Genomic DNA, 72,089 nt, shown 5'->3' with positions numbered 1-72,089 from the left:
TAATTGATAAAATACAAAAACATATTAATTTTTAAGTTGTAAATAGTGTAAATAACGTTTAAAGCATGTCCATGCATATATAAACTAGTTACAAGCATTTTTGTAAAATTTATATTAAATAGGAACTCTTGTTGAACGAACTATGCATAGCAAAAATCCGAAAACGGGAACTCTCGACGAGTCAGATATACTCCCGAGCGCCGCGATACGCCGGAGCCTCAGCGGTGGGGCGCCGCGCGCTCATTGGCTGGCGGGCCATGAGTGGGGCGCGCTACTCCCCGACTATATAAGGCGCGACGCCGAGCGGACGAGACACAGTCTCTCCGGATAGTTCCAACGCTAAACTACGGTCGTTCCGCGTATTGACAAAGACTTCCTACGTTTCGTTGTTTAATGTCCCGCGTGCTTCGACGCGTAATCATTGTGATAGTTCGTGTACTTTGGCGAGAAACTTAGTACATCGCGACGAGAATTCTATTAATTACGGACAGTAAACTGTAAGTCTCGCGTAGTCTGTTGCACGAATGCTAGTAGTGTAACAATTGAGTGACTTGTCCGACTTGTGCGCGTCTCAGGACAAAGACACCTGTCGTTAAATTGTAAAAAAGGATCGTGCGGAATAACTGTGCATTGTTCGGACTAAACAAGTGTAAGAACTGGTCCTCAGTAAAAACGTCAATAAATATTGTGTTGGACATTAACAGTCTTTCATACTTACCTTCTTTGCGCATTCCACGTCATATCCTCTCGAACTTTTCCTAACCGCGTAGGGGTGAAAGATCTCGCGTCGACCTGGAAATAAGTGAGAAAGTGAGTACGTACCTGGATTACCTGCCTCGAGCGCGGATTGCGTCATCCCGACTCGACTACGTTCAACGCGGCGGCGGCGACCATCAAAGGCGGCGCGCGGCGTCACAAAGGACGGCGGCGACAAAGGGTCCTCGGCGGCACTCAATACCTTGTTCTTTGTATAGGATAAAAGAACTGGCGACCTTTCCGGTGAAAGCGGTGGCCCCTGTGATTGGTAAGTCCGAAGGAGGGATCCCTACCCATACAGGTTCGGTCACAACCTAAACTAACCTAACCCCGAAGGCGCGGGCCAGGTTGATTCTGACAATTTCGTAGGCGTCTTTGAGTCGACGTCGAACTGTTTCGGGAGCGTTGCTGGTGGTTGCCGGGCGGCGGTCGTCGGGATGCGGTGATTGTAACTCCCGGCCGTACATCAGAAAGGCCGGGGTGTATCCCGTGGATTCTTGTCGTGCGGTATTGAAGGCGAACTGGAGCTGGGGGATGTGTTCATCCCAACGGCGATGTCGGCCCTCCACATATTGCGCCACCATGGTCTTTATGGTGCGGTTGGCTCGTTCGACCAGGTTGCACTGCGGTGCGTAGGCGGGGGCGGTTCTATGCTTGATCCCGAAGGATCGTAGTAATCCCTCGAGCTGGTGCGATCTCAACTGAGTCCCGTTATCAGAGACGATGGTGTCCGGGCAGCCGATATATAATACGCCCAGCTACTTCTCGCGTGACGTTGGCGGCGGTGGCTTGGCGGAGCGGCGTCATCTCTATCCATTTGGAGAATCGATCCTGCATGGTCAGCAGCCAGGTATGGCCACTGGTCGATCGTGGTAATGGCCCGACCAGATCAATGGAGACCTGTTGCCACGGGTGCGTGACGTTGGTGGCTCGAAGTTTCCCGGCCGGCAAGGTTTGTGCGGCCTTGTGGGTGGCGCAGTTTTGGCAGTCACGGACGTATCGAGTGACGTCGCGGAACATTCCTGGCCAATAATATAAGCGCGCTACTCGTGCGATGGTCTTCGCAATGCCAAAGTGTCCGGCGGTTGGGTCGTCATGCAGTTGGTGCAATATTTCCGCGCGCTGGAGTTTCGGGACGCACTGCTTCTATTGCTCCTCGCTTGGCGAGTCGTGGAAGTTGAGATCGTGCAGGATGTGTCGGTGCAACCGGCGATTCTGGATGCGGTAATCCGCATGTTCGGCCGGGTGTTGTTGTACCTGGTGATAAAGGCGACGGTACCATTGACAGTCTGGAGCGGCCTGTATGACACAGGCCTCGGGTTGACGAGAGAGAGCGTCGGCCACGATGTTCAGTTTTCCTTTACGATACCGGATGTCATAGTCGTACTGCTGAAGCTCGAATACCCATCTCCCTAGACGACCGGTGGGAGCTTCCAGTCTCTGCAACCATCGAAGCGACTGGTGATCGGTGACAACCGTAAAGTGATAACCCTCCAGATAGTCGCGCATTCGGCGAATTCCCCACACCACCGCCAGACACTCTAGTTCTGTAGCGCTGTAGTTCCTTTCTGCGCTATTTAGTGTACGGCTGGCGTAGGCAATGACGCGTTCGCCTTCGGGTAGTTCTTGGGTGAGCACGGCACCTAGTCCATACGTGCTGGCGTCGGTCTGGAGGGTAAACGGTCGGCTGAAGTCGGGACAAGCAAAGACTGGTGCGGTGATGAGCGCCCGCTTCAGCTCGTCTAAAGCCTTTTCTTCTTCTGGTCCCCACGCAAAACGTGCTCCTTTTTGGGTCAAGCGTGTCAACGGTGCGGCGGTGGTGGAGAAGTCTGGTACAAAACGGCGGTACCAGGAGGCGACGCCGAGGAATTGGCGCACTTGACGTACGGTTGTCGATGCTGTCCACGCGGCTACCGCGCTGACCTTGTCTGGGTCAGTTCGAATGCCGTCTTTGTCCTCTATATGCCCCAAATATTTGAGACGGCTGCAACAGAAGTGGCACTTCTGTGGATTAAGGCGGAGGCGCGCTTGTCTCAACCGTCTGAAGACCTCGGCCAAATGTTCCATATGGGTCTCCAGTGAAGGGCTGACTACGATGATGTCGTCGAGGTAGACCAATACATGTGGCTCGAGTTCCGGGCCGAGGACACTATCCAGCAACCGCTGGAACGTGGCCGGTGCCGAATGTAACCCAAAGGGCATGACTTTAAATTGATAGAGTCCTCGCCCAGGAATTGTAAAGGCGGTGGCTGGACCGCTGACCGGATCTAGTGGCACCTACCAATATCCGTCCTTCAAGTCTAGTGTCGAAAGGTACTGGGCCCCTCGGAGCTTATCGAGTGTAGCGAGGATGTGCGGCAGTGGGTATGCATCTTTGTCGGAGGCTTGATTCAACTTGCGGAAATCGATACAAAATCGGTGTCCTCCATCCTTCTTCTTGACGAGGACTACGGGGGAACTCCATGCGCTGTTGGACGGTTCGATCACTCCGGCTTCCAACATTTTATTCACCTCGCTATCAATGACGGCCTGCATGGCCGGATTACGGGGTCGGTACCGCTGCTTTATTGGGGCCCCAGGCCGTAATCTGATCTGGTGTTTGGTGCGATCGGTGGGCCCCTGCACGGACTCAAATAACCGGAGTTCGGTATCCAGGAACTGCCGGAAACGCTGGTCTTCCTCTGGTGAGCGTGGGGAGATTCCGGCGGACAATTTGCCGTGGACAGACGCCACATGAGCTGGAGCCGTCCTCCCTGGTCGGTTGGATGGAGGAGGCGGCAGCGGAATGCGTAACCGAGCCCATAGGTCGACTCCGATTAGTACCTCGCTGCTGAGGTTGTCCAAGACCTGGAAGCGGTGGCGGACAGAGCGAGGGCCGACTCGGAGGACGAAGCGGATCGAACCGGAGGTGGGTGCCTTGGAGCCGTCGGCTAAGTTACCGGTTCTTCGGACGGCTGGATCTGGAGGCCGTGGTCAGACAGGCGTTTGGCCATGGCGGCGTTCACAAAAGACATTTCGGATCTGGAATCGAGAAGTGCCCAGGTGGTGAATTGGTGAATCTGGACTGGTAAATGCGGCCGCGGTGTGTACTCTATCTGGACGCGGGTCGGGCGATGGCCGCCTCGTTTCCGACCCGCCGGTCGTTTTCCGTCGGAGGATGGCAGTCTCGTGTTAGGACGCCATCCTTCCCGCACTGCGAGCAGAACTTCCGCGCTGGGCGGCGGCAGTCGAGTCGTGTGTGCCCTCGCTGTTTGCATCGCCAGCAGCAACTCGCACGGTCATATGTAGTGGCGGCAAGATTCGCCTCGGTGGGCCGTGATGTTTCGCGGCGTTGTTCTTGGCGACGCCGGTGGATTTCTTCCCACTCGGCGGCACAACTGCACAGCTCGGAAACGGAGTACAGTTCGTCCAATTGAACGTATAGCTGGAGCTCTGGGTCGGTGTTTTTGTATAATTGCTCGAGCCGCTCCTGGCTAGTGTAGCCGCCAGCCCGACGCATCATTGTCTGTACGGCGGTAGCGTATCGCGTAAACGCCTCTCCTGGCTTCTGTCGCCGGCCTTGTATTTCCCGTCGTAATTGTCGTTTGTACCCGGGCGATAGATACTGGGCCAAGAAATCCTTTCGGAACCCGGCCCATGTGGACCACTGTTCTCTGGTGTTTCTCCACCACAGAAGGGCGTCGCCCTTTAACAGCTCGGACAGACCGGTGAGAAGATTGTGGTCTTCCAGACCATAGGCCACACTGAGTTCCTCCAGATGCTCGAGGAAAGCGAGGGGGTCCTTACCATCAAAATGGCAGCCCCATTTGCGTATCTGATTAAGGGCCTTAGCCGGGTCGGCTTCGGGTGGTTCGGGGGTTCCGCGTGCACTCCGGTAACGTTCTTTGCGGCTAAGCGGCGCGTGGAGCGTTTCGGCCGCTCCGGTGCTTGGCTGATTGGCCATTACGTGGTCTCTTATGTGGCGGCGGAGGTCGATTAATCTCCCTTCTGGGTCTAGATCGCGGTTGGCGAGATATCGGACGGCTTCCTCTTTATCTAGGCGGTAGATCCACCCAAGCATGTGGATTGCAAACCGGAGTCTCAGACGGTCGAGTCAGGTCCCTGTTCGGGCGCCATATAACGAAGCACCTTTCCCGACGCCACGGATCGGCTCGTCGGTGCCAGGATTCGGGAAGAGGGGAGACTCAGATTTGCAATGACACACGGTTGTTCTGATAAAAACAGAGTTTATTCAAGCCACCTTTCAATGGTTGACTTGCTATTCAGTCCACAGGTACAGAGAATATTAAGACGGACAAAACGCGACCAGATTACACGGACGCGGACACGACTTATTGCTAGAATTGACAGATAGAAATATTATGGACGAGACGCGACCAGATTATACGGACGCGGCCACGACTTATAGCTAGAATTATCACGGACGAGACACGACCAGGTTATGCGGACGCGGACACGACTTATAACTAAAGTTTCCAACACGGACACGCGTACGGGCGCCCTGAGAAGGGCGAACTCCGTCGAGCGCCGGTGACTTCCGGGTAGGACCGAGAACTCTCGGCCTACTCGACGAGAACGCTTGTCGGCCAGGGTGACTTACGGACAGGACCCGGTGATCCGAAAAACGCTCGGCCTGCACGACGAGAACGCTCGTCGGCCGGGGTGACTTACAGACAGGACCCGGTGACCGAGAACGCTCGGCCTGCACGACGAGAACGCTCGTCGGCCGGGGTGATTTACGGACAGGACCCGGTGACCGAGAACGCTCGGCCTGCACGACGAGAACGCTCGTCGGCCGGGATAGCTTGAAGTTTGGAAGCTGAGGAGTGATCCCTGAGTACGCTCGAGGGACCAGGACGGGACTGGTGCCGAAGTCTCGGCTGCGCCGCTCTTTATACCCGGCGGCCACCCCACTCTAAGACTCGCTTGGAGGGGGTCGAGTGACGGGTGGGGGCGAAAAGGCGGATTCCCAACGTGTTCATGTGGTGGCCCCGAAAGGGGCCGTTTACATGAGCGCGGGCGACTAGTGACGGCTAATCGGGTCGTCACACACTCAAACTCTAATCTCACATCCACCGTTGCGCTCTTGACCGATTCGTTTTGTCGAGAACAATCGATAATCACAAACGGACCGTGACGTAGAAATAACGAGACGGTGAGGCTCGACTCGAGATACTCGTAATAATTACCTTAATAATTTTTGCAAAAACGCGCATACGTGTCATACAGAATCGACCATCTGTTTCTATCGAAATCCAGATTCATATCGTCGTACAGATAACATTCTGAGTTCAGATAGTTTCACGTTGGTTAATTTACAGTTGTCGAATCGACTCGTATTTTCGGACATGATGTTTTTACCGCCCTGTCTGCAGAGCAAAAATTACATATTGCGGCTTCTCCAGTTGAGTCGCGGTCTTAATGGCCCACGAATGCTTGGTCGTACGCTGCAATAGCGGAAATTCGTATAAATCCCACGAGCGGAAACCCATGCTGAGGTAACGTCCGCTTTCCAGAGCGCGCAGCATCGACAGTTTCTTAATCTCGCTCAACAACACATGTGGAATTCGCCATTATATCTTGAATATGTTGATCGCAGGCTTCAGTGCAGAATCTCCATACAAACAATTATTATTGTCGTTGCGCGCTCGTATTAAGATCAACTCATGACGCGCATTAGCAACCACGCGTTTGTAATCCTCGCAAAATCCCAGCAACATGTGCAGCGGCACACAAAAATTAAAGTATCCATTCACAGTAGTCGGGCTATCCCAGCCTGCATTTCGCATAATCACGCTTCTATCAGATGACATTGTTACATAGTTTTTCAGCAGACTTGTTATTCCCACATTCCTGTTGCGATCAATCTCCACACCATCAAGCTCATAGCGAATTTCGTCAAACATAAATGCGACGCAATTATTTCCCAGCATCACATTGGATCCCTCAACTGGATAATTTATCCGCAGTTCACCCTCGATGTAGAGGAAACTCTCATACGGTAACGTATATAAATCCTGTTGTATTCTTATCTCGTCGCTGTATCCAAATGTTGTGTTGGCAAACGGGTTGTATGTGTGAGTCTCAATCTTGACGATGCGATCGTCAAAGACTGGCTCTTTCTCGATGTTGAGAATCTCAGTCATTGTTCAGATGGCGCGCACCGCAAATCCAAAGATTGTAAAAACGCAACGTTTGACAAGGTGAGTCTCTTCTTCGCGATTTGATTTTAGCGAATGATGTTGCTGCTTGCCTGATTGTGTTCTTCGTGTCTTTATTCAACACGAGCATCTCGTCGCACGAGGGTGGCCCGCCGTCGTACGTGCAATCTAACTGTTATCTCTTCACCTCGAAAATCGAGCAATCGTCCCTCCTGATCAACAACGCGTAACACTAAATCAGTAATGCTCCGTACGAAGATCGGCAGGTAAATGATCTACGCCGGTGTTTCCGATATCTTATATCCTGGTGGTACCCTCGGTGAAAATTCGTGTATCGTGTGAACGAGTTTATCGTTGTTGTATGCACTCGCGGTCACGTTACACTCTATGCGGATAATGTTCACGTTGATAATATTAATTGCCATGTTTGATTTGTGCCATTTTTGCGGTTTGCAGTATACGATTCGAGAATCCCAGCAGCGATCCAATGTTGTTGGGCATGCTTTACTTTGTATGCACACTTGATCTTGCTTCTCATCGTATTGTAATTAACGCGGAGCACGATTGGGTAATCTTCATCGTCGACATCTTTATCGCTAACAGCATTATGTTTTCGGAACAGTGCACGTTTCAAAATTCATGTATCGTTTTGCAGCTCGTACGATCTTCTCGGAATCGTAATTTCCGCGTCGTCTGTGCCATAGTAAAATTTATTATTCGAGGAATTCACATTTGATATAGTGTGATAAGTTTCAAAATCCGTCAGACCAAGCTCGTAGTCCGCGTCGCTCAAATCTATGGGCGGAAAGTAGGTCGCCGCGAGGACGCTACTCTTCCCAGTCAATGTTAGTGTTAGCGACATGTTGACAAAACTGAGTTAAATAGCGCAATGTCAGTCTTTAAATTCGCGGTGAGAAATCTCGGAGAAACTGACAAGCACAATTGTCCACAGATATTCTGATCATACGTTGATAAGAGGTGTAATTGTAAAAACCCAAAACCTCCTAACCCAAAAACCCCAAAAAAAGTGGCACAACGGAAAGAACCCCCAAAAAAATTTGACAACGTAACCCCCCCAAAAAACCCTCGAAAAAACGGGGCAAAACGTGAAAAACCCGAAATAATGGGCCAACTAAAAAACCCCAAAAAACCCAAAAGGGGCAGAACGTGAAAAAGAGAATGAAAATAAAAAAAAACGCAACTATTTTAGGGGGGGGGGCATTGGGAAAAGGGGTGCATGAAACAAAAAATTTTCCCCTCGAAGACTTCATAGTACAGGATACAATGTTTGGGGCAAGCCGACTTTGTCAAGGGTCCGTCCCCCTTTTCAACAGGGTTTTACCCCCAAACTCCCGTCCGTTGTTGACAAGTATGGGGGCTTACCACTCAAGAGAAAAAGAGGAAGCGGCAGCGACCAATTCTGAGAAATTCGAATACAAAGAGCCCAAAAATGCAAAAAATAACGGAAGGAAATTTTTTTACAAGCTTTGTAAAACGACTAGCGAAACATGACATTAATCACTATTCTACATATTCGGTATTGAAAGCGTCGGTCGTCGAGCGATTCAATCGCACGCTAAAGAACGACATGTGAAAGATGTTTACGCTGAATGGCACTTACAAGTGGTTCGACATGCTGCCACGCCTCGTATCAGATTACAACGGACGCAAGCATTCGAACGATTGGTATGCAGAACCCGCCGACGTTACCCCCCCCGCGATCGCCGAAAGACTCTTGGCTACCGTGTACAATCGTGTAAAAATCGCGGGCCCGGCAAAGTTCAAAGTAGGTGATCAAGTACGCGTCAGCCAAGCACAAACAACTTTTCGAGAAGGGATACACGCCAAATTGGACAACCGAGGTGTTTAGAGATTGTTAAAGTGCAGCATACTAATCCCGTAACATATCTACTCCAGGATTATCGCAAGACATCTATCGCTGAAGCGTTTTTACGAGCACGAGCTGCAGCCGCGCAAATTGTCCGGATGTGTATCTCGTGGAGAAAATACTGCGCAGAAAGGGTGACGAGGTTTACGTGAAATGGTTGGGATACGACAGTTTCGCACAACTCTTGGATACATAAAAACAATGTTATTTAATGTATATTTTATTCAATCATTGTATAATATACTTTATATTGTATACCATATATAAAATATATAAAAATATATAACAAAATATATATATAACAAAAAATATATATATAATTCTCATTAATACATCCTTACAATATAGTATAAATAAGTAATAAATATAATAAATATAATAAATATAATAAATATATAAATACAATAAATATAATAAATATAATAAATATAATAAATATAATTTATTTACAACGGTATTCTATAATGTCCCCACGGCAAGGTGTTGGTCGACTCAGGTACGACATACCGCTTGTCGTCGTAGGGACTTAGAGCAATTTTTGTCTCACTGATGGTATACACTTTCTGCAATTTCGATCTTATACATGACTGCTGACGCGTCATTTCAATTTCTTCATTAAGACAGTGCGTATAATCGTCGAATGTTATACTACGCGCTACGACGTTACTTTTGATACTTTTTGCCTTTTTAATGTCCTTTTACCGTCCACCCGCAAAACATACATTTTTGCTCTAAGCCTGACGAATTCGGTCATTATCGCACCGTTATTCTCATCTTCATCAGACCCGGTAACTTTCTATTCGCGAGCGGTATACCGTACACATTATTCGCAGCGTAATCGCTGGTATCGAATCGAGCGATATTGCGTTTCAAATTTTCATAGACATCCTGGCATTTAATTTGATATATTAAACTGTCCGTGTCGGTGTACATTACTTTACAATTGTCACGATAAAACGGTGACATATATTCGTGATGAAATTCATAAAGACATACTTAAAATATGTCGAGTATGCACATGCCGACGTAGATTGGTTTGTAGAATTTAACTTCGAGTTTGCATAATTCTATGGCAACTAATTTTTCCGAAAATATGTTTGTACTATGAAAATTTGGTTTCGCGATCATTGCCTCCGCACCGTACTGTCCGTCCTATTTTGTTAATAATTTTACATCTACATGATTGCGCACATTTTCCATCGTCTTGCCGAATACCGCATTATTCATCAATTTATATAAATTTTTTTCAAAATCGTTTTTCGCATGTGTTCTAAACTGTGTATTGAGTTCGATGTGTTTTTGCAGCTACGCTGACTGTGTGAATTGTAGTATGCGGTATATTTTTGGTATGCGTAAGCCATGGCGCGTGCACTGCTGTAGATTACGATAGTGTATTACATAGCGCTTCTTATCGCAAAGCGTAGCGAGGAGTTTATACTCCCGCTTGTCGGTAGCTTATCGCGCGTCGGGCAAAACAGTAGATCAATGTGCGCGTCATGAAGATGTTGCGGATACTCTAAATTTACTTCGAGAACATAGCCTATAGGCGAATCGCACGCGATAGATGATACATCAAAATTCGATACATCGTCGACCGACCGAAAATCGGCATACGGCAATGTTTGACACATTGCCCATCTGTACAAATTATTTACATTGAAATACATAAGGTACGATGAGGGTTTCGATGGGTCGTACGATTGCATGTACTTGTTATTAGTCTGTGCGTATCGGCCTGAACATTGACTAAGGCTGCCGCGTATACCCCGTTCGACAAACATAATCATGTCAACGTCTGTTAATAATTCAAATTTTATATTTGTATGTTTTAACATGGCGTCCCATGTATATTCGGGGAGAGTATAATAATACGCGGGATCGAATCCATAACTTTTTATACAACTATCGCGAAAATTCTCAAATATATCGGCTAATAACAAGACATCAATTTTTAAATATAAATCGCTATATTCGCCTAGCGTTCGAAGAGAGAATCGGACTCCAGACGGTCTCGGCGTGCGCGTAATCACTCTCGGATACTGTGTCGTACTATGAAAATTTGTACGATCTGACACAATAATTCCAACTCCTTTCCGATGATTCTTGTCTTGATTGCCCGAATAATAGAACGCGCCTTCTCCAGTACTACACACTCCTGCATCTGGCCACCAAGTCTCCGCTACTCCCATTATGTCGATGTCCAGTCTCTTCATTTCCTGGATTAGATTGGCTAGTTTTCCTGCTTCGAATAGACTTTGCACGTTCCATGTGCCTATATTGATCTTCTTACGAATATCTGCCGGATTGACCTCGCTCAAATCTGTTCCCCCCGGAGATCCGATTGGGGAACTATTTAAACCTCCGGAATATTTCGAGTTGAACGCAGTCATGTGATTCTCTTGGGATGGGGGTAATGGAGGTGGTTTCCCGTCGCCTTCTTCCATGGTTTTTCTGTCGGGGTTTTCCTTCCCTTAGCTGGATTGCTCTCGTTTTTAGACGCCAGAGTTCCGCCTTTCGCCCATCTCTATTTGCTATGACTAAAGTCACATTGCCCGGGATGCGCGACTAGGACGCTAGAGGATTGGACTTGTCGGTTGGTTAAGCTGCTGTTCGTACACAGCTCGGCTCTTCACAGCTTTTTATAGATGCACGTCCTCCAACAGGACGTGCCTCACTGTGGCCACACCAACCATTCGCACCCCATTTACATATATACATATATATATATATATATATATCTTGTATGCTCTGTATCTGTCGTGTCTCGTTTGGTATCGAGGGGGAAAGAAATTTTTATCTTGTATATATAAGAGTCTTCCTACGGTATGAGGTTGACATCTGAGATGATTCACATTAAAAAAGAACACAGAGGGATCAATAAACAAACAGACACAGAAAAACTACCAGATTGTTATATGTCTATCATACAAAAATTAGAGGGAGAATAATATACAACAATTTCCCTTTCCACATCTTTACCCACACTCATCCACACAGATATATATATATAATATATATAATATAATATATATATATATATATAATTATATATATATATATATATATATATCTGTGTGGATGAGTGTGGGTAAAGATGTGGAAAGGGAAATTGTTGTATATTATTCTCCCTCTAATTTTTGTATGATAGACATATAACAATCTGGTAGTTTTTCTGTGTCTGTTTGTTTATTGATCCCTCTGTGTTCTTTTTTAATGTGAATCATCTCAGATGTCAACCTCATACCGTAGGAAGACTCTTATATATACAAGATAAAAATTTCTTTCCCCCTATATATATATATATATATATATATATATATCTGTGTGGATGAGTGTGGGTAAAGATGTGGAAAGGGAAATTGTTGTATATTATTCTCCCTCTAATTTTTGTATGATAGACATATAACAATCTGGTAGTTTTTCTGTGTCTGTTTGTTTATTGATCCCTCTGTGTTCTTTTTTAATGTGAATCATCTCAGATGTCAACCTCATACCGTAGGAAGACTCTTCATCTAAGATCTTCACGTTTTCCCAATCAAAATGATGATTAAAATCGATCATGTGTTTGCTAATTACTGACTGTTGATTGTAATTCTTTTGATGTTCTTTAATTTTAGTTGTTAGTTGACGTTTGGTTTGTCCTACGTATGTGGCTTTGCATTGATTACAATTGATTTTATATACAACATTGCTGTGTGCAAATTTATTAAGTTTATCTTTGTGTACTTTAATGCATTTATTCAATTTGTCGATTGAATAAAATGCTGTTTGAAAGTTGAATTTCTTACTGCATTGTTTAATTTGTTATGCATGTGACTCTGAGTTTGGAGTAACAAAAAATGATGTATTCTTGTTTTCTTTTATATTTGTGAATGAAAGATGAGATCGGTTTGTCAAATAATGATTTTAATCTAATATTACTTCAATTATAAATTGTATTCTGTTATGTATAGAATTGGAAATCTTTAGAATTTCATCAAAATTGTCAGATGGTGCAGCCAATACGATATCGTCCACATATCTATGATAAAATAATGGTGGAGATGGAAGAATTTGTAAAGCCTTTTGTTATAGATCTCGCATGGTAATATCTGCGATGATAGGAGATAGAGGGGAGCCCATGGGGATCCCAAAGGTCTGTTTGTAATTGACTTGGTTGAAATTAAAATACGTGGAATTTAACATAAAATTGATAGTATTGATGAATTCGTCTTTCAGTATGTTAGTATTTTCTTCAATGTAGTGCCAACGGTTATTAATGCTGTTTATTGCTAAATTAATAGAAATGCTAGTAAATAATGACTTAACATTCAATGAGAGTTTGTATTGATCTGTGATTGAGATGTTTTTAAGTTGGTGTACCAAATGAAAGCTATTGAGGATGGAATTTTCTAAATCTGGAATGCATTTCGAAATGATTTCATGTAAAAAATTGGATAATGAGTATAGAGGACTGTTGATAGAGAAACAATTATTCGTAACGAAAAATCTGATTTATGAATTTTAATAAACCCATAGGCTCTTGGGAGAATCCCATTACTAATGAATAGTTTTTTATAAGTGTTGTCGTCTATGTATTCCTTGTGCTTCCACTCTGACAAAATCTTCCGTGTGGCGTTGGAAATATTGTTGATAGGATCTTTCTTGCAAATTTGATAGGTTGTGACATATGATAATAAGGAGTAGTATATGGGCCACTATAGTGAGTCAAAACAAACCCCCACTCCTCGGCCATTGGCGCCGAACCCCTGCTGTACCAGACGGTTTTTTATGGTGTGACAGACAATGGCCTCTGCTGTGAGGGTCAGTGACCTCTGTTGCAAGTGTCAAAACTCAGTCCGGACACGAGGCCCTGACGTCTGAGGGGGTGTGGCTAGACAGAATTTTGCGATCGGAGATTGGTCTATTTTTTATCGGGGCATTAGTCTTCGGCGTCTGATAGGCTTTGACTATACTTGCCGGCACTCTGATTGGGTGATTTTTATTTTGGAAGGGTAGAGGGAGAGTAGGTGGGTTTTGGAAAAAGCCGACAAAATGGCGAGTCGTGGTATATCAAGGCCACGTGGAGGGCGACTATGCATCTCGCTCTTCGAACTCTCTTACGCGATAGAGAGAAAGAGCCGCCGGAGTGACAGCGATGAAAAAGATTAGCAAAAAATACAGACTCGCACTGATTTCGGGCTGATAGCTTATTAGGCGTTGCACTATCGGCTAATGTTGGTATCATCATCGGTAACAAAGAAAACAAAGAAAACAAGATATACAAAAATTACAAACGCCTCTAACGTCTGACCACGATTTCGGTTGCTGTATACGCGATATCGAGTATTATCGACACCTCGGTAACAAATAAGATTTAACAATAAAAAACAAAAAGAAGCACGGGTACAATTTCGGCTGAACGTCACCTCGACACCAAGGATAATAAAAATAACTCTAATAGAAAACATGCTTGCTCGGGTTTGCATTCAAAGTTTTTTATTGCTGGAAAAAATAAAATAAAATTATTTTTTGATATACGGGAAAAAAATAAAGAATAGAGCATGTTAAATCAATTTGAGATACAAAATTTTATTCTATGCTAATTTTAAATTATTTAAAATTAGTAACGTTATTATAAAAAATGTACATAAAATTTATTTTTTGTTGGGATGTGAGCTTGGGTAGCGCAAGGATGGATCCAAGAAGAGAAAAATATAGTGTAGAGCTTAGACACGTTTTATTATAAGACAAAAGATCGTACAGCCAGAAGGACTAGACGGAAGAAGCGGCAAGCGCGTCGGAAGTTAGTACGGCCGGGATCGATTTATCGATTAGGTCGATGTATACATCGACCCATGATTGGATGGTCGATAGGCGGTGTGTATAGAAGATGACAGTCTTGACCTGCGCGGTTCTATTTGTGTATATATTTATGTTTCAACACCCTCCCTGAATCGCGATCCTATTCGTTTCTATCATTGTTTACTTTAACTAGTCCTGTGCCTATACCTTTTAAACATTTTTCGTGATTTGAAATACATAAGCTTTTCGTGAGAATATCCGCGATCATTTCACTTGTCGGTATATATTGCACATCTATTTCGCCTTCTTCATAGATTTGCCTGACATAGTGGTAGCGTATGTTTATGTGTTTTGATTTGGAGTGATGAACCGGGTTCTTTGTTAGCTTTCCGGCTCCTTGATTGTCGCAATAGATGGTTGTGGGTGATCCTTGATGTTCCCACAATCCAGTGTCTTGTAGAAATTTTCGGATATATTTTGCCTCTTTCGCAGCCTCCGATAGAGCTATGTATTCGGCTTCGGTAGTAGAGAGTGAGACAGTCTTTTGTTTTCTGGACTCCCAAGCTATTGCTGCACCTGCAAGTTTAAAGATGTAGCCTGTGCGAGATTTTCGGTCATTTATGTCACCTCCCCAGTCGGCGTCTACGAATGCAGTCAAGGGGTCGGCTTGTTGTTTGAAGATCAGTCCTTGGTCATTGGTTCCTTTTAGGTATCTAAGGACCCTTTTTGCTGCTGTCCAGTGAGTGAGATTCGGCTCCTGGTTGAAACTGCTCAATACGCTTATTGCGTACGCGATGTCGGGTCGTGTCGCCGTTGCCGCGTATAGGAGTGACCCAATTAAGCATCTATATAATTGTTGATCTACTGGTGGTGCCTCCTCGTCTGCTTCGAATTTGGCTTTTGGCTCCATTGGTGTGAGTACGTGCTTCGCGTCGCTCATCCTGAATTTGGTCACCAGGTCCATAATGTATTTGTGTTGATGCATCTCGATACGTCTCGAGTCTTCTGCTTGTCTGAATTCAATCCCAAGGCAATACGTTAAAGCTCCCAGGTCTCGAATCTGAAATTCACAACTTAGAAAATTTTTTATTGATGTGAATAACTCTGGCTTGTTTACAGCCACTATTAAGTCGTCAACATAGACTGCGATGACTATTACTTCGTTGTCTTTTTGTGAGGAGTAAATGCATGTGTCTGTGTTCGTTTGACGTAAGCCGTATTTATTAAAAACTTTATTGAGTTTGTGGTTCCACTGCCTTCCTGATTGTTTCAGTCCGTATAGGGATTTCTTTAGTTTGTAGACGTGGTCTTCGTATCCTGGTTTAATGAACTCTTGTGGTTGAAGCATATATATGTCCTCCTCTAATTCTGCATGTGTATATGCCATATTTATGTCTATGTGATATACTGCTAACTCTAACTCCACTGACAATGCCAGTACTGTTCGTATTGATTGTAGTCGTGCCACTGGCGCATATGTTTCCTTATAGTCGACTCCAGGTACTTGTGAACAGCCTTTTGCCACTAATCGTGCTTTACGGCGTTCTATCGAACCATCAGGGTTGTATTTTGTTTTGAGCACCCAGCGGGATCCAATTGGTGTTTTGTCTGCCGGGCACTTCGTGAGTTCCCATACTCTTGCTTTCTGTAATTCTTCGAATTCCTTTTTCAAGGCTGACTTCCACGCTTCATGGTGTGGTCCGGACAATGCCTCTTCTAGGGTTGGTTCCGTAGGGTCGTCGAATGCTAGCTGGGCATACTCCATGGTGATTGGAGTTGTGTTGTATATTTTCTTTGGTCGCCCTGGTGTTCCACTTCGAATGATCTTCGGCCTTCCTGGCCTTTTGCGTATTTCAGGAGTCATTGGCGTACGAAATTCTTCTTGGTTTGAGTTCTCCTCCATTTCGTCGCTTTCCTCCCCCGCTTTTTCTGTTGATTGGCCTTCGTTATTATTCTCATTGTTTATTTTGTCTGAGATTGGTTTTAAGAGGTCGACATCGAACGTTGATCTTGCCTGGTCCGTTGCTGACTCATTTATAAACTTAACATCCCTGCTTTTGATGATTTTCTTGGCTTCTTTGTTCCATAAGCGATATGCTTTTGATTCGTGGCTGTAGCTTAATAAGATACACTCAGTTGATCTTGGTTCGAATTTGCCCTTGCCGGGTTTCTTGTTCAGGGCATAAGCCTGACATCCAAAGATTTTGAAGTGTCTGACGCTTGGCTTCTCTTGAAACCACATCTCGTACGGGGTCGTATCCTCGAGTGCCTTTGTTGGGGATCGATTTCTTATATAAGCCGCAGTGCTGATGGCCTCTGCCCAAAAATGCAATGGTAGTCCAGCCTGTAGAATCATGCACCTGGCCATTTCAGTCAGCGTCCTGTTCATTCTTTCTGCTACGCCGTTTTGTTGTGGGGTATAAACTACCGTGCGTTCTCTTTTAATGCCTAATCTGTTTAGTCCATCTTCGAATTCTTTTCCACAATATTCTAATCCATTATCTGTGCGGATTATTTTTATTCTGCGTTCATGTTGGTTTTCAACTAACGCTCTGTATTTGCAGAAAGCATCCTTGACTTCGTCTTTTGACTTTAGCAAATAGACTTCCACCCATCGTGTTCGGTCATCTATGAATGTAACAAAATACGCCGCTCCTCCAATTGATCGTGTCCTCACGGGTCCGCAGACGTCTGAATGTATAAGATCGAGTGTCTTACGGGTATGTTTCGTTGACTCCTTGGGTAACGGTGTTGCTGCCTGCTTTCCTTGGGCGCATATTTCGCAGTCCGCCATTTTTGCATTCATGGATATTGGCAAATCTTGTACCATTTGTTTGGATGCTAGTTTTCGTAAGTCAACTTCATTTAGATGGCCATAGCGATAATGCCATTGTTGTAAGATGTTCCCTTCTTTCGATAGTTTCGTCTGCTCCTCCGTTGGCTTGACAAAGAATAGATCTCCTCTTCTGCGCGCCTCAACTATTACCTCATCGTTCCGATTGATAATATGGGCGTACTCCTTTGTGAATATGACCCGATGTCCATTATCTACCACCTTGGCTACGGATATTAAGTTTGTATTTAAGTCGGGCACACATAGTGTATTTTCAAGTCGGATAGGCTTATTACCATTTGTGGTTGCTACTGTTAGTGACACGGCTCCTTTTCCTTCGATGGGCGTAACTTTGTCTGTTGCAAGTCTGACTGTCTGATTTGTTATTGGATTTAGTTCTTGAAAATCGCCTTTCGAATGGCACATGTGGGAGGTTGCGCCGCTGTCGATACACCACTCCTTTGTAGGCACTATTTCTGTGTTCAACGCGATCGCTATCGAAGTTCCATCTGCTGTATCGCTCCAATGGTTTGACGACATTCCCTTGTCTGTGTAGCATAGTAGTGCCTCTTCTTGGGCATTTGCCATTGATTGTTTCTTCCATGGGTTTTTTTTCCAGCATTCCGCCGCTTTGTGACCTAATTTCTTACAAAAATTGCATTTGTAGGTTTTGCGGTGGGGTACCTCGTTACCTTGTGCATTACCACCTCCAGTGTTTGGGCTGTACGCCGGTGTATTTCCACTTGTACGTCCATACTGCTTGCCCTTGAGAGATGATTGTTTGCTGTAGAGGGCGCCGGCTGTCTCTCGAGATCCTTGTGAGTTTTTTCTTGCTTCTGCTTCTTCGAGTAACTTTATTTTTAACGCGTCTGGTTTGGGCAATGAATCTCTTGCCTCAATCGCACACCTGAAGTTTTCATATGAGGTTGGTATACTGTAAAGTAATAAGATGCTCAACAAGTCCTCGGCTACGTTGATACCCATCTCACCGAGTTTATCTACGGTATTAAAGAATTTATTAAGGTGCTCGGCCATTAACGCATCATCTTCTAGTTTTATAAAGATTAATTGTTTTAAAAGTGTTGCCTTACGTGCGGGACCGCTCGATTCATACACTTGTTCAAGTTTAGTCCATACCTCGCGTGAAGTGATGCAGTATTTTATGTGGCATAACTCCGCTGGGCTCATGGCTAAGATGATATCTGCTCTCGCCTTACGGTCATTCTTATCCCACGCCGCCGCGTCCACCGGTGTCTCCGGTTTTACGCGCGATCCGTCGACGTAGCACCATAGATCGTTCTTTACCAGGATTGCCTCCATGTGCACCTTCCAAGTGTCATAATTGTCCTTTTTTAACTTGTCTATATGCACACTTAAACTGGTTGCCATCTTTGTATTGACTCACACAGTTTACTACTTGCGGTTGTAAAGTTTTTATGGATTTCGCACGAGCACGTGCCTTCCCGATTGTGAGGTTATAACTACCTCTCTCGTTGGGTAATTTCGCGCACAGTCTAATTTGTGACTTACGCTTGCGGTGTGCACTGCGCTGGGCCCATAACCTGTTGGGATGTGAGCTTGGGTAGCGCAAGGATGGATCCAAGAAGAGAAAAATATAGTGTAGAGCTTAGACACGTTTTATTATAAGACAAAAGATCGTACAGCCAGAAGGACTAGACGGAAGAAGCGGCAAGCGCGTCGGAAGTTAGTACGGCCGGGATCGATTTATCGATTAGGTCGATGTATACATCGACCCATGATTGGATGGTCGATAGGCGGTGTGTATAGAAGATGACAGTCTTGACCTGCGCGGTTCTATTTGTGTATATATTTATGTTTCAACATTTTTCTTATTACATATTACAGGCTTATGTTATTACTATTATTAACGCTACTATATTACAAAATTTTACACAAAAAATATTTCCTAATACGCGTATAAAATATTTTATATTGCCAAATTTCAATTACTTTAGTCACGAGATAACCTTTTTCGACGGCCTTGTAATTCGCGGCTCACCCACGTACTCCCGAATTCGCGTTCGTTAGGGTCGTGCGTACACTCCGTTTGCGAAAATGTTTCACAACAACTACGACACAGTGCGAATAATAATTTTCCGTGCGCGCAATATGGGAGTACCGGATGAAATAAATCGCGCGGAGGAAGTATCGTACAACGTACAAGACCTTCGACGGTGTCAAAATTATAATTCGGACCGGAATCGATTTAAGTTGAACATTCATCGCCGATATAAATGTCGGGATGACCGGTAGGGAAAGCACCCGTCTTCTATACATACGGGTATAACGAACATACGTCTACGTAGCGTATTTTCTCCGCACCTGTGATTTTGCAAAGAGTCGCGATATTTTCCGTGCGTCCATCGAAAAATGCGTCGCGAGGATCGAGCGGTGCTGTTTTCACCACCGGATGACTCTCGAGAAATTCGCGCATCTCACGATTATCCCGCATTTTTCAATCAAAACTACACTCCCACTTTTCCGTCAGCGTGTACCCCTGCTGCCAAAGTCGCCACGAGATTGCGAGAGTTTACTCGTATCGCGAGTCAATCGTATCTCTACGTTCCTCAGCCGACGAAAGCGGTCTATTGCGATTTATCGGAAAGCACGACGTACATCCGTGCCAAAAGCAACCGTGGAATTGCAACACGTGACGCGACGTTACTCCCGTGTCTGATGTTTCTTCATAATAACCATCGACGAGTGTGCCGTCGATCATACGGTATTCGCGGGCACGCCCTGCGTGGTTTATAGGATGACCGAGTTCGCGCTCCTTTTTTAAATGCGGAAAGATGCCTTTACCCGATGTATCTTTCAGCCCGAAAGCCTTCGGCAAATCGGATAATCGCATTGACATATAATTCACGTTATCAATAAACTTTATATGTCCAACTGTTAATACGACGATTTTTGTCCCGTTCAAAATCATTTTCGGCGCAAGATTGACACGATTTTCTACGATATATTTCAAAATAAATTGAGCGTCAAACGCTTTCGCATTGTGGGCTATGCAAATTATCTGTTTGAAATATTTCGTCCTTTGCGTAGCAAAACTGACAAAATATTTCACCGGATCATTACAAAATACGAACTCTCGAACTCCGCACCAGCGACAACGCACGGAGATATCATTGTTTTGCGCGCACGCTTCACAAATTTGATGCGCAACGCAAAGTGTCGGGATGTGTCTTTTTACGGACGTCGTACCTTCGAGCGTCTCGTCCTGCCGTGTTTCAAAATCATAAAACACGAATGCTATGCGTTCCTTTCTATCTGTCAATGCCGATTTGCTCGTTTCTTTGTTATCAATTATGTTTTCTTTCTCTTCGACGGATACATCTACTGTCACGGTCGTCGCTTCTACCTCCGGAGGATGTGTCGACAACGACGGCTCGGTAGAAAAATTAACGTCGTTGCGAAGAGGTCTCATATAACACAAATGATTTCGAGATTGCTCCGAATAGCATAATCTGCAGTAAGAAACGCCGCATTCGTGCTTCGCTTTCGCTTTAATTATACATCCGCATTTATTGCAAAATCGTATGACGCTACAAACACTCGCAAGCGATTTATCGTCATAAGATTTTTCACTACGATGACGCTCAAAACACGAAGCACCGAAAAACGTCCGATTGCACGCGTCACATTTTACTATTCGCGCGTCGTCGGAGTGTTTGCACGGCGGCGCGGTGAAACATCGCGGACATTTATTCGAGCACCGGTGACCGCCACTTCTATCGTTTCGGAAGCCTACATTACACGTTACACAAAAATTACGAGAACCCGCAGCGGCTTTTAAATTTAATATAGAATTAAAATGGCGTGAATTCTCATAATACATAATATTTAGTCGATGAGAGGATTCACGCCCGAGAGAAGCGAGTATTGCTGTACCGTATACGGTTTCGCGCCGTGACCGAAAGTACTAAATTATATATAACAATAGCGACATTGACCGCGGCGAGATATCGCTGAAAACGCTCAATTTCACGGATCTCGCAACCCTCTTCGGGAATTATTACTTTGACTTTTTTAGTTAATTCCAACGCCCATTTGTGTTGTAACTTCGATTGCGGATGTCTTATAGCGTTTTTCACTGGGAGAACTAGTGCGCACTGAGTGCGCACTCGTCATGGGCAACGTGTTTCACTGGGCATTTCGGTGCGCATGAAAACGGTGCGTGCTGTTTCACTGGAAAGTCTAGTGCCGAGTTTTCGCACTTTAATGCAAGAATTCGGCACGAGCTCTGAGAGACGGTGCCAGTTTAGTGCAATCAATATGGCTGCGTGGGATGCACGATTAATGTTTGAATTGTTAGATTTGCTTTCTTCATCATCATCTAGCAGTGATGAAGATGATTTTTTACAACAAGAATATCCGCGAAAAATTCCAAAGATTGCAAACTTTCTTCAGGTAGTGCATAACCTTACGGATAAGAATGTAAGTATACATATATGTATATTTTATTATCTTTATAGATTATAATTTGTATTATTATTGTATTATTATGTAAAACAATAATGTGTTTTGTATAAATTAGTATCAATATTACAAATAATTATATTATTATAGTTTAAAAATCATTTTCGCGTTACACGAACAACAGCCTACAAGATAATAGAGATGTATGCACTTTCCGGATTCTATCCATCTGATCGGAGCAACGGAGGTAGCGAACCTACTACTCCAGAATTGGATATTTTGTCATTTTTGTGGTAAGTTGGTAATTATTTGTATTGTGTACTGACCTATCATTTATTTCTGCGTGAATAATAATTGAACATTTTATATATTATAGGTTTGCTGGAAATAAAGTCTGCCTCAGAGATGTGTCACAGAGATTTGGAGTATGTCATGCAACAACTTCTAGGCAAAACGATAGAGTGATTAATTTTTTAATTGACATGGCTCCAAAAATTATAAAATTTGAGAACAACGAACTCTCTGCAAGCGAGTTTTTACAAGTATGTTATTTGGAAATTAAACGTGGTCTACAATACGTATTGTAAGCTTGGTGTAAGGAGTAAGAATATTTTCAAGGAGGTTATTTTCGGTTAAAAAAAGCTGGATTAAGGACATAAGCGTAAGAGTAAGGTAGGAGTAAGAAATAAAATAATTTTATTTCGCTTACGCCGTTAATTCAGCTTGTTTAAACCAAAAATAGTCTTCTTACTTCTACTCTTACTCCTTACGCCAGTCTTACTCCACGTATTGTAGACCACGCTTTATTGATAGGGTAATATGTTTGTGTTTACACACACACAGGTATAAAGATATATATATACATATATATATATATGTGTGTGTGTGTGTGTGTGTGTGTGTGTGTGTATAGCATGTATGTCGATAATTATTAATGCTAATTTAACAATTAGGCGATTAAAGTGTACAGGGTTTGTCCGGAAAGTAATGCGTCGCATTTTTTTGTGACGCGACTATACATCGCAGAGCGATGGGACCGGTTGGGGAGGAAGGGGGGTACCCTTAGCTTTCCAACGGTAGGTCGCTCAATTGTTTCCATGCGCTTGGAGGGTTAGGACGGCTTATTCTGTGAACCTCTGCTTAGTGGTCGCGTCGAACTTGTGATGGAGAGAACGATAGAGCAACGCTATGCGATAAAGTTTTGCGTGAAGCTGGACAAGACGCCGCTGGAAACTTTTGAAATGCTCAAGAAAGTTTTCGGGGACGATTGCCTTTCCAAATCGCAGTCAAACAGATGGCACAAGATGTTTAGAGAAGGTCGGAAGGAGGTCGCCGACGAGGCCCGCGCAGGACGCCCGTCAACATCGCGAACGGACGACAATGTGACTCGTGTGCGCCAATTATTGAATTCAGACCGTCGAATGAATGTTCGCTTAATGTCGGAATTATTGAACTTGCCGAAAACGATTGTTCACGAGATTGTATCGGAAGACTTGGCCATGCGGAAGATTTGCGCAAAACTTGTGCCCAGAGTGTTGACCGATGCGCAAAAGCAACACCGAGTGGAAGTTTGTGAAGAACTCAAGCAACTCTGTGCAGATAATCCCAATTTCCGCAGCCGCCCTACAGTCCCGACTTGGCCCCGGCGGACTTTTTTTTATTTCCTCGGCTGAAAAGGGAGCTCAAAGGACAACAGCTCGAGTCGGTTGACAACGTACAAGCTACTTCGACGGCCTCCCTGAACAGCATCCCAGTCAAGGAGTTCCAGAAATCTTATGACGCATGGAAATCGCGTTGGCAAAAATGTATTGACGCAGAAGGGTCATACTTCGAACAATTTTAAGTTGTTTTACCTATGCGATCAATAAATTCTTTTTTAAAAAAATGCGACGCATTACTTTCCGGACAAACCCTGTATATAAATTAAAATTATATATAAAGATATATAAAATTAAACAAATCAAATATAGTAGGCCAACTGAACGAGCAAATAAATAAGGTGTAAAAATTTATTAATAGTTAAATAATTAAATTAACATTCCGTTACAGAAACGATATAAATTGTAAACGTTTCGACTGCACTACAGTCTTTATCAATACATAAAAGTTAAATATTAAAATACAAAGTTAAATGTTAAAAATACAAAGTTAGTTAAATATTAAAATATAAAATTAAAACGATTCTTCGCTGTTGACCAATAGATATGCAAGGCGATTGGTCTGAGATGCCAAGTTATGCGACATTTAAACATGATTATCGTTTTAACTTTAATAACAAATGTGTTATTCAGACTTCGCAACACACACTTAAAATATCGGGAAAAAGGACTTGTTAAAACGATAATCATGTTTAAATGTCGCATAACTTGGCATCTCAGACCAATCGCCTTGCATATCTATTGGTCAACAGCAAAGAATCGTTTTAATTTTATATTTTAATATTTAACTAACTTTGTATTTTTAACATTTAACTTTGTATTTTAATATTTAACTTTTATGTATTGATAAAGACTGTAGTGCAGTCGAAACGTTTACAATTTATATCGTTTCTGTAACGGAATGTTAATTTAATTATTTAACTATTAATAAATTTTTACACCTTATTTATTTGCTCGTTCAGTTGGCCTACTATATTTGATTTGTTTAATTTTGTTAATTTATACGAGCCTTTCATTAATTAATTTTAAATATATATAAATTTTTAGATTGCTGGTTTTCCTAATGTGATTGGTTGTGTCGATGGGACGTCTATTAAAGTTCGAACACCAGCACATAAAATAAAATCCACTTACGTAAATAGGCACGATATTCCTGCAATCACATTACAAGGTATATGTGATGCTCGAAAATAATTTATTGATGTCTTCACTGGGATTCCAGGAAAGATCCATGATTCGAGAGTTTTGAAGTTATCGGACATCAATGATAATTTACAAAGAATTTGTGAAGGAAAATTTCATATATTGGGAGATGCGGCATACCCTATAAGGGAATGGCTAATGATTCCCTATAGAGATTATGGAAATCTGTCCGATAAACAGAAAAAATATAATAAGAAATTTTGTTCAACGGGAGTACTGATCGAGAATGCATTTGGCCTTTTAAAAGGTCGTTTTCGGCAACTTACTGAATTAGATTTTCATAGCATTGATAAGATATCTAAATTTATAATTTCTTGTTGCGTCTTGCACAACTTATGCATTGACAACGATGATAACTTTACTTTTGATTTTGATGTTGATATTGTATTAGACAATGATGAAGAATCTCATCATGAAGGTGGTGGAGAGCAAGAAGCTCTACTGCGTAGATTAGGAGAAATGAAAAGAGATCAATTAGTAAATGTACTTTTTCCATGAAATAAATAACTCGATATAACAATTAAATTACATATAAACAATTATACGTTAAAAAATGTAATCTTTACAATAATACGCTAGTATATATCACAGTATAACGAATCATTTCGTTTAAACTAAAAAACAAATATATAAGCATATTACTTTAAACTAAAAAACAAATATATAAGCATATTACTTTAAACTAAAAAACAAATATATAAGCATATTACTTGCGATCTTTTCGATCATAAATAAACTTAAAAAGTAACAGTAGCTATATATATAGTTAACAGCTTTATATTATATTGCTATTTTGGTTTTTTCTTTGGCAACAATTTGTTACTTTTTTATTACTGTGTATTCTCTTTGGCGAACAACTTTCGAATTAGGTCCAATTTCTCCTTATGTCGCCTTTCCTTTGCAGCTTCTTTTTTTTTCAAATAATTCTACCCTTATCTCTTCATTAGTCCGTTTAGATTTTTTTGCCTTCGGCGAGCCATTGATAGCATGCTTTGCGAAATCAGTCTTGCAGATTTTTTCAGAAATTTCAGGTGTATTATTTAATTTTGGATATTTCACACTTTTAGCACTTCGTAATACCTCCGGTTCAATGCTGTCATCTGAATGTGCAATCTTCCGCAATTCTTCTTCAAAAGGTACCTCTTCTCTAGAACTACCTGATTTACAATTATTTTCCACTGCTTTTTTCTTTCTTTTCAAAACTGTTTTGAATCGATTCTCAATTTGTAATGAAGTTTTAGAAATGTTTAACATTTTCATCATATCTGCAGATATTTGTGTCCACATCAGTTTTTTCGTTTTAAACTTTTTCATTGGACCAATCTCGGATAAGTATGTTTCATATTTATCGAGCATAAATGAGGTGGCCGAATCGCTCCAGTGATCTAAATATTATAAAATTTGCATATTAGTAATGTATATTGTAAATCACAAATTATTGAATAGCAATTACATACAGTCTTAAAGCCTACCCAACAAATTTGCATAATCGCATAAACATATGCATAAAAAAATTTATTGGTCCATAAGCAAATGCATAAGAAAATTTACTAATCAATTTCTTTATGTATACGTTTATATAACTACGCAAGTACTAAAAATGCGATATTCAGTAACTGTATTTACCAATATTTTTTTGACTGCAGGCCTGTGATAAGTGATTGATATCATTTTCTTTATTACTACTTCCTGCTTGTTCATTCATCTGTGCAAAATTGTGCATATTTGCATGATATATTAATTCTTCTCTGCAATAATAAATATACAGATATACTTATTATATTATCTCACTAACTCTTCTCTTAGGGAAAATTTGTATTTCTCGCATTCATTCTTATTTCCCAATTATGTGATTGTAACAGCACATACGAGGTGTGTTCAAAAAGTATCGTGAATTTTGTGTTTTTTCAAAAATTATTTATTTATTCATGAATATCTATTTTGTCCCCTTCAAAGTAATCCCCACCAGATATTATACACTTGTGCCAACGTTTTTTCCAATCCTCGAAGCACTTCAAAAAATCATTTTTTGTGATCTTGTTCAGCTCCTCCTTCGATGCCGTCTTTATCTCCTCAATCGTAGCGTAGCGTCGTCCTTTCATGGGCCTCTTCAGTTTCGGGAACAAGAAAAAGTCACAGGGGGCCAGATCTGGGGAATACAGTGGCTGCGGCATTATTAGTGTGTTGTTTTTGGCCAAAAATTCGCGCACAAGCAACGATGTGTGAGCAGGGGCGTTATCATGGTGCAAAAGCCAATTTTTGTTCTTCCACAAATCCGGGCGTTTCTGGCGGATTGCTTCGCGCAATTTGAGCATAACTTGCAGGTAATATTCCTTATTGACCGTTCTACCCTGTGGCAAGAACTCATGATGCACCACGCCCCTGCAATCGAAAAATCGTCTGTTGTTGACGTGCTCGGGCGTCCGGCACGCTCTTCGTCGTTCACATCTTCTCGGCCCTCGGAAAACATTTTGTACCACCGATAAACGTTGCTTCGGTCCAAGGTAGCTTCACCATATGCCACAGTCAACATTCGGAATGCGTCCGCGCACTTAATTTTGTTTTTCACACAAAATTTGATACAGATTCTTTGATCCATTTTTTGGAATAGGCAAAAATCGAAGACAAGCCAAAACACGTGCAAGCAAAGCAGCTGTCAAAAATTAACTGAACATTCAAAATGGCCGTACTTGTCGGCATAAATGAGAAACATGAGTACCAACATAACGCCACAAAAAAATCGAAAATCGAATATACGTAACCCGCGGAAATTCAAAATTCGCGATACTTTTTGAACACACCTCGTACATGTAATATATATTCTACTTTTTACTTACTTATTTTCTCCAGTCTGTCTGTATATTTCTTTAATTTCCTGGTCTTCACTATTTATGACAAATAATCCATTACGGATAAGGAGCTTTATATATTGTGTGCTGTAGGAATCATCGTCTGAAAATAAGAAATCTATTAATTTTCTTTTATGTACATTTTGAAATGAGATGTATTTCACAAGTTGGAGGTTAAGAAAATATTGTTTACACTCTAGTACATTTAAATGTTATATACAGAACAAAGGAAATAAATTATTGTTATATATTTTAAAACTGTACAATGAAAAGAAATTACTCTGCATTGTTTTCGTGAAATGAAATTCTTATCAACATCTATTCTGGAATAACCTCAAAAACCAAAATCAGATAATATATGTATGTATATACTTACTCTTTAACTTATCATATAACTCTTGTTCGCTTGGATCGAGAGTTAAGTTCAATAGGTCATCATTGACCTTAAAATTAATGTTAAATCCTTCCATATTCAGGGCGACAAATATGCACAGAACTGCACTGAGAGTATACCAGTATGTTTAGCTGGAAGCGCAAGAAATTCGCACTTTTAGTGCACTCGGACAGTGCCATCTAAACTCAACGAGTTTTCGGTGCGCACTCAGTGCTACCCAGTGAAAAACGATATTACTTTATTCCATTTCTCATGCAATTCCCCCGTACGTATATTACCGCGTTCGCAATAAGTTTGCGCTACTACGAGAGAGCGCGGAAAACACAAGTTGTCGATATTCTTTATTTTGACTATTGAACGTTTCGCGATATTTTCATGCGTTAATGCAACGCGGCCGCGACCTGAAGGAACAGCGATGTTGAAAATGCGTATGTTAAACTGCTTCGCGATATCGAGTCCTCCCGCGCTCCGTGCTACCGCGGTCACGAGGCCCCAAATATCTTCGTGAGTCAAATCGCGCACCGGACGAAAGAAAAATCCCGCGGGGCCGTGCGATAAATTCGGCGAATCGAATGAAAAAAAACCTACGTCTCCCGGTTCGCTCGAATTTATTGCATACGCATGAATTTCGCGAAACGCATTTTCCAATAACCTATAAATATCCCCGCCTTCAGGTAACTCTTGTATCACGAAATTCGCTTCTCTCCCGACTATCCCGAATCTTCTAAACCGCCGCGCGTTTTCCCTAATTAAATTAATATAATTAAATCGATCATCGACTTGCCAATGTTGATGATATTGCTGTTGTTGCTGGTGTCGATGCTCTTCCTCCCCCACTTCCTCTTCACCCTCCTCTTCACCCTCCTCCGTCTCCCGGGAAATATCGCTGCGATTTTCTGCAGTGTTGTTTGCTCCACCGCCTCCGCCTCTTTGTACTGAAGAAAAAAAGAAAATTGTAAAATTGAATATAAATTATATAAAGTACTGTTATATTGCTTTTATTTTTATGCTTGAATTTAATCTTTTACACAATTATTGACATTATTATTTGACGAGATAACCCACCTTTTGGCGATTTCCGGTCTCGAGTAACGCTTCCGTACTCTCGAAGCTAATATTCCGGATAATAATTAATCGGTAAGCGTCGAATTACTAAAAATTTAAATTTATTTATTACATTCAAACATAAAAATTTTGGAAAAAGTAAAATAATTTGGCTACCTGTCACTCGAGGATCATCTTCTTCGCTCTCGCGATCTTCTTCTTCTTCCTCGAGAATTTCTTCTTCTTCTTCTTCTACTTCTTCCTCCTCGTCTTCCTGCTCCTCAAGCGCCTTCTCTTCTTCCTGCTTCTCAAGCGCTTTCTCTTCTTCCTCCTCCGGTTCCTCTTTCCGCTCTATTGATATTATTATAACATTAGAAATTTTGTTATAAAAATAATACATATATATTTTACAAGTTTTATATTACTTTGCTTATTCAAAGTCGGTAGTTTTGTAAGCCTATATTTTTAAATATCACCTTACCTGGTGTAAATATCACGCTATCCGCTGAGCTTACGACGATGATAGAATCGTCGTCGTCGGCATCGTCGTTAGCTTCGTGCATAACGCTGTTAGCATCATCGTCGTCGTCGTCGTCTCAAATAATATATTTATACATTAAGTTTCTTACTATATTTTTTACATATTTTTTTTAAATATTTTATTATTTCTCTAAAATGTTAACTTACCCGCTATATCGATAACAATTGGAACCGGATTTTCCGCCGGCAGTATTCGGGCTCTTCCTAAAATATTTAATTTTTAACAGTAATCGATATATATATATATATATATATATATATTTACAAATAATTATATATTTTACTCGCGTATAAACTTACGTGAGGGTCCTGCCTCGGGCTCTTCTGCCGCTCGTCTCTTTTGAGAGGGACGAATTATCGCGAGATTTACTGGAGAGTTTGCTACGAATTATTAATAACGATTTAAGTTTATAATTCAATCAGCGGCACGTTAAAAGTATATAAAATAATTACCTTTTATCTCCATTCTTCGTTGGTTCGCCAGCAAATAGGCGGCATATCCGCCAACATCCTTTTCTTCGTGCCGCAAATCTTTGCAAAACGATATAACTTCGGCGGCAATGTTTAAAAATTCCTCATCACCCCCGAAATACCCCAATCTGTACAGAACTCCGAGTAAGGAGTTTGAGATCGAATACGCGAATTTCTTGAAAATATAATAATTATTTTCCCGATCTTCTGTCAGGTGAAGTAGATACGTCTCCGGCTTTATCTCCCGCGATAAATTTGCTGCCAAATTTATACACGTAGATATCAGCATTTTCTGAGCCGACATTTTCACTTGCACTTAACTCACAACACGTGACAATAACACAAACGCGTACGTTCGAGAAACTGACAAGTATCTCGGACAATGTCAAACTTAAAATGTACATTTTCTTCTGTACTGTGAAAAATTTATACTTCACTTCTCGTCGAAAAATTCGACATTTTTCCTCGTTTAGATTTTGAAAGAGCGGGAGAATCGAAAAATAATTTCAATTTTCTCGCTAGCAATTTCTCCGTTTTTCACGAAGGAGGGGGTGAGGAGTATTCTTAATCTAGTTTACTCACCTATCGGATGATACTTTTCTTAAATTCTGGGTGTTTCTTAAAACTAAAATATTTTTTAATTTGTCACCTACCTTCGGAATGTGCTTTTTTCTTCACAAATAGGCGTGACAGAAAAATTTTTAGTTATTTCATTGGCGAGCGTCGATTTCTTTTCTGGCAAATATTTCAGATAGTGTTATTAAGTTTTACAACTAGTTTCTCAGTGTAGTTCAGAAAATCGTAAAATATAATTTTTTTTATTTTACGAGATACAATAAATTTCAAAAAATCAAAAGGATTGATTTTTCATCCCGTCATATATTGGTACATGTATTAAATCTCAGACTTTTTTTTTGACGAAATTTATTGATACTCCAATCTTTATCCTAGTCAGGCGTTCTCGAACTCGTGAATCCCTTGCTATATTTTTAAAGGATAAAAAATATTTTCAAATCAAATCTCCCGAGCGTTTTCTTTTTGTTTAATACATGTTTGTTTAAACATAAGAATTCGATTTGACATGAAAAATTGATTTTTCGTTTATTCACTTGCATACACAGATTTTTCTTTCGTCCTCTTTTCGCGTTACATGATCTCGTTTCTAGAAATTTCTAAATATTTCTAGAAATTTTTTTATTTAACGCGTACAGGACTGAACATGAAAAATCATAATTTTTCACGTAAAATACGTCTTCCCCACTTTTATTTTTTCAATTTTTGCGAAAGAGGGAGAACGGTAATATAAGCGAGTCGACAAGTCGTTCTTCCGCATTTATTTGAGATCGAGTTTATAGAAATACAAGTTCAAGGTACGAAAAAAGAATTCTTCGCAATTTTGCCATTTTACCGGGTTGTCCTGACTATTCGTGAAATTTTACAAGTGAAAACAATGGTTACGCGCAAGGAAGTAACCGGCTTTGCGAAATCCGATCGCAATCGCGATATTCGCAAGATAGCTAACAACGACGGCATCGACATCGATAACGCCAGAAGTCACGAACAACGTTACTTATTGTTATCGACGACGTACGGACTTAATTCTTCTCACACTAAGAAGATACATGTTGAATTGCAGTCGAAGAACGATGGCGGCTTCATGCCAATTGTTAAATTAACGAGCAATTACGCCGAAGGAATTTGTTTCGACGTCAACACGTGGCGTCAGTTTCAAATCAATATGGAATATATGAATCTATACTTGAATGAGAATCTAAAGATTAAACCAGATCCTATTATTATCGAGAATATTTCGATCATCTTCACTACTGCTTACGGAGCGAGGGCTGTACTGGTGGCATACAAGGAAAACAAGGATCATGCAACGGAAGATAAAGCGGAAGAAGAAGAAGAAGAATCTCAACCACCGTTGAAGAAACAAAAGACTTACACAGTTGCAATAGTGATACAGAAAACTACTTTCCTCGGCTTGAAACATAGTAGAAAATGCGTGGATGCACATTTGACGCAGCTAGTTTCCATAGTCGATAATGTTGATGCAACTGCGAGATATTTAATTAACGAAATAGAATTAAAACTTCCCTCGTCTTACATTGATCGTAAAATTATAAAACTTACTATCAAAGGCAATTATCAGAAAATTGAACGTAATGTACAAACGCAAATAAATAACTTAACATTTTTAGATGTTTACTTTAACATTGTATTTGTAGAATTACTTACGCTTCGATTTAATTAAATTCTCCGTATTATTTTGCTAAAACGCAAATCTTAATTTTTTATTTAAAAAATATCACTAATAAATAAAACTGTTTCTATCTTAAATCTGAACATTTTCTTTTATTCTCCTCCTCCTCCTCCTATAATATTGTTTCCTTGAGTTTTACTGCGAGAGTAGAACATCGCACTGTAGTTCGATCCTCAAGCGTTAAAAAACGAGCTTATTATTTCCGTCACAAGCGAATAGCATAGGCAAAAGCACCGCGTACATAAGCTCATCAGCAGCGGTGCTCGGAAAAACGCTGGTGCGAGCTCACCCCCGCGGAAACGCTTACTCGCGTCACTCCGCGGCGACGTATCGGCTATAATTCGCCGCGGTATTCGCTCGTACGCGTGTAAGAAAACGCTGGCGCGAGCACGCGGCGGCCGCGGATGGGACCCCGGAGCGTAAAGATAAGCTTATATCCTCCCCCGCCAAACTTTCTCTTTAATATTTTTAAAAAGACACGCGACACTTGCGTACATTTTTAAACACATTTACACTCACACTCACACACACACACACACACGCATTCGCTCATGTATTTACACTCTCACACACGCACTCACACGCGTGCGTAATAATTACTAAATTTTACGCAGCAATTTTTTCATTTATGAACTCGCAAATATAACCTAAATTAATCATTTCGCGAAATGGACGCGCGCTGGAAACATCCGTGGACGTCGATCGTCTGCGGACCTACGGGATGCGGAAAAACGATTTTCGTGAAAACTTTTCTTCGGCACTTATCCGACATGTCCGATGTTTGATTCGAGAGAATTTTATTTTATTACGCCGAATGGCAAGATGCGTATCAACGTCTTCAATGCGACACGAGTAAAAATAAAAAAGAAGAAGTTACAAATGATATACATAGGAACGGATACGGTAATACTCTGTTAAAATCGAAGAAAAATATAATCGAATTTCGCGAGGGGTTACCGCGACCGGAAGATTATTCAAGCAATCCGCTATCTCCAAAGTTAGTTATAATCGACGACCTTATGAGAGAATCGTCATCGTGCGACACTATCGTAGATCTATTTACTAAAGAAAGCCACCATAAGAATCTCAGCGTTATACTCGTCTCGCAAAATCTCTTTTCATCAAGGCCGAGGCCAGCGGGATATATTTCTCAACGCTAATTATATAGTAGTTTTCAAAAATCCGCGCGATCACGCTCAAATTCGCCATCTCGCGCGTCAAGTATACCCCGACGATCCGAAATTTCTGGAAGAAGCATACTACGATGCTACCTCACGATCTCACGGGTATTTATTGCTCGATCTAAAACAATCGACTCCAGACGAATATCGATTTCGCACGTGTATTTTTCCCAACAATACGACACATTACGTCTACATTCCTTGTAGATCGATAAATAGAGCAGTAACGGAGGACGTATAAAAAAGCTGCATTTACACGTGAAACTTGTCAATTGCGCAATTTTATTGAAATGGTAACACGCAAAGAAAAGGACAACAAAGAGAGACGTCGACGTCGTTGAAAAAATTCGTCCGCAATAAAGTTCGCCAGGCGGTCTATCGGCGAAAGAAACGTCTGCCTTTTGAAAACTCTTTGTTATATGAAAAAAAATCAAAGGACGTCGTTTTTACGTACTGCCGACAATAATCTGATAAAGTGTATTCAATAGTGTGTTTATAATACGCTCGAGAGAAACGTACCGCTCGAGAATCATGAAAAGTCACGTTTAGCCAAGCATAAATCTATCCTTCGACGCATCGCAGTAAAACGTGACAATTGGAAAACTAAAAGAAATTTGTTGGTACAACGCGGGGGATTTTTACCCTACCTTATTGCTCCATTGTTAAGCGCTATATTAACCAGAATTATCGGCAAATAAAAAATATATAGCGCTATAAATATTGATTTCTTTCTGGGTTAGAAAAAAGTTATAAAAATATTTGACACGTTCGTTCGTCATACCGAAAAATGGAGAGAGCGAAAAAAATAGTACTAATTTCTACAAAAAATCTCGAAAGAATGCGGCAAATGCAACAACGTTAAATACAGCTGGAAATAACGGAAACATTGTTGAATAATTTGCCAAAGAAAAAAAATACAACGATAACAAATGAGGAAAATAATAATAATAATAATAATTTCAGCGTACGAACTCCTGGAACCACCTTATCGCGACTTGACGCGGAAATGTGGCGTATTCTTAACCTCCCGACTCCCCGCGATGAAGGCGAAAGATGGAAATTGTATAAAGAAGTATTTCAGCGCTATCTTCATTTCGTCCGAGAAGCGAAAAAGCACTTACGCGACGATACGCGCAATAACTCCGATGACGTTACTAATGTCGACGACGACGACGATCAGGATAAAGATATCGAGTCGCGCACAGATGACGACTTTATGGAAATACAAACTCATGATAATACTTCGATCAGCAGTAGCGGAGCTGTTAGCGAGAGTAGTTTCGGGAAGAAACGTGCACAATCCGCGGAAAAGATCAAAGAAATACTCAGCAGCGTACCGCAAACGTATCGTTCTAAAGCAAACGCGCTATTGAAATATTTGCTAAAAATTCCGCCATCGAAGATTAGCTGGGATAAACACGGACTCGTGACTATAAACGGTGTCGTTGTAGAAGGGTCGAAAATTGGCGATCTTATAAACGACGCGATACGCGAGAGAAAAACGGTGAAAGCAGTCGGAAGAATTCAGTTTGCTCAATTGCTGAATGACATAGGTGCGCCATCCGGCCTTATAGGAAATCGTGATTTGATGACTATGCACTTGCGTAGATCTCTGCGTATTAAAAAGTCACTACTGCGCGCAAGCTCCATTTCGAAAACTCCGCTCGCGCATTCAAGATTGTTGAGACAAAAGTTAGACAAGACCGAAGGAGACTCACAATCAGTGTATTTATCCGTCACTGATGACAGTGACAATAATAAAACATTAAATGACGTGAATTCTTCGCCTGAGAAAAAGAAGGGTTTATTTCATTGGCGAACATTATAATAATGGAACTCGAAAAATTATATTACGTTCCCTTGCATTACGCTGGTTATTCCGCAACGGAGAATTTATCTCGAGCTGCTAAACTGAATTTTACGCGTAACGATGTCGTTGAATGGCTTAAATCTCAGGATGCATATACGCTACATCGTCCGGTGCATCGAAAATTTCCACGTTTACATTATAACGTGTCAAATATCGACGATTTATGGGAAGCAGATTTAATCGATATTCGTAATCTCAAGAGTTATAATGACGGATATTCTTACTTACTGGTTATTATCGATGTTCTTAGTAAGTTCGTTTGGGTAGTACTATTACGCGACAAAACAGCTACCTGCGTGACAAAAGCCTTCTAACGTATACTTTTGAGAAACAAAGAGCGTCAACCCGTCTACCTGCAGACGGATAAAGGTAAAGAATTTGTAGCTCAACCTGTACAAAAGTTCTTGAAAGAAAAAGACATTCGTTTTCGCGTGGCGCGTAATCCCGATGTTAAAGCAGCTTTAGTTGAGCGTTTTAATAGGACACTCAAGGAACGAATGTGGCGTTATTTTACTCATAAAAATACGCGACGTTACATCGATGTTTTACAGGATATCGTTCATGCTTACAATCATACCCGACATACCTCTATTAAAATGCAATCCGCTGCCGTCACGCGGGAAAATGCCCGTATTGCGCGTGAAAATATGAATCGGCGATAGAAAGTCAATGACGACGACGACAACGACAACAACATTAACATCGAGAAGAAAAAAAAGAAGCACAGCGATAAACAAAAGGCTAAATACAATCAGGGAGATCTCATGCGTGTCAGTAGGGCAAAAGCAGTCTTTGAAAAAAGATACGAGGCAAAGTGAAGCGAGGAAATATTTCAAATTCACCGCGTTCTCGAATGGAGAAAACCTCGCGTATACAAATTAAGCGATTTAGCGGATGAGAATATAGACGGCATATTTTACGAACAAGAATTAACTCCGGTCAATAAAGATTTGCAGGGGAAGAATTTATCGTCGAGCGGGTAATAAAAAGCAGGGGTCGCGGCAATAATAAACAATTGCTAGTTAGTTGGCAAGGATATCCCTCAAAATTCGACTCTTGGATACCCGCTTCGAGTTTAAGATCTTTGAATTAAAAAAAAAAAAAAAAAAATGAGAGAGGACGAATTTTATATGATACTCCCGAGCAATAGTAGCATGCGTTACTTCCCGGAAAATACAACCACGTGTTTCACCACCGAATTACCCCAACGTATAGAATTGCACGGGCGTTGGGAAGTAGCGCTCACGGAGATTCAGTTTCCGTGTAGTTTTTTACATATACGCGATAATAAAGGAATAATCAGATTTATCGATATCGACAAAAACAATAAATCAGTTAAGGCTATGAGAGCTCAAGTACTCGTGGGTATTTACTCGAGTATGCGAAATATTGTCGCTGGTGTAAATTTTGCAGCTAAATCTGTCGATTCGCATATCGTTTTTCATTACGGCGTTTTTGTGGGTGGTAAAGTTTTCATGAAACTTAACTGTAAAGAAAATGGTTGTAATATAATACATTATATAAATTTTTCCGACAAACTGCGTCGCATACTTGGTTTCGATATACACGTTAAAATAACGATCTTGTTTAACTCGATAGCGAGCCCGCTGTACCTACTTCATTGCTTGCGTGGTTTTATCACGAAACCGGTATGAAGATACAATATAATGACGACGACGAAAAGCTCGTTAAAATCGAAAGTAGCGCCGTCATACCCAACATTTTACCGTTGTGGGTCTACGATGAAGAAATGCATTCTCTGCTATTTTACGAACTCACTTCCACACGAATGTTAATAGCCGACGACCAACCGGGTAGTTTATTGCGCGGTATTCCCGACAAACTCTTTGTTTATTGTGACATTTGCGAACCTTATATCACTGGCGACGTACAGTCTCCTCTTCTTCGAATAGTTGCGCTCGACTCGCAAAATGATTAAGCGTTCGCATCAACTCGGATAAAACATTTTTCGCCCGCTCAATACATCACGCTGCGTCAAACGTGTTTCCGTACGATAGAAATAGATATGAGATCATCTGGGACAAAGTATACCATTCAAATTCGGGACGCTGACAATGACAGAGAAAACAAGAAAGGGAAAAGAAAAAAGAAATTGTTTGTTCGTTCTCTGTCGATGGATTATTATTCGGCATATTACGACGAATTACAGAAGGGAGAAGCTCGCGGTGGTGGAATTCCGAGAGTTGTCGTTGGATCGCCCTATCAACGCGGGCACGGTATCGGGAGTTTTTTTCGGAGGATTATTTAGACGCGTGCTACCTTATCTAGGCATTGCCGCACGGGCTGTCGGTAAAGAAGCTTTACGCGCGGGTGTTAATATAATAGAGGATGTAGAAAATAATACTCCGCTTAAGGTAGCGACTAAACATCGTTTTGAAGAATCGCGTAACAAACTCAAAAGACAAGCTAAAGAAAAAATAACTAGTCTCATGAAAAGCTCGGGATATAAAGCTGATGCAAAAATGCACGTAGCACATTTTCCTTTTGCCGGGCACGACAAGCGCATCGTTAAACGTCGTCGCGCGAGTAAGAGAAGTTCATCGAAAATGAAGACAAAAAAGAAGAAGAAGAGTACAAAATCTACGAAAAATAAGAAAACGAGAAAAACCCGTGCGGGTGTAAAAAGACATCGGCGAAACGACGTAAAATTGGCAAGAAACGTACCGTATCCGACATATTTTCTTAAATAACGATATTTTAATTCGCTCACATTTAACCACGACGAGGACAACGAAACAATCGCCGGAGAATAAGTATGTCTTTTCTTTATACACATTCAAGCGAGTGCTTAAAGAGTGAGCTCGATCTCTTTTCTTTACCGCCTACGCAAACCAATATCAAAAATTCACAATGGATTCATTACAAACTCGTGACCTCTCTGTCGGACGATTCACCAATAGAATTCGTCGTCCCGGGACACGGAGAAGAATATCTAGATCTCACGCATATCCTGCTGAGTCTTCGCGTGCGCGTGAAATCAGGCGACGATTCAACGGCTCGAGCTCCAGGAACGAGCGGCAGCGCTGGCACGGAGAGCGTCGCAGGCCCCGTAAATCATCTACTTCATTCCATCTTCAATCAGGTCGACGTGTATTTCAATCAAAAGCTCGTGTCACCACCAAACAACGCTTACGCGTACCGCGCGTACATCGAGACATTGTTAAATTATTCTTCACTCGCAAAAACTTCCCACCTAACGTCATGTCTATGGGACGCGGATACACCAGGTCATATGGACGATTCGCTAGAGTCGAAAAATAATACCGCTCTCGCAAGACGCGCCCATTACATTCGAGGCGGGCGAGCGATATATCTTATAGGACATCTCCATTGCGACGTCTACAATCAAGACAAATTCTTAATTAACGGTGTGGAAGTACGTCTGAGACTCGTCCGCTTGAAAGATTCGTTTTGTCTCATGGAAAGTAACGGTGCGTCGAAAATACATATTCTCGATGCTAGCTTACTAGTGAAAAGAGCGAAAATAAGTCCTGGAGTGTTACTTGCGCATGCTAGAATGCTGAGTAAAGTTATGGCCAAGTATCCGCTTACGAGAGTCGAGGTTAAAACATTCACAATTCACAGTGGCGTTGCGGGTGAATCATTAGATAATGTAATACTAGGCTAATTACCGAAACGGATAATAGTAGGATTCGTTAATAATAAAGCATTTAATGGAGATAGAAAATTAAATCCGTTTAATTTTAAAAATTACAGTACAAATTTCTTCTCTCTGTACGTCGACGGTATGCAAATTCCCAGTAGGCCACTACAACCGATTTTCTCGTTGGAAGAATCGCTTTACGTCGATGCTTATTAAACACTCTTCGCGGGAACGGGTATCCATTTCTTGAATGAGAGAAATTCTATAAGTAGAGACGATTATTCCAAGGGATACACGCTTTTCGCTTTTGATCTCACACCCGATTTGTCTGCTAATTGCGCCGAGCATTGGAATCTCGTGAGACATGGCAGTTTACAATTAGAAGTACGATTCGAAAAGCCACTTACCGAAACAATTAACTACATTGTTTACGGCGAATTTGATAATGTAGTTGAAATCGACTCGTCGCGTCAAGTCATCGTCGATTTTTCCGGTTAAAATTTTTATCGCCGCATTTACAACTCTCACGTCACAGCGTAGCCGATTCAAACTTTTCTGTATTTTTTTTACCTTCTCCCTTCTTTTCCACTTCCATTCGTTGGCAAGTTTTACGAGAAGAAAATCTTACGATGTTACGAAAAGAAATAGGCAGTTTCCTTCGAGACACGCACGTTGACGGTTCGTGAAAAACTTAAACCTCGTCTACAAAAAACGTAAAAATTTTTCATCACAACATGGATATAGTCATCGACATACAAGGCTTCCGCGATGCGGACGAGAAGTTTCTACCTAAGGAAATCGCGGTTGTCGCGATTGACGCAGCGATCGTCGACCATTGGATTATATTGGCTCCGTATCCGTTTGGAGAATTACCCGAAAAAGTAAGGCGGCAAAACACATGGCTCACGTAAAATTATCACGGTATCGAATGGTTCGACGGCGAAGCTAATTCAAAATATTTTACGTTGCGTTTACGAGAAATTATAAGATACTCGAGACACATATACGTCAGAGGCAACGAAAAAGCATATTACTTACGGAATCTACTTTCCAGAGAGATATATAATTTAGAAGATATCTCTTTAGCATTCAAAAATCTAACGGCGGAAGGAGTGTGCGGACAATATTGCACGCATCACGGATTTCGAAAAATTTTTCATTGCGCATTACATAACGCTTACAAATTAAAGCGCTGGCTACTGGAGCAAAATAATAGCGGCAACAGTGATATTCTCAGTGTTAGCCAACCCACTAGTTGTAGTTCTCTCGCAAATTTTCAATTGAGCAGTGACGTCGACAACGACGACAGCGGTCACGTAAGTGAGAAAACCTGCTACGGTAAAAATTACTTTGTTAGCAGCGTAAATGATAACCCTGTTTTAATTCATAATATAAAAACTCGGAGCGGATAGTATAACAGAAACAAAAGATTTGTCAAGCATCGAGCAGTCAATTGAGAAAAAAGAAGAAGAAGAAAGATTTATGGAGCGCAAATCGTCGTGCAGAAACGTTACAGCGGGAGAAGTAAAAACTGAAGTTATTCAAATAATACCAGGATCCGCGCGTTCATCTTCGCGTCAAAAAAGTGAACTCTTGCGAAATTCTACGGGCATTACGTCATATCGATGTCAAGCATGCGGGAGTTTATTCCGCCGACAGAGTTCCGAGGGTGTGGACGAGGTCGACGGCTATCGTCGCTAATACAGACAATCATAATAGATCTGGTGAACACTGGGTCGTCTTCTTTCTCGACGAACATGGAACAGGCACCTACTTTGATAGCTACGATCTACCTCCTCTGGAACCAGGATTTCTCCTTCGACTTCGACGAAACTCCGTCATCCATTGATGGAATACCCGTCAACTACAAGGACTTTTTTCACAAACTTGCGGACATTATAGTTGTGTATTTCTTTACTTTATGTCTATCGGATACGATCTTAATCAATTTCTTACTCTTTTTACCGAAAATTGTACACGCAACGACAAATTAATCGTACATTTATTTCAAAAAATTTTTTTTCCGCTAAAATAAAAACGTAATTTCTAATTCTAATATTATATTCAATTCAATAATTTTAATAACATATTTCTACGTAACGCTTTTAACTTTTATGTAACATCCATTTATATGAAGAATTAGTAATAATAAACTTTGCGTGAAACTTTTTACTTAATATTTTATTAAATTTGATAAAAGGCTGTTAAGAGCAGTAAATATAAAAATTCAAATTATGTTGGACAGAAAGTCATATATAAAAAAAATATATTCTTTAATATAATGTTTATTAATAAATTACAATAAAAGGTGACAAAAAAGAATTAAAACATAAGTACTCTTTAAATACAAATATAAAGCGAACGTTTCGATCAATATTTTGACCATTATCAACGCTGATTAAATTCTGAATTTAACAAATAATAAACGGTGTCATAACGGTAATATATAAATCAAGTATAGTAAAAAACGTCATAAAGTATGTAATGCATTAAAATACAATAATGATTAACAATTATTATCGTAAGAGAAAAAGAGGACATGATGTAAAAATGCAGAAAAACGATATTCCTCCAACATAGTAATTTAATTTTATTAAAATGTTATTGTTAATTATTGTAAATTTGATAACTAACAATTTCTTGAAAGAAAACCCAAACTTCATTTTGACCAGAGCAGATAAAGGTAATGTCACTGTCGCTTTAGACAAAAATGAATACATAAATAAAATAGAAAACATGCTAAAGGATGACAGCACATACGTTATTGTTAATAAAGATACGACTAGGAAATTAACCACTAGCCTACGAGACCTATTATTTAGATGGAAAAACAAAAAATACATTTCTGTACAAACGTATAAATCTCTACTATTTACTGACGGCATTCTTGCAAGAGCATACGGTCTCCCAAAGATCCATAAAAATAATTGTCCATTCAGAATTATAGTCTCCTCAATTAATAGTCTACTCTACGATCTCGCTTTATTTCTATAATACATAAAATTATGAAAAACAGCTTTCCAAAAGCTAACAGCCATATAGAAAATAGCTACAAACTGGTCAACAAAATTAAAGATCTTAATATTGACAATGATTTCAAACGTCCGAAATCAGAGTTTATGACAAGATTAAACTTAGTTTTAAATTCATCATTTTTCACTTTTAACAATAGTTTTTACCGACAATCGTATGGCACTCCTATGGGATCGCCACTTTCACCTATTATAGCAGACATAGTACTTCAGGACATTGAAAAGCAAGCGCTCAATCTTTTAACATTTACACCACCTATTTATTTTAGATACGTAGATGACGTTATATGTGCTGTTCCATCTCATCAAATTCAACAAACTTTAGACATTTTTAACTCTTTTCACAATAGAATTCAGTTTACATTGGAATATAACAATAATAATAGCCTGAATTTTCTCGATGTCACGCTCATTTTAGAAAATAATTCTATTAAGACTGATTGGTACCATAAATCAACTTTCTCTGGTAGATATTTACATTACTTTTCACAACATCCTCCTTGTCAAAAAAGAGGAACAATAATTGGATTGGTTGACAAAGCATTTTTATTATCGCACCCAATTGTCCATTCTAAGAACTTAAAGCTGATAATTGATATATTAATTAATAATGGCTACCCTACTAAATTAATTTTTCAAACCATAAACCATCGTTTAAAATTACTGATCAATAAAAACAACAACACTAACAATAGTATTTCTACTCTAAAATCACCTAAGTCATATTTTACCATTCCATATCTACCAACCATATCTGAACAATTTAAAAATATCACAAAGAATCTTAATACGAAACTCTCTTACTTCAGTTTAAATAAATTAAACAAACACATTAAAGTGCATAAAGATAAAGTTCCAATTTTTTCCAATACCAATGTTGTTTATAGAATTGAATGTGCTGACTGCAATGCATCATATGTGGGCCAAACGGTAAATTAAGTACTAGGATTTCGGAACACAAACTTGATATTAATAAAAACACAATAAATAAATCGGTTATAACTAACCATAGGCTCGATTTCAACCACGAATTTAAATGGAATGAAGTAAAAATTCTTGATAAAGAAAGTTTCCTCGGAAAAAGATTAATCTCCGAGATGATCTACATTAAAAGACAAACAAATAGTTTGAACTTGCAAACGGACACAGAATGTTTACCTGACACATATATAGACAATATTGACAAACTACCGAAACTCTGAAAATAGATACACAAATATAATAAGTTAACACCGTTCATTTTTCACCTTTTGATCACTTTGTCTGTGACATTATAAGCGTGCGGACCTCAAGAATCGATGTTCCTCCTACACTACTGCTTTTACGGTACAATCTAATTATATGTAAGTTTACAAACTTCTTAATTTTCGTACAACATATTAAGCTTAAATAAATTAATAAATATCTAATAATATTATAGGATTCAAATCATTATGTATCTATCGGGTCTAATAACCGGAGTAGAAACACAATCTAAGATTTTTAACCATCACATTATTACTATGTTAGAGGAATATCGCTTTTCTGCATTTTTACATCATGTTCTCTTTTTCTCTTACGATAATAATTGTTAATCATTATTGTATTTTAATGCATTACATACTTTATGACGTTTTTTACTATACTTGATTTATATATTACCGTTATGACACCGTTTATTATTTGTTAAATTCAGAATTTAATCAGCGTTGATAATGGTCAAAATATTGATCGAAACGTTCGCTTTATATTTGTATTTAAAGAGTACTTATGTTTTAATTCTTTTTTGTCACCTTTTATTGTAATTTATTAATAAACATTATATTAAAGAATATACTTTTTTTATATATGACTTTCTGTCCAACATAATTTGAATTTTTATATTTACTGCTCTTAACAGCCTTTTATCAAATTTATCAGAATTTAATAAGAGCCTTGACTTACTACGGTTTAATATTTTATATTTTGCCTACATTCTCTATCCTTTACCTCATAGCGAAATAAAAATTCGATCTCTTTTACTTCAAATTATTCAATATATTCTTTTCTCTATCCTGTCCCTGTATATCAGAAATAATTTTATTTTATTTTTTCAGCAATAAAAAACTTTGAATGCGAACCCGAGCAAGCGTGTTTTCTATTAGAGTTTTTTTTTATTACCCTTGGTGTCGAGGTGACGTTCAGCCGATATTGTACACGTGTTTCTTTTTGTTTTTTATTGTTAGGTCTTATTTGTTACCGAGGTGTCGATAATACTCGATATCGCGTATACAGCAAGCAAAATCACGGTCAGACGTTAGAGGCGTTTGTAATTTTTGTATATCTTGTTTTCTTTGTTTTCTTTGTTACCGATGATGATAGCAACATTAGCCGATAGTGCAACGCCTAGTAAGCTATCAGCCCGAAATCAGTGCAAGTCTGTATTTTTTTTGCTAATCTTTTTCATCGCTGTCATTTCGACAACCCTTCCTCTCTATCGCGTAAGAGAGTTCAAAGAGCGAGCTGCATAGTCACCCTCCACGTGGCCTCGGTATACCACGACTCGCCATTTTGTCGGCTTTTTCCAAAACCCACCTACTCTCCCTCTACCCTTCCAAAATAAAAATCACCCAATCAGAGTGCCGGCAAGTATAGTCAAAGCCTATCAGACGCCGAAGACTAATGCCCCGATAAAAAATAGACCAATCTCCGATCAAAAAATTCTGTCTAGCCATACCCCCCCAGACGTCAGGACCACGTGTCCGGACTGAGTTTTGACACCTGTTACAGGGTCAATGACCCTCACAGCAGGTGCCATTGTCTGTCACACCATAAAAAATTGTCTGGCACAGCAGAGGTCACCATAAAAAACCGTCTAGGCACGGCAGGGGGTCGGGCCGAGGAGTGGGGGTTTGTTTTGACACACTATAGTGGCCCACATACTACTTCTATATTATCCTATTATAATAGGATAATGTAAGGATTTAACATTTTTATGAAGATATTTTATTAAAATTAAATGCAGAAAACACAGAAATAAATAATTACGCAGGCTTATACTTGCGGAAGGTGAGACAAGTCACGATTACTACGCGTGTAGTAACACTGCTAATTTATTCTGTCACTTGTGAATCGCTCAATTGCGTTACGCAATTCACGTGTCGCGTGTGAAACGACCGTATACCTTTCCATCTAGATTTCCAGACATTCACTTATTTTACTTGACAAAACAAATCAGCTGTTTGTTGACACGTAATTTCTGTGATCTCGCGCATCTGTAAAGCGCAATCGCATAGTAATTTGATTTACATTATTGTATATTATAATTTGTATATTATAATTTATGTATGCTAAAATCTTATAGATTAAAAATTTTTTAAATTTTCATATACTTCGTATTTAATATCATCATATTTATAATAATTGAAAGAGTAGCGGAATATGTTGTAATTGTTTCTTTCAGCTATTTTTAAAAATATAATTAAAATAAATAAATTCAATAATATAATAATGGATTAATATTTAAATGACAGTAAATGCATTCTATTATTTTCATATTATCATATCTGCATTAATATATTGAATTTTAATTATCTTACTAGATAAAGTCAGTATTATTAATATATCACGGTATCCGGCTTTCACTTTTCTTCTGATAGAAGAGTGCACAAGATACATGTACCTGCGCGGGAGAGGGGATGAGACTACCGACTACGATAAATCGTTGATAGCTTTGCGAAAAACTGTCCATCTCTTATACTATATATATAGAACTATACACATATAGCTTTTACATACTATATACAAAGAAAAAAAAATATTGAAACTTCTACTGACGATACCTCGACCAATCCAGCAGCGAAATAAAATACTCTTGACTGTTTTTTAAATACTTAATGCTTAAATGAAGAGTCTTTATATTTCTAAGATAACCGGAAATTAGAAATAAATTGATGATAATAAATTAAATTGATAATTGAATAATTATTTTATTTATTTAAATATTTTTATATAAAATTTTTTTTTGAATAATTAATCGATAACGCATGCGTTAGAAACATTTTATTTATTTCACAAATTTATTAGTCATATTTGTTATCTTTAGAATACAAAAAAATTATTAGAAGAGTAAATTATGTTGAATATATCAGTTTATCGTTATTCGCCAACTCTTATACATCTTCATATTAGTTATAATGCATGTACATATAAATTAGAAACAAATTACCTATTCCAAAACCGGTTTCGATTCACGTGCATGACTTTGAGAGTTATGTCATGATTATTTATTTATTTGATTATGAATTAGAAACAGCAGTAGATCCGATGACGCTGATGCTATTTAATTTTTCATTCCTAATTTTTGACGAGAAAAGAAAATCTTTCACAAAAAATTTCATTGATTTCTTCAAAATAAATAATTGAAACTAATTAATAACTATTAAAATGTAAATAACAAAAATACAAATACAGTAAAAGATCGGCTCAAATAATAAAAATATATAATCAAAATAAGTAAACAAGTGGGCCTTTTTCGATCAAAAATTAAAAAAAAATTAATTTATTGTTGATAAATCATACACTGCGGAATGCAGTGTATGACTTATCAACCATAAATTAACTTTCTTTAAATTTTTGATCGAAAAAGGCCCACTTATTTACTTATTTCAATTATATATTACCAAAATGTAAATTATATTGGAGAAAATAGTAATTTAAACCGAATTATTGTGATCATAAGAAATCTAAGATTTCAATTATTTAAGTATTACAATAATCTAATAATATAATATTACACACACACACACAATAATCTTATGATAATAAATATTACAAGTTATAAAAATATACTAATATTATGAATTTTTATTACAATTCATAATATTAATAAATTGAACATATTTTTATTTCATATATCTATAATAACAATTTATAATAATATTATGCAAATTTTGTGCAACATATGTCAAAGAATGTAAAATCTCATTTGAATTTGAAAAAGAAACGAGACAAAATAATATGCTTTTGCTACGAAATCCGAAAATATGTATGAATTATAACCATTAATCTTAAACATAAGGATTAGCATAAATAAACATGATTTTAATTTTCAAATAAAAATTAAAGGTCGCTCATATCAATGTGATTTCTTGTCCGGAAGAAGTCATCTTCTTCTATATGACTATTTTCTTTGACGTGGTAAAGATGCTCGACAATGTTGCATTCGATTTGGATCGAGCTTTTGGCAACAAATCTCAGCCGAATCGCTTGAATAACATGCGGTTGATCTTTTTTTCCACACAAATATGATAAAGGTGAGCTGGTTGAAGTTTGGAACGTTCCTGGAGCGATTTTGTTAAGAGTATAAAATTAACAAAACACAATAAATATACGTAAAATAATACAATATAGAACATAGCATTGCGATACACCCTGCGGAAGACACTCTTACACTCGAAAAACTATTCTTCATATTATATAGCAGATCATTACATTATTTTTATAATAAAGAGCAGGTTGGACTGGATGATAAATTTAGATGGCTCTTGGATAAACAAAACAAATTCAATAACAGGAATATTTATCCTATCCAATATTATTATACGTGGGCGAAAGACGATAAATACAGCATTACACCCTGTATGTCTCACACCAACATTAGTCATGTATCAGGTTTGTTTCCAGATTCGAATTTTTCTTTCGATTTAAGACCATGTGAGTCAGGACCGTCTCAATCTCTCAGCGTTTCCTTGGACCCGATTCCCTTTGCTTCTTTGATTCCTGTTGTTGCTGATAAAAGAGATAAATGGTTTTTAAATTTGTCATCCGTATCTATACCGCGTGAAATTCGAGATTTGTTGCAGTTGGGAGAGAACTTCTGTCTGCAGTAATGGATAGAGATAAATTCACCATAGAGTTGTTGAAAAATATAGAACAAAATATTTTTAAACTTCCGGTGGAAAAACGATCTACGGTCAGAAATAGAGCCTTTCCCATAATAAACAAATTCCAATGTCTGAAAAAGTTTACTCAAAAAATAATTTCACTACGGCTTACAAATTGACGGGTAGATTCGTCCAAGATAATCCCGATATTTTATTTATGAAGGCGGATAAGGGAAATGTCACGGTTGCGATGGACAGAGATATGTACATGGACAAAATGTTTGATTTGCTTGCTGACCGGGATACTTATATTGTTGTCAAAAAAGATCCGACAAGAAACCTAATTAATCAATTACACGAAATTTTAATAAAATGGAAAATGAATAATTACATTTCGTTAACAACATACAAATCCCTGAACTGCACGGATGGGGTCTTACCGAGAGCGTATAGTCTGCCGAAGGTGCATAAACCGAATTGCCCTTTACGTGTCATTGTGTCATCAAAGAATACACCTCTTTATTACCTTGCCAAATTTTTACACAAGATAATATATAAGGCCATTCCGAAACCGGATTCGAACATTTCTGATAGTTTCCAATTATTGAATAAATTAAATGGTTTATGTGTGGATAGTAATGTGAAGCTAGTTTCACTAGATGTTGCATCATTGTTCACTAACATACCATTGAATATGGCTATTGATAGTTTGATAAACAGATGGGTATATATTGAAAAAGAGTGTATAATTCCACCAGATGAATTTTTATTGGCAATTTGTTTTATCATGAATTCGACCTATTTTATGTTTAATAATGTTTGTTATCAGCAGACTTTCGGCACGCCTATGGGTTCTCCCCTCTCACCGATCATTGCGGATATCACGTTACAAGATTTGGAGAGTAGGGCGATTGCTGCGATTCCGATGTCACTTTCATTTTATTTTAGATATGTTGACGATATCGCATTGGCGGCCCCACCCTCCATGCTTAATATTGTATTAAACACTTTTAACTCTTTCCATCCGAGATTGCAGTTCACCATGGAGGAGGGGGTTGACAACCGATTGAATTTTTTAGACGTCACCATTATTGTGAACAATGGGAGCATTGAGTTTGATTTGTTTCATAAGCCGACGTATTCAGGAAGATATTTAAACTTCGAGTCGCAGCACCCTCTCTGCCATAAAAAGGGCACCATTATCAGCCTCATAGACAGAGTTTTTTGGCTCTTTCATCCGAAATTCCATAAAAGTAACTTTGAGTCTATGATTGAAGTTCTTTTGTCTAATAATTATCCTCTCAATTTGATATTTCAAACATTACAAACACGGTTAAAAAAGTTGTTCTTCCGCTACAATAATAAGTTTCATAACAATAGAGCAAATATAAGCAACGATAAGATTCTAACGCAGAAAAAAGTTTCGTATTTTAATATTCCGTATATTAATAATGTATTGGAGAAATTCAAAGATATAACACGTGGTTTGGATGTCATTCCATCTTATACAGGAATTAATAGTTTCCGTAAATTCATCAAGGTACACAAAGATAAGTTACCAAAGGAACTCCATAACAATGTAGTTTATAAAATTGATTGTTTGGATTGTGATGCGTCGTACATAGGGCAGACGGGTAGACTGTTAAAAACTAGGACGAAAGAACATCGCAACAACATAAAAAGAAACGCGTCACAATTATCAGTCATATCGGAGCATAGATTACTAAATCATGATTTTAATTGGGAGGATGTAAAAGTCTTAGACAAGAAGCCTTTTTTAGGTAAACGTTTAATATCGGAAATGATCCACATAAAACGTCAGAGGAATAGTTTAAATTTACGCAGCGACACCGATAAATTAAATGATATATTTGATCTTTTAATAGAAAAATTTACCAAAATCTAGCTCTGTGATCATACATATCCGTGGTTTTGTTAGATCTTTTATATGAATGCCGATAAGTTTTAATTGTTTTTATTTTATATTCTATTTTTATTTTTGTTTTTTTGCGTATATATGTATCGACTGTGCCGAGGTAGAATACCGCACAGTCGTTAGAGTGATGTATCACGTGTAGCATCGTCTTCTCTTTGTTTTTACTGTCGGGGTGAGTGCTCTCTCCGATTTTTAATTTTTAATTCTTGTGGATTTTTCTACGTTTAATTTATATAATGTTGTTGTGACTTTGATTAGTGTTGGTAAGGGAATCACTTATGTGCTCTGCTTTCTTCCTGACGATGATCACCATTAGGGAGACACTCCGACGGCCGGACAGTTTGAATAGGGAGGAGAATAACATTTAATTTGTTTTGCGGATTGTATGTATACGAGTTTTATATTTTTATAATTGTAACGACTATCTTTGATTTCTTGAATTTTTTTGTATTTTGCAGCTACTGAAGAAGACCCGAAGTGGGTCGAAACGTTTAGATTTTAATAAATGAGTTTTACTTGAGATCTTATTTTAATTCTTTAATTTTGTGCATGACATCCGCACAGGCTCCGATTGCCGTCGATATTTTATTTTTATTGTAACACAATAATTCGAGCCGAGTACAAAAGTTTTTATTCTTCATATTATTAAAAAAATTCTAGTTTCACCAAAAATGAATTCTTTCATGAATGATTTCTTTCTTTGGCCGTGTCCAAGTAAAATTTGGTGCCTTGTGCACAGATATTTAATTCTAACGAAAAATTTAGTTTCGTTAGGATAACGCACTGTCATCCGCGATTTGGCTCTTATTGCCTGTCTTATACGTTAAATTTATATGAATTCTTTCATTTCTCCTGGCACACAATTTTACTTCTAAATGCCTCGTACAAAATACGGGCGGGAGCGGTCCCATACACCCTGCGGAAGACACCATTACACTCGAAAAACTACTCTTCATATCATTAAAAAAATTCTAATTTTGCCAAAAAGAAATTCTCCCATTTCTCCTGGCACACAAACTTACTCTTAAGTGCTTCGTACAAAATACGAGCGGGAGCGGTCCCATACAGGGTGTATGGGAAAAACTACCCTTCGTATTATTAAAAAAGATTACAGTTTCGTCAAAAATAAATTCTTCCATTTCTTCTAGCACACAAAGAATGTTATTGATGCTCTCCAAATATTTCTTTTCTCGTTTCTACTGCTTTGTGTGACAAAAATTTTAGCAAGTTAAATGTAATAACAAATTATTTGCAATCGAAAAATTAGTAAGTGGATTTATTTTTGGAATATGCTGCACGACTATACAACTTTATGACTATACGTCTTCGCAATAAGACAAATGACATATAACTATTAAAACGAATTTAGCTCTTCAAGCGAATTTTTTAGTTCAATTATTAATTTAATTAAAGAACCCAAAGATCCATTTTATAATTTATTATTATATGAGAAAGTTAAAAAGATAGTGGCAGATAGAATACACATTTTTTATAAATTTTATTTTATATATTTCATCCATGGTCGAAAACCTTTTAAACGTAATAAGCATCTATGCATAATAAGCATCTATGCTTAAAAGATTTTCGACCATGGATAAAATATACAAAATAAAATTTATAAAATTTATATTTATATATATTCTCAACTCGAATCTGACGTTCCTTGGTTGGAATATGTTGTAGCAGTCTCTTATTTCTATTTTAAATTTGAGTTTAATTAATTTTTATTTGTGACTTATATGATATTACTATAATTTGACACTGCATGGAGAGATAAGAAGAGTTGATTAGTTATTATTTTACTTTTTCACTTGAAAAGGACCACAACCATATAGTCGAAACGTCGTGAAATTGAATAAACAATTTTATCTGCTAGTTTGGTCGATTATTTCCATAATTTGTAATGAATACTAGTGACTGTAATTAAGAATTTGGAATTTATTATAATTTAAAATGTAATAGAAAGAGATAAAGAGATATTGCTTGATATTAAAATACTATAAATGATAATGTGGCAGTGTAAAGAGAGAATTCCAAATATTGCACCTTCGCGAGCGATTAATTATCTAGTTGCGGCAAAGTTTGGCCAAAGTTTATAAGCGTACGTTTTTGTTAATTCTGTTGCAGATATGAGCATATTTTTCTTCAACAGGTTCCTCTTACTGGGCTTCGTCGTGGCCATAGTACTAGATGTTCTGGTTTACTGAGAGCCGCGAAAATAATGTACTTGAAGCCGCCGCCGAAGATGTGCCGCTACAACAGAGCTAAACTCGGTACTGGAAGCGGGATGCTCCAAACTGGAACATCCCACTTGGAGGAAATCCCGTTAGATTTGAAGGCGGACATACAGGTGAGATAGTCGTTTAAATATATCTTACTTAAAATTGCAATAAAAAATAGTCATGTATGTTTTTGTCATTATAAATATATTTTCTGCATATATCGCGAGGATTTTTTTGAAATTTTATCTACAATTCGCATCAAATACAGGATTTGTAACGAGTTCTAGAAATACGGGAGAATCTGTTTTTTATTTTTTTACATTAATTATGAAATTAAGATATATAAGATTTATAAATTAAAAATTATATTATAATAAAATTTACTCGAATCTAGAATTACACGAAATCTCGTTAGATTTGAAAGCGGACATACAGGTGAGATTGTCGTTTAATTATATATCTTACTTAAAATGGCAATATAAAAATTGTCATATATGTTTTTGCGATTATAAAAAAATATTTTTTGTATATATCGCAAAGATTTTTTTTATCTTAGTTGCAATTCACATAAAATAGAGGAATTCATAACGAGTTCTAGAAATCCGTGAGACTCCGTTTTATTTTATTTGTTTTTTACAATAATTATAAAATTATGATTTATAGATTAAAAATAATATAATAAATTTACTCACACACACAAATCTAGAATTGCACGAAATCCTGTTATTTAAAGGCGGACATACAGGTGAGATTGTTATTTAAATATATCTTACTTAAAATTGCAATTAAAAATTTTCATATATTTTTTTCTATTGTAAATTAATATTTTCTGCATATATAGCAACGATCTTTTTATATCTTATCTGCAATTTGCATAAAATGGAGGAATTCGTAACGAGTTCTAAAAATCCGCGAACTTTGTTTTACTTGTTTTAAATATGGGAAATTAAGATTTATAAATTAAAAACAATATAATAAAATTTTTAATTTTAACGTATAAGAGGGGCAACAAGAGCCAAATCGCGGATGACAATGCGTTATCCTAACGAAACTAAATAATTTTTCGTTAGAATTAAATACCGGTGCACAAGGCACCAAATTTTACTTGGACACGGCCAAGATTTTTAAATATGAAATAATCTCATATTTTGAGATTTAATTTCAATACCCCTTTAACCCCCCTACGGAAAATAAATAAATGAATGCAAGAGAAAAATATAGATCCGAAAATCGCTGAATCGGGAATCGAACCCGAGACCTTTCGCTTGCCGGGCGACTGCTCTTCCAGCTGAGCTATTCAGATCCTTTCGATTCTATACTTTTCTCTGTTATATATATTAATGTTGGTAAACAAACGCATTTTTTAAGCCAGCGTGTATCAAATATAAGAGTTTTTAACAAGGCTCTGTAATATAAATATAAATTTAACGTATAAGACGGGCAACAAGAGCCAAATCGCGGATGACAATGCGTTATCCTAACGAAACTAAATAATTTTTCGTTAGAATTAAATACCGGTGCACAAGGCACCAAATTTTACTTGGACACGGCCAAGATTTTTAAATATGAAATAATCTCATATTTTGAGATTTAATTTCAATACCCCTTTAACCCCCCTACGGAAAATAAATAAATGAATGCAAGAGAAAAATATAGATCCGAAAATCGCTGAATCGGGAATCGAACCCGAGACCTTTCGCTTGCCGGGCGACTGCTCTTCCAGCTGAGCTATTCAGATCCTTTCGATTCTATACTTTTCTCTGTTATATATATTAATGTTGGTAAACAAACGCATTTTTTAAGCCAGCGTGTATCAAATATAAGAGTTTTTAACAAGGCTCTGTAATATAAATATAAATTTAACGTATAAGACGGGCAACAAGAGCCAAATCGCGGATGACAATGCGTTATCCTAACGAAACTAAATAATTTTTCGTTAGAATTAAATACCGGTGCACAAGGCACCAAATTTTACTTGGACACGGCCAAGATTTTTAAATATGAAATAATCTCATATTTTGAGATTTAATTTCAATACCCCTTTAACCCCCCTACGGAAAATAAATAAATGAATGCAAGAGAAAAATATAGATCCGAAAATCGCTGAATCGGGAATCGAACCCGAGACCTTTCGCTTGCCGGGCGACTGCTCTTCCAGCTGAGCTATTCAGATCCTTTCGATTCTATACTTTTCTCTGTTATATATATTAATGTTGGTAAACAAACGCATTTTTTAAGCCAGCGTGTATCAAATATAAGAGTTTTTAACAAGGCTCTGTAATATAAATATAAATTTAACGTATAAGACGGGCAACAAGAGCCAAATCGCGGATGACAATGCGTTATCCTAACGAAACTAAATAATTTTTCGTTAGAATTAAATACCGGTGCACAAGGCACCAAATTTTACTTGGACACGGCCAAGATTTTTAAATATGAAATAATCTCATATTTTGAGATTTAATTTCAATACCCCTTTAACCCCCCTACGGAAAATAAATAAATGAATGCAAGAGAAAAATATAGATCCGAAAATCGCTGAATCGGGAATCGAACCCGAGACCTTTCGCTTGCCGGGCGACTGCTCTTCCAGCTGAGCTATTCAGATCCTTTCGATTCTATACTTTTCTCTGTTATATATATTAATGTTGGTAAACAAACGCATTTTTTAAGCCAGCGTGTATCAAATATAAGAGTTTTTAACAAGGCTCTGTAATATAAATATAAATTTAACGTATAAGACGGGCAACAAGAGCCAAATCGCGGATGACAATGCGTTATCCTAACGAAACTAAATAATTTTTCGTTAGAATTAAATACCGGTGCACAAGGCACCACATTTTACTTGGACACGGCCAAGATTTTTAAATATGAAATAATCTCATATTTTGAGATTTAATTTCAATACCCCTTTAACCCCCCTACGGAAAAATAAATAAATGAATGCAAGAGAAAAATATAGATCCGAAAATCGCTGAATCGGGAATCGAACCCGAGACCTTTCGCTTGCCGGGCGACTGCTCTTCCAGCTGAGCTATTCAGATCCTTTCGATTCTATACTTTTCTCTGTTATATATATTAATGTTGGTAAACAAACGCATTTTTTAAGCCAAATTTTTGGCTCTTGTTGCCCGTCTTATACGTTAAATTTATATTTATATTACAGAGCCTTGTTAAAAATTCTTATATTTGATACACGCTGGCTTAAAAAATGCGTTTGTTTACCAACATTAATATATATAACAGAGAAAAGTATAGAATCGAAAGGATCTGAATAGCTCAGCTGGAAGAGCAGTCGCCCGGCAAGCGAAAGGTCTCGGGTTCGATTCCCGATTCAGCGATTTTCGGATCTATATTTTTCTCTTGCATTCATTTATTTATTTTCCGTAGGGGGGTTAAAGGGGTATTGAAATTAAATCTCAAAATATGAGATTATTTCATATTTAAAAATCTTCGCCGTGTCCAAGTAAAATTTGGTGCCTTGTGCACCGGTATTTAATTCTAACGAAAAATTATTTAGTTTCGTTAGGATAACGCATTGTCATCCGCGATTTGGCTCTTGTTGCCCGTCTTATACGTTAAATTTATATTTATATTACAGAGCCTTGTTAAAAACTCTTATATTTGATACACGCTGGCTTAAAAAATGCGTTTGTTTACCAACATTAATATATATAACAGAGAAAAGTATAGAATCGAAAGGATCTGAATAGCTCAGCTGGAAGAGCAGTCGCCCGGCAAGCGAAAGGTCTCGGGTTCGATTCCCGATTCAGCGATTTTCGGATCTATATTTTTCTCTTGCATTCATTTATTTATTTTCCGTAGGGGGGTTAAAGGGGTATTGAAATTAAATCTCAAAATATGAGATTATTTCATATTTAAAAATCTTGGCCGTGTCCAAGTAAAATTTGGTGCCTTGTGCACCGGTATTTAATTCTAACGAAAAATTATTTAGTTTCGTTAGGATAACGCATTGTCATCCGCGATTTGGCTCTTGTTGCCCGTCTTATACGTTAAATTTATATTTATATTACAGAGCCTTGTTAAAAACTCTTATATAAAATTTTTAATATTATTATTAAATAAAGTTTCTATTAAAAATAATTCTCCATATAAGATTCATATCATATATTTGACCTTGGATAGTCGTTTAAAGATTATCTTTACTTTCTTAAATTGAGACCCCTATTTTTCAAAGCATATTTTTTTGCTACTACTATTTAAGAAATTGATGATGACCTTCATATGACATTCAAGCGAGTATCCAAGGTCAAACCAATGACATCATCTTATATACCCCTCGAAATAAAAAAACTTTTGTATAAAGCATTCTTCATTGCATTCTTCAATGCATTGTTCAAAAGATATTCGCGTGGATCTATTAAAATCGCTCACCCTGTATACGTTTCATGTCTGATAACACTCATGGCGTTCTTCCTCTGTTTGCTAGGTGCTAGATTTAAACTGGAATCGAGTGAGAGAACTGAAAAACGACAGTCTGCATCCTTACAAGAAACTGGCTTTTTATTTATCTAAGTGATAATTTCGTCGTTTCGTGTATCTCGGTGTTCCTCTTCGTGGTCTTTGTGGCATTGTTTTGCGTACACAAGCGGAACCGTAGACGGCGCAGAAAGCAAAAGAAGCAGCTGACGACGAACAACGACAACATGGAGCTGTTTCAACAGCAACCTGACGATAATTAATGAAAAATTCGCCGACAGAACGTAGAATCCTGTAAAAAGGGCTGTTTTTGGCGTTGACAATACGACAGTAGAATTTTACGCGAGGAGGGCATGATGAAAGTGTAAGAGCCCAGTCAGAAATAATCGGTCAATTAGACGTCGATTTAAAGTCCAACGTATTTTATTCGATATTTCTGGCTTCTGGATGATAATTAATAACACTTTTGTTGATCATAACGTCTCTGTTCAAGAGGTTATATAATATATCTCACTCTTTCTCAGAAATTTATAATATATTTTTCAAAAAATGGCAATCGTGCCAAGAGCAGCATTCGAGTTATTATATAATCTTACGTTAATAATATTTATTGAACATCGCAATCTGTATTAATGATGATCAGGTACAAACTTAGGCACGTAAATATATTGTTGTGCCTCCGGGAAGGCACGGAAAATTTTGGGGTCTCAGTCGACTGAAGGATGAGGATCCTAGGATCGGCGGGCGTCTCCACTTTGACTAACTTTGCTTGTTTATATGAATAAATCTTTTATTTCCCTTATTTCTTGAGTTGGTTTAATTCTGTGTAATCCCACCTGGGTGGTTAGTTAAGTATGCTCGCTCTCGATAGTCAGATTACAGGTGATAGTTTATATTCTGCGGCTTGTCTTCCTAGTTAGGTTCTAATTAGCGACTTGACCTTTTGGATTTTCGTTAGCGACTCACTTCATTGCCTCGCTCTCCGTTCGCGGTGGTCTTCTGCCCTTTTCTACATCTTTCGGGGGAAGGTGTAGAGAAGCTCTTTTATTGGCTAATTTTTATTCACACGCTTTTATCTAGGTGCAAGCGAAGCAGGTTGATTCTTCGCTTGCGATTCGCGGTTTTCGGTGTAACGCTTATATTTCATCGCGTTTGCGTCTTTTCGCGATAAGCGCTTCGCGAGAGCGTGAGAACGTTTCTCAAATAATTGTATAATAGCCGACTTACTAATTTATTATTAAAACTATATTTAATATAATATAGTTATAGTCATTCGGACTATAACATTCCTCCCCCGTTGAAAAAGAAAAATAGAGGTATAAAGTTTTTCATTCTTAATTTCTTAACTTACATATAATAGTGGTTTCCCGTTACAGTATAGTATTACAATCGTTTCTTAAATTCTAGTACTTTGACTTCGTCTTAGGATTGATCTCGGTATTTCGAAGTCAATATTTGTTGTAGTTTTCGGTTGTTTTTTGTTTTTATTTTTTCTTTTTATTATTATTATCCATGTTAAAATGAATATTGCAGCTACTGTCATTACTGTTCCGGTAAATGTCATTGGGTAGACAAATTGCTTTCGTGCATAAAATTTTGTTCGTTGTTTTGTAAGTCGTTGTCTATAGTTTCTATTTTGTCTCTGAGTTTTGTCAATTCCAAACGATGTTGTGAGATGTTTTCTAATGTGTCCTGATCATGTCCTATTTTTCCGTCTCGTGGAATTGTTATATTTATATTTGGTAGGAAAGTTTCTAAGGTATTTTCGTACAATTTTTCTGCCGTTTGTAATGTTGTGTCTGTTGTTGTCAGTTTACAGTTTTTGTTTAATGTAATCTCGCCTGTGTTTTTGATTACTTTACTTTCTGATCGTCCGTCGCATCGTATAGTTAGTGTCTGTTCAGCGGAGGTCGAGTATAGCCAAGTGTCTTCTTAGTGTAAGGTTATCCATATCGTGCGGGGCGAGGTATATTGTCTAACATTACATTTATCCTGATAACGTTGTCGCAGTGTATACATTTGAATTTCGCACGGTGCGTCTACATCTGTGCGATATATGGGTGTATTTTGTTTGCATACATATTGTGTATTTATTTTACTACATTGCTCTAACTTCTTTTCTGTTATTATGGCGTATGTTAATTTTTCCTTATCTACTACAATAATTGGGTTGTTTATTTTAATATAATTGTATACATTCTTTATGTATGGCGTAGGAAATTCTATCGCTTTTATAATGTCGTATGTCGGCTGTACAATTAAAGGAAAACGCAAAATTGTATATACTGTATCTGATTCGTGGTACGCTGTTATCGCAATGTTTTCTTCTATCGATAACCAGTCGTCTGTACGAATTTTAAAGGGGAAATACAATCCTTCGGGAAGTTGTGCTGCTGCATCTTTTAAATTATTTATAATCTCGTCTATTGGTATTAATCTGGGGTGCATTTTGCCCTTTCGTATATATGTTAAGTATTCTAATACGTTTTCTATATCTTTTATTAGTTCGTTTACAATTGCTTCTATCGCCCTGAAATGTTTGTTTATTTTTTCTAAGGTAAGAGTTTCGGCCATAGTTTATTTTAGCAGTTTCTCATTATGGTCGATTATGTTTTCTAATCTATTTAAATGTGCTACTGTAGCGTTTATTACTTTTAGTTGGTTTCGAATCGCGTGTTCTGATACCCGTTGCTTATTTGCTATTAATTCTAGTTGTTCGTTTATTTGTTTTTCATCGTCTGCGTCCATGATTCCGAATAATGTTTTTGTTATCGATCCTATATCTATTAGTCCTCGACGTTTGTTTGTCGGTCCTTTGTATAGGGTATCAATTTGATTTTTTATGTTGTTAAGGTATTTTAATTTCTGTTTTATAATATTAACCGAATTTACGCATGAACTTTCTGTTTCGTCGCACATCATTTCTGTCTATTTTATGTAATTGGCAATTTGTTCATGTCTAAATTTTAAAGGTGCGAGGTTTAATTTTATCACTAGTTTCCATGTTTTCTTGGAAAAGTGTAGTTGTCCGATTTGCTCGAAATATATCCCTGGACTGTGCTTGAACTCTGTTATCTTATACAGTTGATCCTTCTCACTTTCCTTTCCGAGTACTGCAGCGTTGCAGGCTAAAAGTGAGTTCCACCAAACAAGTGAGGAATTACTCTCGGGGTGATACGCGGTTGTTTGTATTTTTTATTCTTAATAATTTGCATATATTTTTAAATACTTCGCTCATAAAATTTGTGCCTTGGTCTGTTAAAATTTTCTCGGGAATGCCGTGTTCGAAAATTATTTTCGTAACGAACCCTTTCGCGACGGTATTTGCTTCCTGATTTGCGATCGGTATTGCTTTACTGAGTTTCGTCAGGCTATCCTAAAATGTTAGTAAGTATTTGTTTCCGTTAGTGGTAACTGTTAGCGGTCCGAGGATATCTAACGCACATTTTTCAAATGGTTTATTCGGAGTATCTGTGATCACGAGAGGTGCTTTTATTCGGCGCGATAATTTATTTTTTTGGCAGGATTTGCATTTGGCGATATATTGTTCGACATCTTTTGTCAATCCTGGCCAGTTATAATTTAATCGAATTCTTTTGATTGTTCGTTCGATTCCTTGATGCCCTCCTGTGGGTGCATCGTGATATTCGTAGAGTATTTGTTTCTTTTCCTCTTCAGAATATTTCCTTGTATTATCCGCGAATTCTTCCTCTTCTTTTTTTTCTTCGTCTTTTTCTAACGTAAAGATTCTATTTTTTGTCTCCTCGTTGATATCTCGGATTACTTGTCGGCTTAGCGCGTCGGCATTCGCGTTTGCTCGTCCGGCCTTGTGTATGATTTCATAATCATATTCTTCGAGTTTCAATCTCCAACGGATTAATCTAGACCCGGGGTCAGTTACATTGAACAACCATATCAAAGGTTTATGATCGGTAATTATTTTAAATTTTGTGCCATAAATGTATGGTCGAAAATGTTTAACAGCCCATACAATTGCCAATAGTTCCTTCTCCGTAGTATTATAAATTTGTTCCGCGCAAGATAATACTCGGCTGGCGTATGCAATAGATCTATCCTTGCCTACCGTTCCTTGTGATAGTACGGCTCCGATTGATAGTCCGAGGCATCGGTAGTCACGTTGAATTCTTCATTGAAATCCGGATACTTTAGCACTGGCGCTGTCGTTAATTTTTCCTTTAATTTTTCAAACGCAATTTGTTGTTTGTTTTTCCATTCGAACGTTTCCGTTTTTCTTCGTTAATTTTGTTAACGGTTTTGCGATTCGCGAAAAATTTTCTATAAATTTCCGGTAATAACCCGTTAGTCCGATAAACGATTGTACGTCTTTTACTTTCCGTGGTGTCGGAAAATTTTTTACCGCCTCTAATTTTGATGGATCTGGCAGTATACCGTTTTCGGAAATAATATGTCCAAGGTATATTACCTCTTTTCGTAAAAATTCGCATTTGTCAGGCTGTAGTTTGAGACTATGTTTCCGTAGGCGTTGTAATACTTCCGCGAGTCTTCTGTTGTGATCCTCTAAACTGGATCCGTATATAACGATGTCGTCGAGATAAACGAGACATCGGAGCCCTTGTATCCCGGTTAGCACTGAGTTCATAAGTCGTTGGAAAGTCGCAGGCGCATTTCTAAGTCCAAACGACATTCTATTAAACTCGTAGTGTCCGTAGGGAGTCGAGAAGGCTGTTTTATTTTTGTCGCGCTTGGCCATCGGTATCTGGTAATATCCAGATGCGAGGTCGAGCGTTGTAAAATACTTCGCGTTTCCCAGCTGATCCAAAATATCGGTAATATTTGGCAGTGGGAATGAATCGCCTATAGTTAATTCATTTAACTTCCGGAAATCGACTACTACTCTTAATCGCGGTTTGCCTGCTGCGTCAGCCTTTTTTGGCACTACTAATAACGGTGCATTCCACTGGCTAATGCTTGTACTAATAATTCCGTCTTTTAGCATTTCCTGTACTTGTTTGTTCACTTCTGATTTGTGTTTCTCGGGAAGGCGATACGGTCTTACATTGACGGGTGAGGTACCGGCGCGCGTGCTTATCTCGTGTTTTAGCGTTGCTGTGCATGACAGTGGTTCTCCGCTTAAATAAAACACGTCGCTATATTCTTCGCATATTTTCTGTATCGCTTTCCTTTCTTCCTCGTTTAAATGTTTTGTGTGTAACAATTGTCAAATTCGTTCGTCACGCGTTAGTTGATTCGGAGTCTCGTCTGTATGTATCGTGTACAGCTCGTGCGCGTTATCTTCGCAAACGTCTTCTACGGTTACGAGGGGTGTGTGTATCTCGACCGGCTCATCAGTTGTATTAATTACACTGATGAGACATTGGTAATTCTTCGGTTCTACCAAACATCGTCCGATATAGATTCCTGGGGCGGTTTCTTTGGCTCGAATGATCCCTGTCTTATTATCATTTGTTATCGCGTGTATAATTGTTTCACTACGCGGCTTTAAGATAGTTTTGTTATACGGTTGCAATTTTAGGACGGCGTTTCCGATTTGTAATTCGCGTTTTTTGTAATCGCACGTGACTTGCTGCTTCTGGAGGAAATCGATTCCTATGATCCCGTCGTATTCCATTGGGAAATCATCTTTCACGACGTAAATCGCGTGTTTTATCTTGTTCCCGTTTAGCTCAATTGTCGCGTACATTTTTCCGATCGTCTTTGCTTTATGACCGGTTATTCCAACGAGGGTTATTTTATTATTGTAAATTTCGGTCTCGCCCTTCAAGTGTTTCACTTTTATCAATGAAATCGTAGCTCCCGAATCGTAAAGCATATTTACCTTTCCGCGTTTTGCCTCTCGCATGGGCAGAGTAATTATATTTAAACTCGCTCTCTCTCTCGGCGTTCGGGGCACGTGTGTCACCTGATATTCGAACGCGCGAGTCTTCTTAATTTTATCTCCGCGCTCTCCGTCTTCATCGCTGCTACGTTTGGACTCGGAATTTCTCTCCTGCCGGATTCTTTGATTATCTATTTTATTAATACTTCGCGGGTTTTTTCGATCCTCTGGCTTGTTCCGTCAGGGCGTATTATTTTTCGGTCGCCCGTTTAATTCCCAACATTCTTCGCGGTTATGTCCACGCTTTTTGCAATGATTGCAAAATTTTTCAATGGCGGATACGCGCGAGGATTTTTCCGGTTTCGGCAGAACTTTGACCTTGCTACGAGTCTCGTCCGTAATGTCCGGGTTTTCCACATCTATAACATTGTCCCGTCGTTCGCTGTCCTGACTGCGTTGATTCAGGCTTATTTAGCGAGGAATTAGTTGCCCGTGACGTGCTAGGTCCGATAAATCTCTCTTTCGCGCTCGCGCCGGCTATCGCTTCTTGAAGCGTCGTATATCGTTGTGAGCGTACGAGTACCTTTAAGTCGCTTCGTAGCCCTAATTGAAAATTTAATAATGCTTGTGTTTGGATCGTTTGTAAGATAGTGCGTTTCTCTGAGCTCGTCTGGTTTCCTCCCTCTATCATTGAATCGTATAAATTCATAGCGAGCTGGTCGACGCGTTGCCCGAAATTTTGTGCTGTCTCATTATATTTCTACTTTAGCGAATTAAATTCTAATCGCAAGTGGGCAGTACTTTGCTTGCATTGGTATGCGGTCTCTAGTTGTTGCTTTAATTATTCAAACGTTTGTATGTCTCGCGTTTCGAAAACTTGCATGGCTTTACCCTTTAATTTAGTAAATAGTATGCCTTGTATCAGAGACTCTTCGTCTCCGGGATGTATGTTTTGCATTGTATATGTGCATGCGTTTAGAAATTCCTGAAGGCGGTGTCGCGATGTACCGTCGAATTCGGGTATCATCATTCGCGCTTCTTTTAGACATATATTGTCGTGCAGTACTCCGTCGATTTCGTACGTCGCGCTCAGTCCGTCCGTAAGTCATACGAGGCTCGTAATCGGACTCCCGCTGTTTGTCTGTGTGTGTGTATGCCTGTGCGGCTTCTATCCTATTCATACGTGTGTTTAGTGTATGTAGCTCTGCATGTATAGCTTGTATTATATTAAGCATTTGTGAAGTTTCTCCGGGCGCTACGACGGAAGGTTGTTGTGACGTGACGTCTAAATTCTGTCCCATTTGTGCAAGGGTTTGTCGGAGTATGCTTATTTCGGCATCTATCGCAGTTGGCGGGATAATTGCGTTCACGTTTGTATTTTCTGCCATATTTATTTTGCTATAAATTTCTTCGGGATCGAATATTTCGCTGTCGTATGACGTTAATGAAAATTCTCTCCGCGAAGATACTCTGCTCGGAGTTCGGCTGATATACGGTCGCAATCGACGCGGTTCGTTTTGAGTTACTTGAACGGAGTCGCTTGGATTATTTGCGAATATACTCGCGTCAAAACTAGTAAACGGAAATTCTCGTTTGTTTATTACGTTCGGAGGTAACTCGGAATTATTTTCGTTTGACAAGTCGCTGTCTAAATTTCTACGAACGCTTTCGAGATTTTGCGCAGTTAAAGGCAATACTCGCGTCGTTAACCGTACAGGTGTACTATGCAACCACGATTGGTTTTTAATTGCTTGTCGGGGTGTTTCGTCACCTTCCGACATTCACGCAATCAAATAAATTCGGACTTACAGTATTACGGCTCGCATCGTTACGCTCTATACGGGTCGGCTGCTGTTGCTGCAACTCGATCGCTCGTGGGCTGATAACGGCGGCTCCGTGTTGGTGATAGATACGGCGGGTCGTCGCTCGTGATGATGCGCTGCCCGTGAGGTTGTCGTAGGCGACGTTGGACGTCAGCGATCCTTTTTGATTCTCTGCTGCTTATCACTCGTTGCACTGTTTATGTTGTCCGATCTCTCGTTCTCTCCTAGTCGTGGCTTCTGCTTGTTTCCGTCAGTTACTGACGTGCCCGTCTAACACTTGTTATAATTGTATGTGTTTTTACAGGTCTTCGCCGCTGTGAACATTTTGGAGACGACGTCGGCCCTGCGGTTGAGATCCCACCGCTGCCACCAAATTGTTGTGCCTCCGGGAAGGCACGGAAAATTTTGGGGTCTCAGTCGACTGAAGGATGAGGATCCTAGGATCGGCGGGCGTCTTCACTTTGACTAACTTTGCTTGTTTATCTGAATAAATCTTTTATTTCCCTTATTTCTTGAGTTGGTTTAATTCTGTGTAATCCCACCTGGGTGGTTAGTTAAGTATGCTCGCTCTCGATAGTCAGATTACAGGTGATAGTTTATATTCTGCGGCTTGTCTTCGACTCCTAGTTAGGTTCTAATTAGCGACTTGACCTTTTGGATTTTCGTTAGCGACTCACTTCATCGCCTCGCTCTCCGTTCGCGGTGGTCTTCTGCCCTTTTCTACATCTTTCGGGGGAAGGTGTAGAGAAGCTCTTTTATTGGCTAATTTTTATTCACACGCTTTTATCTAGGTGCAAGCGAAGCAGGTTGATTCTTCGCTTGCGATCCGCGGTGTTCGGTGTAACGCTTATATTTCATCGCGTTTGCGTCTTTTCGCGATAAGCGCTTCGCGAGAGCGTGAGAACGTTTCTCAAATAATTGTATAATAGCCGACTTACTAATTTATTATCAAAACTATATTTAATATAATATAGTTATAGTCATTCGGACTATAACAATATACTCAAATAAATTTTTTGTGAATTCTCAGTCGACTAAACTCTTTCAATAAACACAAACAGTTCTCGCTTTTTCTTTCTCATACTTATAGCAAAAATATTATTTATTTCTCAAATAACTCTTAGCTCTTACACTTTCATCCCGCCTTTCTGACGTAACTTCTAACAAAATTCTACTTTCACATTGTCAACGCCAGAAACAGCTCTTCTTTCTAAGAGAAAAGGAGAGTGAGAACTGTTTGTGTTTATTGAAAAAATTTAATCGAGAACTTAATCGGATATACACTGTATATTTACGTGCCTATGTTTGTATCTGATCATCATTAATACACATCGCGCAATGTTCAATAAATGTAAAATTATTATAATTGCTTGAATGCTGATCCTGGCGCATTGTCATTTTTTGAAAAATATATTACAAATTTTTGAGAAAGAGTTCACTAGACATACATTAGTTATTCTTGTACTATCTGGGTATAAGTATATTAATCTCCGCGAAGCTGTCTTCTTCATTGATTATTTTTGTTAAAGCCTGTTTTCTCATTTTTTTCCATTCAGAGTCTTAAGTCGTAATCTCCAACAATAAGTACCATTAAAAGTTTAACGTATTTTTTTCAATATCTCCGGCTTCTGGAGATACATATATTATATAGCCTCTTGAACACAGACCTTATGATCATCAAAAGCGTTATTAATTATCACCTAGAAGTGAAGAAGACAGTTTCGTGGAGATTAATGTTTATACCCTGATAGCACAAAGATGTCTAATTTATGTCCAGTGAATATTCGTTATTGGACATTAGGATATCCTTAAACAATCCAAATAAGATATACACCTTCTTCTTCTTGGTCACAGAGCCAAACGCGATGTTATTGCGAAAATTAAGTAATCTGAGAATCTGTATCCTATGATTGGGATCTCAAGAATTCTCCTTATTTCTCTTTTAACTTCCTGTAAATCCAAATAAGGTCTATCGGACAAGATATACATTTGTCGCAACTTGGTACGTCCACAGGATGTACGAAATATATCCAACTTTTGATCAATTATGGATTGATTTTGTATTTATTGTAGACTAATTTAGGGTATCTTTTTTAATTGTAAATTTCCATTATATAATAACTATAAAATAACTATAAAATAACTATAAATAACTATAAATAACTATAAATAACTATATAATTAAGTAAATTTTAACAAAAGACCGTTAAAATATGATTGGCTATAAGAGCTTCAGCGCAGATAATAAAGCGCGATATATATTTTTTTTAAAAATCAATCCAATTTATTACAGTGTTAAAATACAAATTACAAAAATGAGATACGACGTACGTTTTGGCTCTTTCTTTGAGCCTTCATCAGCGCCCAATACAAATAAAACGCAGAGAAAGTATAAACTGTTACGTTATAATATGATATCCAGATACGCTTAATAATTCAAACATTAGAAAAACCGCATGATAACAAGCACAAGATGTTAGAGATATGTTTCACATCCTCAGAAATGGATCGTGAATTATATTCTATGCAGCTGCATCAGAGATCACGGTACAGATATTATCGAATTATTATTAACAATGATGGAGATGTATATATAACGTACAAAAAACTTACAGAAATCTCTTGTCTTCTATATCCGCTCATTTCTCTTGTCTTCCATATCCGCACATTTCTTAATATTTTCAACACGAATTCAAAACACCAGTACGTACAAAGATGGTATTATACTTGTGTATTATTTTAAAGTAACTGATATTAAAAGTGGAGAGAACCACTAGTGCAAACATGTTTTCACTCATTATTTCACGTAAGAATAATATATTTTAAAATGATTAGATAATCAAATTTAGTATTCATAATTTTTCATATATGTTTTAAATTTTCAATAATTAACAAACGTCATATTATATTTATACATATACCATTGCTTTTGTATTAATTGCAATAAAATGTGTCAAATACAAAATATAATAAAATTTAATTATCTTATTTTGATTCTCAGCAAAATCTCGAAAGGTCAATTTTATTTTAGTACTATTCCTATTAAAATTAATAAATGCACGTATTAAATTTTAATTATCTCATTGAATAAAGTCCGTATTACATCACTGTATCCCGGATTTAAATTTATTTCTGATAGAAGATTGCACAAGATACATGTGCCTCTAAGGAAGAGGAGACGAGACTATCGAGGACGAAGAGTCGTCGATGGCTTTGCGAGAAACTAACCATCTACTTTACTATATGGAACTATACACATATAGCTTTTACATACTATATATAAAGAAAACAAAAACAAATCATTGAAACTTCTATTGACGATACCTCGACCAACCCAGCAGTGAATTAAAATACTCTTGTCTGTTTTTTAAACTTCTCATTTAGAAACTCTTACTGTTTAAGCATTAAATGAAGAGTCTTCATATTTCTAAGAATCCGCAAATAAGAAGTAAATTGATGGTGATAAATTAAATTGATGATTGAATAATTATTTTATTTATTTAAATAATTGTATATAAAAATTTCTTTTGAATAATTAATCGATAACGCATGTGTTAAAAAATTTTATTTATTTTACAAATTTATTAATCACATTTGTTGTCTTTAGAATACAAAAAAAATGTTAGAAGAGTAAATTATATTGAATATATCAGTTTATTCGCCAACTCTTATACATCATCATATTAGGTATAATGCCAGCACATATAAAGTGAAAACAAAGTACCTATTCCAAAACCGGTTTAGATTCCACGTGCATAACTTTGAGAGTTATATCATGATTATTTATTTATTTAATTATGTCGTGTATTCGTATTCATCTTTGGAAGAGTAACATGGTAGAGTGCAGGTGGAAACAATTTCTTTGCTCCTCATTATATAATATTAAAATATAATTTTACTTGACTACATGTTATCTCTTACAAAGTTTCCCGAAAAGTCTCCTTTCGTGACTTCTGACTCACAATCAGAGCGAGAGAGACGGACTCCCCCCAATTTGCTCGCTCGACCCTATTCGCTACTCACGCCTGCGCTCTCACATTCGCGCTTCCTATTTACTCGCATATATGTATAACAGATTAGGAATTAGAAACAGCAATAGATCCGATGGCTGATGCTTTTTAATTTTTTATTTCCAACTTTTGACGAGGAAAGAAAATCTTTCACAAAAAATTTCATTGATTTCTTCAAAATTAATAATTGAAACTAATAATTACTAAAATGTAAGTCATATTAGAGAAAATAGTAACCTAAACCGAATTAATGTGATCATGAAGAAATTAAGATTTTAATTATTTAAAAAATAGTAAAGAGTTAATCGACCAACTCTGGCAAAAAAGAAATTTTATTAAATTTCACAACATTTCGGCCGTGGATTTCGGCCCTTATCAAGTGCTATGTTCTTAAAACAAAGTAAATCACAACTTTTTTAAAAAACAAAAATTCGATCTTAGAATATGTCTAAGATCGAATTTTTGTTATTTAAAAACTAGAGTTGGTCGATTAAATCTTTACCATTTTTTGATTATCGTCTAGTGACCTTGCAGTTTTATATCGTTAATTATTTAAGTATTAATGTTACACTAATGTTATGATAAAATATTTAATTAAGTTTATAAAAATTATAATATTATGAATTTTTATTACAATTCTAAGCATTAATAAATGAACATATTTTTATTTGATATATGTATAATAACAACTTATAGTAATTTTATGCAAATTTTGTAGCAGCTTTCTGAAATTCTACTAATATTGAAAATTAAAAATAATATCAGCCGCTACAATTAACAATATTATAAATATTTCAATATATGTCAAGGAATGTAACATAACCTCATTTGAATTTGAAAAAGAAACGATACAAAATAATATGTTTTTGCTACGAAATATGTGTGAATTATAACTATTAATCTTAAACATAAAGATTAGCATAAATAAACATGATTTTAATTTTCAAATGAAAATTAAAGTTCGGTGCTATCAGTGTGACCTCTTCCTCCTCCGGAAGAACTCATATTCTCCTGCATGACTATTTCTTTTGTCGTGGTAATAATGCTTAACGATGTTGCATTCCATTCGGATCGAACTTTTGGCAACAAACCGCAGCCAAATCGCTTGAATAACATGCGCTTGATCCTTTTTCTCCACACAAATATGATAAAGACGAATAGACTCTGTATAATGTACAGCAAATAAACAACATACCATAAAATGTTGTAAATTGGTACCTTTCCAAATATGTCGTACGCTGTTATAATGAGCCATTCTATGCCCATTAAGCTAAACAGCACGATAAATAGCTTCAAATATAGATTAAACCTGTAAACAAATATATAATTTTCATAGTTCTTGTGAATTTATATATGACGAATAAAATTTAATTGATGTATAAATTTTAAGAAATTTTTAAAAGTGTTTAAAATTTTTATTTTTGTGAAATACAGGTGCAGTCATTAATTTGATTTTTGTGACTAATTGTCATTTTGTTTAGAATTGTATAGATTCTCGAAGAAACACGTAAAAAGATATATTCTTGAAAATATTACAAAATAAAAAAAGTGAATCGGCGAATAGAAAAGATGTCATTTGCAAATGACAATCCATGGCCAGTATTCATAATCTGAATTTATATTTAATATCGTTTTCAATCTGATATTGACTTAAAATTTCGTTCAACCAATCAAGCTCGGACTTAAAATTTAATATACGATCGGACTATTAATTAATAATAATACCGGTCTATTCCTCTCTTTTATAAAAAAAAATGCGAAGCAATCAATTATGCGATGCTACTTGCATAAATGTTAATAAAAGTAGCATAAATTTTATTAATATCTGAATACCATTTTTTATTATCGTTAAAGCAATTGTTCACCGAATCTTTCAGACAAAGACCCGTATCCTTTTTGGAACGCTCAATTTTTAATGCCGTAGAAATAGATAAACAAATGGTACTGATGCTGCACATACTTCTGAGCCCATAATAATACAACCAATACGGACCAGTCTCTGTAAGTATAAAATATCACGAGTTTTATACCGTTTCTCACAATACTAGAATGCTATAGCATTAATAAAGTTATCTTCACTTACCATTGAACCAGCAATAATCTCCTAAATTAAATTCCGGTCGCAAAATCGATGGTACATTTACATACGCGGAAAGAAATTCCATGATGACACATAAAATAGCAAACATAAAAGGACATCCCCACGCAATGATCGTATAATATATCAACTTTCTTTTTTCTCGTTGTCTGGCGTTTTTTTGTAATGAACAGAATCCTCTGCAATTTACACAGCATATTTAACAAACAATAAATAAAAGAAATCAGAATGTAAAAATGTTAAAATAATGTGTCTTTGATCAAGTCACTATATCATACTATAGCATACTATAGAGCAAAGATTCAGCTTGAAAAATCCATTCTTAAAATTGCTGTACAATGATTTTTAACAGTGTTATGAACGATTAAAGTGAAAATGACAATTTCTCTTCAATTTGCGATAACTTGATAAAGAAAGATTGACATTTACATTTTAAAAAACAATTTTGCAGAGAAAACTTCAGGCTGTAACATGGAAATGTTAAGAAATTTTTCACATTTTTTTGTGCATGCAACACGTCTACAAAGTGAAAAAAAATTTTCCATTTTGTTATGTTTTTTGTATACATATAAAAAATATCAAAATTGAAGAAAATAAAAAAACTGTAATTTATTGAAAGTAGGCATTTCAAGCTTTGAAACTCTTTTTAAAATTTAAATTCTCATTATTCTAAACAAAGTTATAATTATTTAAAGTTTGCCTATTTTTGGACAATTGTTTTTTTTATGCCTTAATTATTTTAAGAAGTGTATATTTATATAACTATTATGCAGACACGACAATGGTATTTAAAATTTTTATTTACTTTTGAGAAATATAAATTATAAATTAAAAGATACGAGTATACTTTATACATTAAAAGAGAAAAAAATCAAATCAAAATATTATTGCATTATATCGAATTATTAAATTTTGTTATAATATTTTATACATATTTAAATTAAATATGTATAAAAATATATAATATGCTTATTATATCTAATACGCCATTTTTATTTTTAAAAAATTAACCGTTTAAAAATCTATGTAATCAATCAAAATCTTCAAGAAAACTATTTATTTCAAATTATAATTTGAACCTATGTTTTTTATACTCTAACTTATAATGTTCTAAGTCAAATATAGTTGTTTTTGCACGTACCAATACGATAATATATAAAAAAATTCGATTAATACAGAATTTTGCATATTATATATTCTCTCTATCTTTATCTTTAAACCGATATATATAAAATCAAAAAGAGAGAATTTTATAAAGACAAATGAAAAGCAAGTGTTAAAAATTAGTAGTAACAATATAGAATATTTTCCAACTTACCTAAATGTGCACCACATATCAAAGCTTATTATATTTATCCAAAACCAACTCGCCAGATAACAAAAGTGTGTTAAAAAGGCTGTAAAAATGAAAAAATTTAAAGGCTGTAATAATTAATAATAAATAATAATATACAATATTATTAATATAAATATTATTATTATTAATATAAATATAAATGTAATATATAATTTACTTTTATAATTAAAAAATAAATAAAGAGCAGGAAATAGGCCAAAAGAGCAACGCGAAGTATAATTTGGTCGCAAATATAACATTAATTAATAAACAAAATTTTTATATTAAATAAAAACTTTGTATTTGCGACCTAATTACTTCGCGTTGCTCTTGTGAACTATTTCCTGCTCCTTATTTATTTCTATATTATTAATAAATAATAATATATTATATCTATATATCTATATATACATATAAGTACCGTCCGTCTGTCTGTCTGTCTGTCTGTCTGATCGCGAACTACTTCCACATTTGTGGACCGATCTTCATCAAATTGGTACCAAAATTTCGTAAATTTTCCGGGGAGTGTGACAATGGTGATTTTTTGTAAGTTTTACGCCTCCAC

General features: G+C 37.9%; 3 protein-coding genes and 3 pseudogenes across 3 annotated transcripts in view; 3 read left to right on the top strand and 3 right to left on the bottom strand.

The window, feature by feature from the left end:
• Positions 1 to 19,973: 19,973 nt before the first annotated feature.
• LOC114936791 (uncharacterized) lies at positions 19,974 to 30,328 on the bottom strand. The gene is given in 11 exon segments (XM_085479954.1): positions 19,974 to 20,335; positions 20,651 to 21,340; positions 21,343 to 21,375; positions 21,378 to 21,534; positions 28,213 to 28,770; positions 28,807 to 28,904; positions 29,191 to 29,364; positions 29,495 to 29,608; positions 29,701 to 29,757; positions 29,854 to 29,934; positions 30,007 to 30,328. Coding segments are annotated over 11 exon segments (2,646 nt in total).
• On the bottom strand, positions 25,557 to 26,449 carry LOC146724405 (uncharacterized; annotated as a pseudogene).
• A 1,146-nt stretch (positions 30,329 to 31,474) lies between the features above and the next one.
• Positions 31,475 to 32,317, top strand: LOC146724404 (uncharacterized; annotated as a pseudogene).
• A 5,800-nt stretch (positions 32,318 to 38,117) lies between these two features.
• LOC146724403 (uncharacterized) lies at positions 38,118 to 40,667 on the top strand (annotated as a pseudogene).
• A 7,868-nt stretch (positions 40,668 to 48,535) lies between these two features.
• On the top strand, positions 48,536 to 56,539 carry LOC146724402 (uncharacterized). Its single transcript, XM_085479953.1, has 3 exons — positions 48,536 to 49,060; positions 51,930 to 52,127; positions 56,450 to 56,539. Exons 1-3 carry the CDS (start codon positions 48,536 to 48,538, stop codon positions 56,537 to 56,539), a joined length of 813 nt encoding a protein of 270 aa, XP_085336079.1.
• An 11,068-nt stretch (positions 56,540 to 67,607) lies between these two features.
• The window catches only part of LOC114936796 (G protein-coupled receptor Mth2-like), an 8,031-nt gene continuing 3,549 nt past the window's right edge, over positions 67,608 to 72,089 (bottom strand). The window contains exons 2-5 of the mRNA XM_029310106.2: positions 71,507 to 71,585; positions 70,174 to 70,367; positions 69,924 to 70,089; positions 67,608 to 69,399 (exon numbers count right to left, since the gene is read on the bottom strand). Of these exons, the coding sequence (XP_029165939.2) occupies positions 69,045 to 69,399; positions 69,924 to 70,089; positions 70,174 to 70,367; positions 71,507 to 71,585 (794 nt within the window). The 3' untranslated portion in view covers positions 67,608 to 69,044. The remainder of the gene's footprint in view (positions 69,400 to 69,923; positions 70,090 to 70,173; positions 70,368 to 71,506; positions 71,586 to 72,089) is intronic.

The sequence above is a fragment of the Nylanderia fulva genome, unplaced genomic scaffold (genome assembly GCF_048542155.1).
Source record: "Nylanderia fulva isolate GAGA-0341 unplaced genomic scaffold, ASM4854215v1 Scaffold134, whole genome shotgun sequence".
NCBI classification, from domain to species: domain Eukaryota; kingdom Metazoa; phylum Arthropoda; class Insecta; order Hymenoptera; family Formicidae; genus Nylanderia; species Nylanderia fulva.
The sequence above is the reverse complement of the archived record's forward strand: the minus strand, read 5'-3'. Positions and strand labels throughout refer to the sequence as shown.

Bases quoted from the DNA above. Each gene is read 5' to 3' on its own strand.
- LOC146724402 (XM_085479953.1), top strand. From the start codon at position 48,536: ATGGCTATTGATAGTTTGATAAACAGATGGGTATATATTGAAAAAGAG. The intron at 49,061-51,929 runs GTTTTTTGGCTC...TTTCTTCAACAG, and splicing joins TTATCAGCCTCATAGACAGA to GTTCCTCTTACTGGGCTTCG. The intron at 52,128-56,449 runs GTGAGATAGTCG...TCTGTTTGCTAG, and splicing joins ATTTGAAGGCGGACATACAG to GTGCTAGATTTAAACTGGAA.